The sequence below is a fragment of the Oncorhynchus mykiss genome, chromosome 20 (genome assembly GCF_057628025.1).
Source record: "Oncorhynchus mykiss isolate SJ-2025 chromosome 20, ASM5762802v1, whole genome shotgun sequence".
Taxonomy (NCBI): domain Eukaryota; kingdom Metazoa; phylum Chordata; class Actinopteri; order Salmoniformes; family Salmonidae; genus Oncorhynchus; species Oncorhynchus mykiss.
In genome coordinates this window covers 38,714,040-38,781,393 of record NC_143041.1, presented here as the reverse complement: position 1 = coordinate 38,781,393, position 67,354 = coordinate 38,714,040, and the positions used below count along the sequence as shown (strand labels likewise).

General features: G+C 40.1%; 3 protein-coding genes across 6 annotated transcripts; 2 read left to right on the top strand and 1 right to left on the bottom strand.

Moving 5' to 3' along the window:
• The first annotated feature begins 9,490 nt into the window (after window positions 1-9,490).
• hcrtr2 (hypocretin receptor 2) lies at window positions 9,491-25,401 on the top strand. Its single transcript, XM_021576475.3, has 7 exons — window positions 9,491-9,665; window positions 15,258-15,501; window positions 20,598-20,713; window positions 21,010-21,230; window positions 21,945-22,066; window positions 22,482-24,736; window positions 25,267-25,401. Exons 1-6 carry the CDS (start codon window positions 9,516-9,518, stop codon window positions 22,649-22,651), a joined length of 1,023 nt encoding a protein of 340 aa, XP_021432150.3. The 5' UTR covers window positions 9,491-9,515; the 3' UTR covers window positions 22,652-24,736; window positions 25,267-25,401.
• Window positions 25,402-25,989: 588 nt separating this feature from the next.
• Window positions 25,990-33,617, top strand: gfral (GDNF family receptor alpha like). Its single transcript, XM_021576473.3, has 8 exons — window positions 25,990-26,136; window positions 27,780-28,169; window positions 31,078-31,143; window positions 31,272-31,602; window positions 31,737-31,990; window positions 32,252-32,332; window positions 32,479-32,557; window positions 32,643-33,617. The coding sequence occupies exons 1-8, from the start codon at window positions 26,022-26,024 to the stop codon at window positions 32,707-32,709; spliced, it is 1,383 nt and encodes a 460-aa protein (XP_021432148.3). The 5' UTR covers window positions 25,990-26,021; the 3' UTR covers window positions 32,710-33,617.
• A 455-nt stretch (window positions 33,618-34,072) lies between these two features.
• Window positions 34,073-66,883, bottom strand: hmgcll1 (3-hydroxy-3-methylglutaryl-CoA lyase like 1). Of its 4 annotated transcripts, XM_021576477.3 has the most exons (10): window positions 66,604-66,883; window positions 63,088-63,265; window positions 58,320-58,397; window positions 54,819-54,926; window positions 54,268-54,363; window positions 53,925-54,073; window positions 46,914-46,977; window positions 45,417-45,605; window positions 35,571-35,696; window positions 34,073-35,299 (listed from the first exon to the last, which is right to left on the bottom strand). In XM_021576477.3, the coding sequence occupies exons 2-10, from the start codon at window positions 63,181-63,183 to the stop codon at window positions 35,195-35,197; spliced, it is 1,011 nt and encodes a 336-aa protein (XP_021432152.2). In that variant the 5' UTR covers window positions 63,184-63,265; window positions 66,604-66,883; the 3' UTR covers window positions 34,073-35,194. The 4 variants fall into 4 exon arrangements, with proteins under 4 accessions (XP_021432152.2, XP_036812130.2, XP_090069160.1 ...); XM_090213034.1 differs by lacking the exons at window positions 34,073-35,299; window positions 35,571-35,696; window positions 45,417-45,605; ... (3 more) ...; window positions 54,819-54,926; window positions 58,320-58,397 and adding exons at window positions 59,950-60,118; window positions 60,374-60,923; window positions 61,016-61,070 and having other exon boundaries at window positions 66,604-66,881; XM_036956235.2 differs by lacking the exons at window positions 34,073-35,299; window positions 35,571-35,696; window positions 45,417-45,605; ... (4 more) ...; window positions 58,320-58,397; window positions 66,604-66,883 and adding exons at window positions 59,877-60,118; window positions 60,374-60,923; window positions 61,016-61,070 and having other exon boundaries at window positions 63,088-63,376.
• Between the last annotated feature and the right edge of the window lie 471 nt (window positions 66,884-67,354).

Sequence of the window (67,354 nt, the reverse complement as noted above, 5' to 3'; positions counted from 1 at the left end):
GGGCCCTAAGCGAGAAATGGTTGGGGGGGCCCCAACGAACGGGCCAAAAAAAATGTGTGAACCCCCTTGACAGTGGAGAAAGCCTTTTTTTGTTTTAAAGTTAATTTCCTGCAATTCTAAACATTTTGCCATAGGGTGCAGAGAAAATGTTAAAGTTTTAAAGCAAGTTTTCTGCTTGTCTATACATTTTGCCATGGTGAGTAGAGAACAAAAGATCAAAACTGCTGATGCACAACCAAATTTCGAACTTGCACCTTTTTTATTCTACTATTCTAACTCTCTAGCAGCTGGGGGCCCTAAGCGACAGCTTATGGTGCTTAAGCCTGGAGCCAGCCCTGAAAGCAACTTACAGTCAAGCATGCAAGGACAGCTATGCCACCACACCCCATGAGACCTGTGTTTGCTGATCTATTTATTGTAAATATTTCATTAGCCTTGGAGCTCGCATAGCGAATGGTGAGGTAAGAACATTTTTATTTTCTACTTAATGTCAAACTAGTTGCTGCAGGACAGTGGGACAGGGTTGGGGACAATTCAGGAAGTACACTGAAATTCCAATTCTCTTCAATGCTTTTCAATGAGGAAAACGTGCAATTGGATTTTTTTTAACTTTCTGAATTGACTGGAATTTAAAAGGAATTGACCCCAAACCTGTAGTTGGATAAAGCAACATAGTGCCCAGTAATATGAAAAACAGACATGACTATTCTTAAAGACCCAGTTGAAAAAAGAAAATTGAAACACTTTTCAATTGGACACCATTCTTAACAGTGGCTTCACCAACAGTGGCCCTATATGTTGTTTGAATTATTGTGTTTTTGCAATAATGTACACTACTGTTCAAAAGTTTGGGGTCACTTAGAAGTGTCCTTGTTTTTGAAAGAAAAGCTCATTTTCTGTCAATTAAAATAACATCAAATTGATCAAAAATCCAGTGTTGACATTGTTAATGTTGTAAATGACTATTGTAGCTGGAAACTGATTATTTTTTATGGAATATCTACATTGGCGTACAGAGGCCCATTATCAGCAACCATCACTCCTGTGTTCCAATGGCACGTTGTGTTAGCTAATCCAAGTTAATCATTTTAAAAGGCTAATTGGTCATTAGAAAACCCTTTTGCAATTATGTTAGTGTAGGACAGAATGTTGTCAGATTTGAGAACAGCTTGTTTGGTGAATGTTAAGCAGCAGCTCTGTCCTGGAGCACCAGCCATCCTTCTCCAAGCCATATGATCACACTAACACTTTGACAACAAGAAGTCAAAGCCTGAGTCACCTCATGTGTATATTAAAATAAATAACTATCATGTCAAATGCTAGATTATTTAGCAAAGGTCTAATATTTACACCTGTCCAGGACAGTGTACTTATCTGAGCCATCGCCCCTAAAGAAAGGTGGAGCACTAACATCTGACTCCACAACCAGATTCAGCTTGGACGATCAATAAAAGTTGACCCACATTGATCAGACAGGGGAAACTGCTGGGGTTGGTGAGGGGGATGGGCAGGAGAAAGACTTGAAGCCCTAGGCTGCAGTAAACTTGCGCTGATTGGTTAAAAGATAGGAGAATCTATATGCTTAATAATGTCACCAAGCTGACTCGGAGGTGTCCCATTATTACTGAGGACTGGGGATGATGGTACATCAAAAGATAGAGGTGGGATACCCTGGTCACGTGGAGTAAACAGCCTACCCCTCCCAGTGCTTGTAAACTCAGGACTAGGAAACACTCTAATCCCAGGAGCTGACTGTACAAATGGTGGAAATGCAAGGGCACCCCTCCCTCTACCCACACTAAAATCCTCAGCATAACTAATTTTATGGACTTGAGAGTCTTCCATGGCTCAACAGAACACTAAAATATAATGTAATTTACTGCATTTAAATACAAAAAAAAATGCAATAAACAAATTCCTCCAAAACATACAAATAAACACAAATACCCTTATCTTGTGAATACGCTACATTCACCTTCACTATTTACAGTATATATTCACTTATAGCAAACCATCAACAAGTGCGCAGGCGCAGATCGCGCACCTCATCCACATGCACAGCTCTGATAGTCGGCAGGTCGCGGCACCAGTTTGTAGCGTGGTTCGTTCTGCATTGTGTAATTTAATGAGGACACTGCCACAACTGGAGGTCTGCTTGTTGGATTTTTATTTGCCCTGCGCACGAAGAGACAAGGCACAATATAAGCCCTTGGCGCAGTCACAGCTCTCAGGCACCTGCACGAGCACAAGGAAACTCACTTAAACACTGTCCCAAGTACCCACAAATGACAGGTACCCTAGGTACCCTAGCTAGCGAGCTCGGTAAAACTTGTTAACATAAATATTCATATTGTACATATTGTAACAAAACGTATGGTTGCATAACAGCACATAGTGTAACATTACCATGGTTTTATATTGAAAAATAGCGGTGCCAAGGACAACATACCTCGCTAGCTGAAGGTCATGCAAAAGAGAACAATAGGAGGGTACAGTAACACAGATACGATGGACCAAACCAAAATATACAAAACTTGAACAATCAAGTGTATTTACAACATAGATATGAAAAAGTGTTTTCACACAAAAAAATAACATTAGCTATGCAGCTGTAATTAAATAAAAAACACACTGAATTATTATTATTATTATCATCAAATTATTAACATCCCCTTTTGACCTGGCCTTTTTGAACTGGTCCTTATGTGCAATTTGCATAATCTAGGGGAACAACATCACACTGCTACATTAGCACAGCTGAAAACTGTTGTTCCGATTAAAGAAGCAATACAACTGGCTTTCTTTAGACAAGTTGAGTATCTGAAGCATCAGCAATTGTGGGTTCGATTACAGGCTCAAAATGGCCAGAAACAAATAACTTTCTTCTTAAACTCATCAGTCTATTCTTGTTCTGAGAACTGAAGGCTATTCCATGCAAGAAAGATCTTGTACAACGCTTTGCACTACTCCTTTCACTGAACAGAGCAAACTGAGAACAGAAAGAGGACTGGGAGGCCCCGGTGCACAACTGAGCAAGAGGACAAGTACATTAAAGTGTCTAGTTTGAGAAAGAGACGCCTCACAAGTCCTCAACTGGCAGCTTCATTAAATTGTACCTGCAAAACACCAGTCTCAACATCAACAGTGAAGAGGCGACTCCGGAATGCTGGCCTTCTAATGTTTAACTCACGCCAGCCACGGAGAAGGAGAGGGGGGTGTGCAGTCCTTGTTAGCGGGTCGCGACGATGGCACTGTATTTTCCTCAAAGTTGGTAAAGAAGGTTTTTAGTTTGTTTGGAAGCATGACGTCGGTGTCCGTGATGTGGCTGGTTTTCTTTTTGTAGTCCGTGATTTCCTGTAGGCCCTGCCACATACGTTGCGTGTCTGAGCCGTTGAATTGCGACTCCACCTTGTCCCTGTACTGGCAGGTCGCTTGTTTGATTGTCTTGTGGAGGGAATAACTACACTGTTTATGTTCAGTCATATTCCCAGACCTCTTTCCCATAGTTAAATGCTGTGGATCGCACTTTCAGTTTTATGCGAATGCTGTCATCCCATCCACGGTTTCTGGTTAGGGTAGGTATTAATAGTCACAGTGGGTACAATCGGAACATATTCCAGTCCGCATGATCAAGACAATCTTGAAGCGTGGCTTCCGATTGGTCGGACCAGCGTTGTATGGTTCTCATCACTGGTACATCCTGTTTGAGTTTCTGCCTATAAGACGGTAGTTAGCAAGATGGCATTGTGGATGGATTTGCCGAATGGAGGGCGGGGTAGGGCTTCGCATGCATTGCGTAAGTTAGAGTAGCAGTGGTCGAGGATATTGCCCATGCACGTAGCACAATCAATATGCTGGTAGAATCTAGGTAGCCTTGTTCTCAAATTTGCTTTGTTAAAATCCCCAGCTACAATAAATGCAGCCTCAGGATTTATGGTTTCCAGTTTGCATATAGTCCTTGATGACCAAGTTTCTTGATGGCCATCTTGATGTCTGCTTGAGGGGGAATGTACGCAGCTGTGACTATAACTGACGAGAATTCTCTTGGTAGGTAAAATGTCCGGCATTTGATTCAAAGGAATTCTAGGTCAGGTGAGCAGAAGGACTTGAGTAGCTGTATGTTGTTATGATTACACCATGAGTCATTAATCATGAAGCAAACACCTCCGCCCTTCCTCTTCCCAGAGTTGTTTATCTCTGTTGGTGCGATGCGATGTCTACCTTGTTGTCAAGAGACTGGACATTGGCTGGTAGTATACTCGGGAGCGGTGGGCGATGTGCACGTCTACGGAGCCTGACCAGGAGGCCGCTTCGTCTGCCCCTTCTGTGGCGCCTTTGTTTTGGGTCGACTACTAAAATTAGATCCATTGTCCTGGATGGTGGCCCGAACAGAGGATCTGTTTCGGGAAAGTCTTATTCCTGGTCGTAATGTTGGTAAGTTGACATTGCTCTTACAGCCAATCGTTCTTCCCGGCTGTATGTAATAAAACTTAATAAAAAAACTTTAAAAACTTTCACGGGGTAACAATGTAAGAAATAATACAGAAAAAACAAAATACTGCATAGTTGCCTCAGAACTCTTAGCGAGGCAACCATCTCTGTCGGCGGCATCTCCCCTGATTCTCTACTGCGTCACTCTGTCTCTCTTCCAGGTGGGCCTAGATCACTAGTCACTTTAATAATGCCACTTTAATAATGTTTACATATCTTGCATTACTCATCCTGTATGTACTGTATATACTGTATTTTTATGCCATCTATTGCCTCTTGCCTATGCCGCTCGGTCATCGCTCATCCATATATTTATATGTATATATTCTTATTCCATCCCTTTACTTAGATTTGTGTGTAATTAGGTAGTTGTTGTGGAATTGTTAGATTACTTGTTAGATATTACTGCACTGTCAGAACTAGAAGCACAAGCATTTCGCTACTCTCGCAATGACATCTGCTAACCATGTGTATGTGACCAATAACATTTGAGTTGATCTGTATCTGCAAAAGTTATTTCTGGGAAGATTATAGGTTTCCCTCTGCAAATCAAAGGAGGCAAAGGCTATACATTTTAAACTGTAAGCATTTAAAGGTATTGGTTTTGCTGAAAGATATCTGAAAGATATAGGCCTAACTATTTCACTGTGTAAACTTCTTCCACTACCATTAACAATATTACTTTCAGGCAGCTAAGCAAGCACACAAAGTTTCTACTGAAACTTCCTTTTCTAGTTATCATTGTTGTCAAGCACCCCTCCTTTTATTTTGTTTGCTGAAGCACGAAGGCCCACCAGAACTCACCAAAACTATCACAGCTTATTGTGAAATAAACATTAATTACGTATTCGAAATTCGTGACAGCCACAAGAAAAAGCACACTTTTCTTGTGTAGGATTTTTCTTTCTTTCTTCATAATGCAGTCGTGTCTATTTCACAATAATCTGTGATACTGGGTTGAACTCACACACAAACTATACTTGTCTGTATGAAAACAGGAAGATACAGTTTTAAGCACAGGATGCTCTTCCTTTAGAGCACCTCAGCATCGAATTGCTGTGCTCAGAGGCTTTTAAGAGGGAGTGCCAGTCCCTCACCGCCAGTAAACATGGAGGAGTGCATGAGGCTATGGCCAAGTTTAATGATAGGTGCCAAACCAATGTCAAACCGCTAGGGTATGTGACCTCAATTAACCGCTGTAGACAATTTTTGTGATTAATGAACAGCTAGCTCAGGGTTTCCCAAACTCGGTCCTGGCCCATTATCTTTCAATATAATGGAAAACCCCCAACTTGGAAACCACATGCTGTCAGACAATGCCGTCAATATGCTGAAGCGTACCAGTGAATTAAATGTGTAGGGAACCACTTGTCCAAGGCCAGGCAACTCTACTCCTGGATTCATGTTTTTGTTTTAACCAACATGGAAGACCAGGTGTGTTGAATTTAAAATGTTGATCACTGAACTGATCAATTAGCTCAGTTGGTCTGGTGTGGTGCCGAGTTGGGAAAATCATCCATTATCTGTGGCACTTTGGGAACAGGGTGATCTACCCCTGCACTATATTTATATTGGTTTATAAACAAATGTGATAGACATCCCTGTCAGATTGGTTAATTGTCCACTTCTGCTTCCTGGTGACTTTTTCTAACTTTTTTCCCAAGACAAAGATCTGACTTCAACTCTGGTCTTACTTTGCTTCAATAAGGTAACGATCAGGACCCTCCGCTAAGACCTTTTTCAGTTGATTGTTACACATTTGTATATCACATCTTTCTATTAAAAATAATGTTATTTGATGAAGTTATCAAATCTGGTCTCCTCGATTCCTCATGCAATCATTTGTGTTTTATGACAGGGCTTCTGATATTTGTGTTTTATGACAGGGCTTCTGATATTTGTGTTTTATGACAGGGCTTCTGATATTTGTGTTTTATGACAGGGCTTCTGATATTTGTGTTTTATGACAGGGCTTCTGATATTTGTGTTTTATGACAGGGCTTCTGATATTTGTGTTTTATGACAGGGCTTCTGATATTTGTGTTTTATGACAGGGCTTCTGATAGTTGTGTTTTATGACAGGGCTTCTGATAGTTGTGTTTTATGACAGGGCTTCTGATAGTTGTGTTTTATGACAGGGCTTCTGATATTTGTGTTTTATGACAGGGCTTCTGATAGTTGTGTTTTATGACAGGGCTTCTGATAGTTGTGTTTTATGACAGGGCTTCTGATATTTGTGTTTTATGACAGGGCTTCTGATAGTTGTGTTTTATGACAGGGCTTCTGATATTTGTGTTTTATGACAGGGCTTCTGATATTTGTGTTTTATGACAGGGCTTCTGATATTTGTGTTTTATGACAGGGCTTCTGATATTTGTGTTTTATGACAGGGCTTCTGATAGTTGTGTTTTATGACATGGCTTCTGATAGTTGTGTTTTATGACAGGGCTTCTGATATTTGTGTTTTATGACAGGGCTTCTGATATTTGTGTTTTATGACAGGGCTTCTGATATTTGTGTTTTATGACAGGGCTTCTGATATTTGTGTTTTATGACAGGGCTTCTGATATTTGTGTTTTGTGACAGGCTTCTGATATTTGTGTTTTATGACAGGGCTTCTGATAGTTGTGGAATTAACCCTCCCCCTCTTTTTTTGTCAACAAGGAATTTTCTGATTGGTTTCTTGCTTTGCATGATCCTTGCCTTGCATGATCCCTGCTTTGGAGAGATGGTCACGTTGACGATGCCAAAGCGATTCATATCTGGTGCATAGCCATTCTATTAGCAGACGTTAAATCTGGTAGTCTGTTGCTCGTTCCAGACGCGCTGAATGGACACTAAAAAGACCGTAAACACTTCCAACTATTGAATGATGTCGGGGATCACAGTGAATTCGGATTGTGTAGAATGTTCACCCCCTTCGCATGAGCCTTGCACCACGGAATTACACCCATACTCTAGCATCGATGACGATGATGAACTTCTGAAGTATATCTGGAGGGAATATTTGCATCCTAAGCAATATGAATGGGTTCTTATTGTAGGATACATAATTGTTTTTTTTGTTTCTCTCATTGGAAACACACTAGGTAAGTTTTGGTAAAGGTTTTTGCGCAGGTTGGATTAATTGAGCCAGTATCATTTTAAAATGTCATCCTCATTTTAAAGTGCATGGCATTAGATCAAGTCCTCAAAGTTATTTGGGCTTCATTGACCATGATGGTAGTTTTATAGAAGTTAGGCTACTGGTGAGTCGAATGTAGGCTATGTATTACATATAGTATTATTATATTAATTTGGTGTTCACTAATTCAGTATCAGTAGACTACCTTCTAAACAAGAGGTTACTGACAATCGAATGTATTTGGGAAGCGCAAAATAAAGACATTATCCCGAGCGCGGACATTCATGCGCATCTGTCTTGTTTGGATGTGTATGCGACACTCGACAGGGAAAATGATAAGCCATGCGACCTGTAAAGTGATAAACCCGAATCAAAGTGCTGTACCAGGCATTCTCTTTAAACGGTCGTTTTCTGTTTTAGCTGTTAATAACACTTGACAAATATAGTTGAGTGCGTAATATAAATTGTTAATAAAATATTTTTGGAGCATCCTTATTAGGCCCATGCTTCTAGTTCAGAATAAGATGCCTGTGGAATAAATCAAGTCTACTGTATTAACATAGTCCCTTTACAAGTAGATGCTTCCAGTTTTCAGAATACGATTCTCGGGCAGTATCTTATAAAGACACTTAAGATACTGCTTAAACATGGCATATTTGAATACAATTGAATCTAGCCCTTAATAACTGCTATTGTGCAACTATTTGCTAATTAAAGTATTGTTAATGGTCTTAATTAAATGTCTTAATTGATTCTAAATAATGTTTTCGGTGCTGACAATACTGGCATAATTTGACAATGTTTTCAAGTAGTTTACAATCCGTCTCATTTTCTCTGCGTGCAGTTTCTCTTGTTACTATGGCAGTGCTGTTCGCTTGTGTTGATCGGGCTCCCGATTGGCGCAGCGGTCTAAGGCACTGCGTCTCAATGCTGGTTTGAATCCAGACTCTATGTGATTGGGATTCCATAGGGTGGTGCACAATTGGCCCAGTCTTGTCTGGGTTTGGCCGGTGTAGGCTGTCATTGTAGTTAAGAATTTGTTCTTATCTAACTTGCCTAGTTAAATACAAAATAGGGCAAGACATTTTGTTTTGGACTGAAACACATGTATTATAAATGGCAAATAAACCAGTCTCATTCACAAACAGCTCATGAAGAATGAGTAAAATCGTGCACATTGGACTGAAAGGCAGTGTTCAACAGCCCTTACCCAACGTTTAGGGCACGATTTTATTAATTCTTCATGAGCTGTTTGTGAATGAGACTGGTTTATTTGACAATTATAATACATGTGTCTGTAGTGAGGGTACATTGTGTATTTAAGGCAGGAGGAGCGTTCTGTGCCTTTTGAAGAGCAGCGTTGGAGAATGGAATGGTTCACTGCAGGCTGGGGAACCTTTGAAAACGAGAAACCTGTTCAATATGTTTAACTCTCCTGAGTTTTTAAAACCTGTCTTGATGTCATACCCTGTGGATACTGAGAGTTGGCTATGTTTACTGTATTCATATCCCTTGTTTTTACCTTCCACATTATTTTGCAGTAAATAAGAAATGTGTTTATGACAGTCTTGTTACAGATGTAGGCTTATTGTAAATTAAATGAGTCACTATTATACATTCTTGTTTGACTGCCCTTTTCATAATCACCAACTGACATTTAAGTGACATAACAGGACAACTGGTTAATTTGTAATACCTACATATTGATTATGCAATTGATAGTTGTTATTCAGGTGCTGCTATTCAGTTGTTATTCAGATTCTGTTATTCAGGTGTGTGCTGTGTATTGCATTTGATTTAAACCAATTAAAGTCATTGATGTCTCCCTGTATTCCTAACAGCAGCAGTCCTTGGTTGTGTCTTGTTGTCAGTTTGTTTTGCAGTGTGGAAAAACCATCACATGCGCACGGTGACCAACTGTTTCATTGTGAATCTCTCCTTTGCTGATGTCCTGGTCACCATCACCTGTCTCCCGGCAAGTCTTGTGGTAGACATTACAGAAACATGGTTCTTTGGAAACACTCTTTGTAAAATACTGCCTTACTTACAGGTAAGACGATGTCCCAACGTTTTTATTTTCACATTTCTCAACTTTCACTTTATATTCAAATCAAATAATATTTCATTTGTCACATATGCTAAATACATTTACATTTTAAAACATGCTCTTATCCAGATGACTACATACATTTTTGTACTGGTCCACTGCAGGAATCAAACTCACAACCCTGGCGTTGTAAGCACAATGCTCTACTAATTGAGTTACACAGAACTGCCAAATGTGTAGACTTTACTGTGAAAAGCTTAGTTACGAGCCCTTTACCAACAACACAGAGTTAAAAAGTAATACAAGTTTACAAAATAAAGGAAATAGTAACACAATAAAATAACAATAACGAGGCTACATACAAGGAGTACCAGTACAGAGTCATTGTGCAGGGTTACAAGGTAGTTGAGGTTATTGAGGTGATATGTAGGTAGGTACGGGCAAAAGTGACTAGGCAATCAGGATACATTAATAAACAGAGTAGCAGCAGCGTATGTGAAGCGTGTGAATGTGTGCCAATGTGTGAGTGTGTGGCGTCAATATGCATGTGTGTGTGTGTTTTGTGTGTGTGAGCGTATGTACTGTAGGACAACAAAAAATTAAAGTGTGTACTGTATGAGAGAGTCATAGACCATTTCATCAACATGGCATTGGCGTTTCTCTGCAAGTAGGGTGAGTCAACATGTTTTTCTACTTGCAGGAACGCACACATACACACAAATCAGACCATGGACAGCGACATCATATTTAGCTTAAGTTGATTGAACTAAATTGTTTTTTGTATCTTTTAGTTGTCACTGTATTAGACTAAGCATAGGTGATTTGATGATGTTGAAATGTTGAAGTTGTGTGTGTGTGTGTGTGTGTGTGTGTGTGTGTGTGTGTGTGTTGGAGTGTCAGTGTAGTATGTGTGAGTGTGTGGGTAAAGTCAAGTGAGTGTGCATAGAGCCAGTGCAAGAGTGTCAATGCAAAAGGGGGTCAATGCAAATAGTCAGGGTAGCCATCTGATGAACTGCTCTGCAGTCTTATGGCTTTGGGTAGAAGCTGTCAAGGAGCCTTCTGGTCCCAGACTTAGAGCTCCGGTACTCGTACCGCTTGCAACTTCAAGCTTGATAGTTGGAACGGAACTCCAGGGTACTGAACAGTATTCTTTGAAACACCTTTGAAGGGACCCCATGGTGATGCTTGTGCCACGGGAAAGTGTTTTGCTTTCCCAGCTCAACTGCCATGGGCTTAGCCTTCAATGGATCAACATCATAACTCTCTTTTGATCCAGTGTGATGGAACCTCCACTCAGCCATATGGGGCAGAATCCCAAGCCAATCTGTGTGTCAGAGGATTAGCCTAAAGATTCAGACCTTACGGCCACTGTAATTACATCTTCCCTGTATGGTCTGAACGGCAGGCTGCCATGATAAGGACACCGCGGAGCCGACGCGAGATAAGGTGCTGTACACCTAATTATCCCATTACCCAAAATGATACATTAAGATTGAAATACTGCTATTCTTTTATTAAAACCTCTATGGGATAGGTGTCCCTACACCGGGACAGTTGAGCTAACATTCTGTAGTCTTGCTCTGATTAGTCATCCTGAGGGTCTCAGAGATAAAAATGTAGCATAGTTTTGTTTGATAAAATCAATTTTCATATTAAAATGTACAGTTTTGAACCCCTGCTGTCTCTGGCTCCACACCCACCCCGCCCGGCCATCTAGATATGTGAAAGTTATAAGCTAATGATCCGTCAAGTATGACATTCCTGGGAGTGTGTAAACGTAAATATTGTATTACCATATCATTTTTGTATTTTCTCTATAGTTATGGACTTTGACCAATTAGTTATGTATCAATTGACCAATTCGGCACATTTGGGCAGACTTGATTCAAAATATTGGCCAGTATGGCTATGTTTCACTGGATCAATCTGAAACTTTGCACACACACTGCTGCTATCTAGTGGCCAAAATCTAAATTGCGCCTAACTGCAATATTGTGTTATGGCCTTTCTCTTGCATTTCAAAGATGATGGATCAAAAAAAAAAAATAGAAAACACATGTTTTTTTGTTTGTGTTATCTGTTACCAGATCTAATGGTTTAAATTCTCCTACATTCATTTCACATTTACAAAAACCTGAAAGTGTTTCCTTTCAAATGGTATCAAGAATATGCATATCCTTGCATCAGGTCCTGAGCTATAGGCAGTTAGATTTGGGTATGTCATTAGCTACAGGCAGTTAGATTTGAGCTTCAGGCAGTTAGATTTGGGTATGTCAGATTATTATATGATTTAATCATTTATATCATTCTGCTAATACAGGACTAGTTAAGGCCCAGTGCACTACTTTTGTGAATAAATGTTTGTAATTTAAAAAAACAAATATTATTATTTTGTTTTGCACAGATTTTTCAGGGGTACAGCAGCACCCTCAGCACCCCTACTTTCCATGGCTATGAAAGCAACCCATTGGATTCCACAACACTTCTGTTAACTACTCACCCCAATGCATTTTCAAGGAATCCAATTGACTGCTATAGCATTAGCTAGCCTAGCATGCAGTTTAATTTTTAAAAAAACTAGCAGTTTTCCAATCTTCTCAATTCACCTTTCATCATTTCAGGAGAATTATGAGTACATTGACATATTCCATCCCTGGACTGAGGAATGTGTTCCCAGCCTGCACTGGGCTCTGACTGTCCACGTTCTGGCACTGCACCGTTCCGAATACAGAGAAGAAATGAATGAATGTTGGATTCTGGATAGTCCAAGGATATGAGAATATTGTCTAAAATGTTAGTCTTTTTAAAAAACTTTATGAAAAGCTCTAAAGTCTAAACAAAATGACCTTTCTTCAGTCTCAGTTTATTTTCATGTTAAATGGGGGCATACTTTATCAATTTGCCTTTTGAAAAAACATCTGATTGCCTAACCGTTGAGAAAATAACATTGAAATGATCTAAAGACAGCCTCTCAATACATTTCTGACTCATATTATTTTGCATTCATGCTGGGGACAAATACAGTGCATAGTGCCCTTACATTTTTTTTGCAATGCTGCCTGTTGACAAATATAATAAGTGGTCAGGAGATTGAGAAAGGGTTTATCAGGTTAGCTGATCTTTGGATTTCCTTAACACTGGACTGTATCCAAAACCCACAGACAAACGCCTGGAGCCCTATAGGTAAGGTCCTGGACTGAATTACTGTGTTATCATTCATGTCTGCCTGAAAGACAGTGTTAAGAGGACTACAATTACCAACAGAGGAGAGGCAGCTGGTGGTCTACCTCACACCATCAAGAGATCCATTAAAATCATTTATAAAACCTTTACCTGATGATCTGAAGAAGCAGAATATTAAACTGGTTTTCTCCCCTGGCCTACTTGCAGTGTGTCAAAAGTGCTTTCCCAAGGAAGGACATCTGTAACTGCTGCACAAACTTCGTTGACATTTCATTAGTTACTGTGTGGACATCCTGCTTCTCCTAATGGCTGTGTGAAGCATGTCTGAGGTAAATTGGAATAGCTGTAGCAGCTGTAGGGCCAATTTGATGTGTCCATTGGCTATAGGATGTTAATGAGAGAGCTGAAAATGTCCCCCATCGTCAATCAGATGGCCTCAATTGTAATTCTCACAGCTCCTCTACTGTCTACAGACTCTAATTGATATTTGAGTGATGGCTGCAGATATGAAAATAACATAACACTCTAAGATCAAAGTGTGTCAGCTGTTTTAAACCATCAAATGTAGTCTAACGTCAAGAACAGTCCTGTGTAGCTCATTTGGTAGAGCATAGTGCTCGCAGTGCCAGGGTTTTGGGTTTGATTCCCACAGGGGACCAGTATTAAAGAACCATTAAGCTGTATGCACTTACTACTTCTGTAAGTCGCTCTGGATAAGCCAGTCTGAAATGTAAAAGGCCCCGGCTGTTTGTTTTGCAGATCCAGCTATATGACACAATCTAAAATGACTTTAAAGAATACACAAGCCCCATATCATTTCCAGATTTGTGATGTCTTTATTTTTATTGATATGAGGTTGCCAAATTATCTCTTGGAAGTGTTATAGTTAATATAATCATAAATCCCGCCACTCTAAACCGACAGAGGAAACAAGGATAACAGAAAATGGCCCCATTCAAGTCAATGATGGCATAATGGGTGGACTGTTGGCCGTTGGGTTGGTCTTCATTTAAGGTTAGGGATAGGCATAAGGTTAACAGTGAGGTTAAGGAGATGGTTAGGTTTTGTGTGGCTGGCTCACTTGGTAGAGCATTGCGCTTCCATACTCAGGGTTGTAGGTTTAATTCCTATGGGGGAGCAGTACAAAAATGTATGCACTCACTACTGTAGGTTGCTCTGGATAAGTGCATCTGCTAAAATGCAACATACATTTTAAGAAGATAAATTGAAGAAATACGCAGGGTTTATGACTTTGTGGCGATGATAACTAGTGACGAACGCTGTGATTTGTTGATTCAACTCAACTGACATCACAAAGAATTTAATTTGATTGCATGTGCCACATCAGTTAACATCATTTGAATGAACATTCTAAATTACCATGGAAAGTATTGTATCAATACCGTAGAAACAAACTCAACCGCACGAATGCCCGGTCGTCATGTCTAGCTGTTCACTCCACAAAAACAGAAACTGTTGTGACGGTTATTTTATTTTCATTGTAAATAAGAATTTGTTCTTACATGACTTACCTAGTAAAATAAAATAAAAATGATGAGAATGTTGACTATTAAGGGAGTATAGACCTGTTGAATATAGACTAGGGCCCCCATAATTTGACAGTATTTCACCATATCAACAGTAATGCCGATTTTGTTGTTGTTGTCTGTATTGTGTAAACTCAGATTCATCCTATAAATGTTTATATTGTAATCATCCTTTGGCTATGGTAGTTAGTCAGACTTCATCATATGTACTATACATATATATATAATATATCATTCTAATACCCGACAGTCTCTCTGCGCTTCTAACAAAGGTTGAGAGTACCTAGCACCTCTGAACAGAGTGCCGGCCGTCATTTTCAAACCAAGTGCAAGTCGATTCTACATTCTACAGAATCGTGTGAAAATGTCAGCAGTCAGACGTCCCCCAGTGGGTGGCCCCTAAAAAAATACTGCGCCGAACGAATGGCAGATCAACATTGTGGTCTCTACGGGTTGTCTTACCATTCTGCTTCACATCATACCAATTCTAATTAGTCCATATAAATAGTTGATGCCTTGGGGGAGGTTGGGTGTAATCGTCCTGGGAGAGAACGGTTGCCCCTGTCAACGTCTAGATCAGCCAAATTTCCCTGTCCATCAATGTTTTTCTGCTGGCAGTGACACGGGGAAAAAGGGCTATCCTTTTTCATATTCATATTGAGAAGTCTTTTAAATTCGAAAATAGATAAACAGAACAGCCATTTTCTTCTTCTCTTCTTCACAATAATGAAGAGAAAGTATTATTTTGTTCGCCCAAGGGAAATCACAGATTTTCTCTCAGCAGGTATATATTAAGTGTAGTACTTTTTGTACTGCTTCACTTTGTGCTTTAATTAACTGCACATCCTCTTTTTCAATCTCCCAGACAATCTCCGTCTCTGTGTCAGTCTTGACTCTGAGCTGCATTGCTCTCGACCGCTGGTACGCAATCTGCCACCCGCTGATGTTCAAAAGCACGGCCAGGCGTGCCCGCAAGAGTATCCTCCTCATCTGGGGGGTTTCCTGTATCATCATGATCCCCCAGGCCATCGTGATGGAGTGCAGCAGCCTGCTCCCTGAGCTCACCAACAAAACCAGCCTTTTCACTGTGTGTGAAGAGCGCTGGGGAGGTAGGCGGGCATCCACAAAATCCCTCCTCTCAATGCCACAGGAACTCGCCAAGGCACTGTTACCCCAGACCAGACCAATTTCTAATACTCTAACTCTGCTGGATTAAGCTTGATTGAGAATGCCTGAAACAATTGAGTACTCCACTGGAGTAGTCCCAAAAGTATTAAGTATTAAGCCATTTAGCATTCCAGACAGCCTCTAGTAAACAGTCACTGTTTGAACCAAGGTCTGGACCAAAGGCGACAGGCATATTTCAGTTCTTGTGACTAAACCCCCCGGAGCTGTTGTCAGATGGGGAATAATTAAGCAATATTGGAGGGGGTGTGGTATATGGACAATATACTACGGCTAAGCGCTGTTCTTTCGTATGACGCAACGCGGAGTGCCTGGATATAGCCCGTAGCCGTGGTATATTGGCCATATACCACAAACCCCCAAGGTGCCTTATTGCTATTATAAACTGGTTACCAACGTAATTAGAACAATGATAATAATTTTTTTGTCATACCCATGGTATACGGTTTGATATACCACAGCTTTCAGCCAATCAGCATTCAGGGCTCGAACCACCCGGTTTATAATTTGTGTTACACTACACCAGCTACACAAATGTGCTCGTTCTTTTCTGATGGAATCAATATTTCATAGGATCATTAGAAAAAAACATATGTAATGTTATATACTGTAGTGTCTGCTGTGTTGACATCACTCTTAAAGGACAATTCCACCGAAATACTATCTATTGGTATTTGTTTAATTAATCCAATGTTCATATCATCCCAAAATGTTTTTCATGTCAGCAATCAAGTTTTCAAGATATATAACTTTCAAAATACAGAAGAGCGCAGCATCATACGATGCAAAATGCATCATACCAGCTTTATTTCTGAATTTTGAAACTTATATACTGTATCTTGAAAACTTGATTGCTGACATGAAAAACATTTTGGGACTAAATCAATAATGGACTAATGAAACAAATACCAAAAGGTGGTGGGGTTTTCCTTGAAGGGATTCTGAAGCTGTGTGAGACCAGTATCCAAATGTCATTAATCCACTGCTGTATAGTATTCTAATCATATACTAAGTGTGGGGATAAGTAGGGAATAACTAAGTAGAATTGAGAAGGTACTCACACTCAAACCATGCAGAAAAAAAACATGCAGGAGGCAGAGATAAAATACTATTGGTGTTTAATTACATAATTGACAGTGAACACAAAAAGGTGCAAATCTAAGGTGCAAACAGAAAGCACAGGTTTCAGCTTCATACTGTACCGTCATCTACTGTCAAGCATGTAATTACATAGCAACAATATGTTTTCTATTTGGGCCTCTTGCAAGTTCTTTCTACATGGTTGAGTGTTCTATCCCAGCCTCCTCCTACATGTTTTCTACATGGGCGGGGTACCTTTTGAATTCTACTCACTGAGTTATTCAAATGTAACATCCATGTTGACACAATATTGAAAACAAGTCACTGTCTTCCTTTGATAGGAAAAACTACTATCTAACCAGACTGTATGTTTAAGGCAGTGGTGGATGGTAACACTTTAAATGGGGAGGACAGGCTCATGGTAATGGCTGGAATGGAATAAATGTAAACACATCGAACACATCAAAGACCTGGTTTTCCATTCCATTCATTATTATGAGCTGTCCTCCCATCACCAGCCTCCCATTTATCTGTCCTACTGAATGCTTCAGGGTCAGACAGTTGAAAAATACTTGGAATGCATTGAGGGATGACTTTGCAGGTTCTCCGATAAAATAGGCTTGGATGCCTCTTGATTGCTACAGACAAATACTCTCTCACAGAAAACCATACAACTATTGGCAGCACAATTGTTTGGATAGAAAATAAATGAATGTGTCAAGGCTATCGATTAAATGAGCGAGATCAAAGTTCTCCATCTCTCAAATTCGTTTTTGGGTGGAAAACCTTTGCAGGAATGTCAAATCAAATCCAAATGTATTTGTCACGTGTGCCGAATACAACAGGTGAAACCTTACAGTGAAATGCTTACTTACAGGCTCTAACCAATGGTGCCAAAAAAAAGGTGTGTGTGTGTGTGTGTGTGTGTGTGTGTAGGCAAATAAAGAAATAAAACAACAGTAGAAAGACATTTGAAAAAAGAGTAGCAAGGCTATATACAGACACCTGTTAGTCAGGCTTATTGAGGTAATATGTACATGTATGTATCATTAAAGTGACTGTGCATATATGATGAACAGAGAGTAGCAGAAGCGTAAAAAGAGGGGTTGGCAGGTGGTGGGACACAATGCAGATAGCCCGGTTAGCCAATGTGCGGGAGCACTGGTTCTTCGGGCCAATTCAGGTATGTACATGAATGTATAGTTAAAGTGACTAGCATATAAGATAAACAGAGACTAGCAGCAGCGTAAAAGAGGGGTTGGGGGGGGGGGGGGGGGGGGGGCGCAAATAGTCCGGGAGTCTTATGGCTTGGGGGTAAAAACTGTTGAGAAGCCTTTTTGTCCTAGACTTGGCACTCTGGTACCGCTTGCCATGCGGTAGTAGAGAGAACAGTCTATGACTGGGGTGTCTGTCCTCATGCAAACTCTCAACATTTAAGGTTGATATCTACAGATGTAGGATCTTAATTTGCTGTAGGATCTTAATTTGATGCAGGACATTTAAAACTTGTGGTGTATTTGAAGTTTAAAAATATCCATGCATTATGTAAGGGATAATCGGGGAGCGGCATATGAGTTTTTTGGAAAATAATGGATGACGTGGAAGGCATTCTTTTCCAGAGAACGCATAGAGCCCCGGTTGATTGTCCCTTTTACAGTATACCATGGCTATAATTGAACACATTTGCCACTAGAAATGTTTTCATTTGCCATAAGAAATGTGCTCAACATCCACTGAAGTTTACTAGATAGCAACAGTAGTTGCCGTGGTAACCAAACAAATAGATTTGCTAATTTAGCTGACCAAACCATCAGTCTTAGCTTGCTGTTATAAAAACGAAATTCACCGATGTCAATAATGTTTTCAATCCGACTTTTGCTTTCAAAAGCAGGTCAAACATAAAACATGTAACAAGCCTAAGATCACCATGCGCAATGCCAAGCGTCGGCTGGAGGGGTGTAAAGCTCACCGCCATTGAACTCTGGAGCAGTGGAAAGGCGTTCTCTGAAGTGATTAATCATGTTTCACCATCTGGCAGTCTGATGGATGAATCTGAGTTTGGCGGATGCCAGGAGAACACTACCTGCCCGAATGCATAGTGCCAACTGTAATGTTTGGTGGAGGAGGAATAATGGTTTGAGGCTATTTTTCATGGTTCGGGCTAGGCCCCGTAGTTCCAGTTAAGGGAAATTTTAACGCTACAGCATACAATGACATTCTAGATAATTCTGTGCTTCGAACTTTAAGGCAACAGTTTGGGGAAGGCACTTTATTTTTTCAGCATGATAATACCCCCATGCACAAAGCAAGGGCTGAATGGAAGCCCGTAGCAATGATCCAACATCCAGTTGAAAGTCTTCCCAGAAGAGTGGAGGCTATATCTGAAAGGGGGGACCAACTCCATATTACCGTCCATGATATTGAAATCAGATGGTGTCCACATGTAGTATATGTACAGTACCTGCATCTCAGACTTATGCCACATTCGCATGCTATTCAGAACTCGGAAATGTTAGACTTTCTAACTTGTTGAACATGTGAACGCGGTATTACTCAAGACTCACATCTCTAAAATGCAAAAGTTATAATTTAAGTTGTATGGGGACAGTTACATTGCCAGGATGCCATTTTTGCTCAGCAGTTTGTTTAAATCAGGGATGTCTAACTCTTTCCACGTAGGGCAGAGTGCATTAGTAAATTGGTATCCCCGCTCCCACCTATCTGTTTCATGTCTTAGGTTATCCGCAAAAGTTAACATGGATAGAATGCAAGAATTTAGTAATATTTGCAATATTCAAATAATTCTCATGTGTCAGTGTATCACCCAACCGTGCCATGGTGAAACCTGTAGACCTGTAGACCTGAAATAATTGGATCTTGGAACTTGCATCCAGCCAACCAGAAAAGCATAGTTAAGCAATTCATTCATTCTTGATAGACAGGACAATACTTGTCCTGCAAAAAAACATAATTTTTATACTTGAAAAAATGGAGCAAGCACTAGGCATTTAGAGTTAGGCTCAATGTGGCTCAATGTGGAGTGGAGTGGAGCTTTATAGCAATGTAATGACATCACATGCCCAACGTTTCCTTCAAAAATATTTGGCAATCATTATTTATTTGAAAAATACCGTTTCCATAATCCTTTGTCACAATAAAGAAAGTTTGACAAAATAAAAATCCGCCCCTGTTGAATAGATATAAACATAGTAGATGTTCAGAACAAATCTCCTTTAACTGCCTTTTACATTACACATGTCGCAATGTTTTCTATTGTGACATAGAGTTTGTTGAATAAACCTAGGTCAATGGAAACGTGCCTACTTATTAAATTGCTATTTCTTAAAGTGTAGAATGTTTTATTTGTTCCGCTGAACCTTTCTGTGATAGGAACCATATTCAGCACAATCTGATGATTCCCTTTAAAAAAATGTATCTTTTTGATGGAGAGTTCTGTCTTGCCACTCAATTTAAATTCCTGCACAGTAACTACAAGCTCATGCATTTTACTGATAAATATGTATATAAATGTAGACATGTTTGTTTCCCCTTTGGATTTGACCAATTACCTCCACAATTCCTACAGTACCCTTTTGAAAAAAAGTACATCATCTCACATGTGATCAAGTGAAGTATTCCAAAAACACATGTTTTCATGTGATCTGTGATCTTACGTGAAGATAATGTGACAACATGTAAAGCAACATGGGATAACATGAAACTACACGTGTGAAAACCTGTGAAACAATGTGAAGGGTTACAAAAACATTTTTTTTCACATGATGTAACATGCAACATTTCACGTGAAATCATGTGATTTTCCACATGTGAAATCATGTGATTTTCCACATGTGAAATCATGTGTTTTTTTCTGGTAGCGCCTCTAATTTACATCTATGTCACAATAATTTAGCTAAGTCACATTTCATTCTCTCAACAGCTGATGTCTACCCCAAGGTGTATCACACCTGTTTCTTCATCGTCACATACTTCGCTCCCCTCTGTCTGATGGTTCTGGCATACATACAGATATGTCATAAACTGTGGTGTCAACAGGTATCTATGTAAATTCATGTTTGTGAACAATAACAGACAACATTTGCACTGTTTCTTAACAATCTGGCTGTTTGTTGATTCTCTACATTTATTTCTAGATCATGCAGTCACCAATTTATCAGTGTCCATTATCCTTGCAATTAGTTGACAATGCACTCTCAGATTATGCACTCCACTATTCAGATCCATTCCATTGAGCTTTTTTTGAGCGTTTTGAGTTTTATTGAGCTTTGTCAAGCAAAAGCTGTTCAAAGACCACAGTGTGATCGGCTGTGGGTTGTTGGTTCTGTAAACAGATTCCTGGAACGTCATCTGTGCTACAGAGGAAGCGGACGCCCCTCCAGGGTTCCACTTATTCTCCAGGTCCTGGGGAGTCAGCCAGGGTCCGGACCAGCACAGTGTCCGCTGAGATCAAACAGGTCCGGGCCCGCAGGAAGACAGCCCGCATGCTGATGGTGGTCCTCTTTGTCTTTGCCCTCTGCTACCTGCCCATCAGCGTACTCAACATCATGAAAAGGTAGCAAGCAGCCTCTTTGCTGCTCTGTCTCTCTGTCTTCAGGATCAATAGCCATTACACTCTAGGATTCAACATAGAGACGTTTCAATGAGTCAGAAGTTTCGATTTGGAAATGAGTCATTTGCCTCAAATAACGGTTGGCATTCACAGTAGTCCCTGGTAAACATTGTGTTTACAGAAAAAGGTGATCACATTCTGAAAATCTGTAAGCATTACTTTAGCATACCTAGATCACATATATTCTGATCTATATCAGTGCGGTAAGCAAACATATTTGTGATGTCTGTCTCTCAGGGTGCATATCGTTGCTGTCTGATGAAAACCTATTTTCTCCAAAACAGAAGCTTTTCTGGAATTTGAAAGAATGACCGTAATTTCCCATTAATATACAATTATGAAACTTCAGAAGCTATTTTGAATATATTTTCTTGGTTGTTCAGAGTACATTGAGGGGAGTTACTGCTTTCAATAAATGTAAAATAATTATGAAAATTGGCAAAACATTTAGTTACGAGGTTTTTATCAGACAGCGACGATGTATCACTTGCCATTTCTTCATAGAATGAGGTAAAATAGAAATTAGGCTAAACTATCTCTTTAATACTCCCCCACCCCCTGCAAACACATGTCAATAAGCTATAGCTCCATTTACAGTTTCAACACACTTGGTGTCATTACAGATGAGGTCTCACTGATGTTACCTTGTCATTGCAGAGTGTTTGGGACGTTTAAGTACACAAACAGCAGAGAGACTGTATACGCCTGGTTCACGTTCTCACATTGGCTGATATATGCCAACAGTGCTGCAAATCCAATCATCTATAACTTTTTAAGTGGTGAGTTTGTCTCAAAATGCTTTGTTCATGATTTTATTGCCCCATCTGCTGGACAGTATAGTATATCACAACACACCTAGAGTGGAGCTTTGGAAGGGGGATTTGATGTGCGTAACTTGTTCAATCAATTTTAATGGTAAAGAAACGTAATACTTAAGTGGTAGAATTTCAACAGAATACCCCTTTCATATGAGGTTTGATTAGCGGTTAAGAGTGTTGGGCCATGAGGTTTTATTAGCGGTTAAGAGTGTTGGGCCAGTAACCGAAAGGTTGGTGGTTACATTATTTTTTTTTGTCTATGTGCCCTAGAGAAAGGCCCTTAACCCTAATTGCTCCTGTAAGTCGCTCTGGATAACAGCTTCTGCTAAATTACCAAAATGTTATGTGTTTAACAAAGTTTAGCTTTTTTCCACAGGGAAGTTTCGAGCGGAATTCAAAGCAGCATTTTCCTGTCGCTCTTTTGGCCGATGTCAGAACCAAACAGAGGGCATAAGGAGAAGAATGAACACTGACAGCCGTAAATCCTTGTCCACTCAAGTCAACAACATGGACAATGTTTCACGGATATCTGACCATGTGGTTTAATCCTATACTGGGGCATGCTGGGAGATCTTAGAATTGCACCATGCCACCCAGGACACACTGGCATTCACTGTCTCCATGATACAAAGGTCACGAATAGAACACATTGTAACGTCAAGCTTTTAATAACAGACCACATACTCTGAATGGACTGAAAGCACTCAATATCCACCAACCTGTGTGAAAGCAAATCCCTCCCCTGCTGGAACCTCTACCCAGGGGAAGAGAAGTGATTTGAATGAGTCGTGTCTGTTACAGATGGATAACCGTTCTATTGGCTCCAGTCTTTGGTTCTCATCCCACCAGAGGCAGGAATTAGCACCCCATGGTGTTGTACACCTCACCAGAAAGGACAGACTGAAGGATGAATCACAATGCAAAGATTAAACCCTATCAACGTTTATTATCAAAGCTTCTTAAATCTGAAGATGGATTACAAAATAACAATGTGTTTGTTAATTAGCCACAATAGTGTACTACGTGTGGATTTGTGGTGATGTTTACTTATGTCTTATGATGACTACTTATCATCATAATAATAATAATTATTATTATTGCTATTATTAATATTTGTATTATTGTTGTTGTTGATGCTGTTGTTTATTGTTTTTTATTGTTATTGTTATTACCTTCCTATTCTATGTGTAATATCAGGTAATATGTTTACAGATATGGTATTGTACATTAACAATCCAGCCAAAGTTCGAAAATCTCCACGGATGAATACATCTACAGAGGTTTTCATGACAAGGTGGAAGGTTAAATTCTCACAGCCTTACATCATAAAGACGGCTTTGTTTCTAATTCATTGCTGGATCAACCAACAAGCAATCAGAATGAAATAACCCTACAAGACATTGAATTCTGATTTTAAAAAATGAACAACGTCTTATTTGATGTGAACCCTTGAAAAGCAGTTTCTACAATCGCTTTTGTTTGTTTTGATTTCTTCTCGGGTGTTTGTTGTTTTGATTTCTTCTCGGGTGTTTGTTGTTTTGATTTCTTCTCGGGTGTTTGTTGTTTTGATTTCTTCTCGGGTGTTTGTTGTTTTGATTTCTTCTCGGGTGTTTGTTGTTTTGATTTCTTCTCGGGTGTTTGTTGTGATGATTTCTTCTCGGGTGTTTGTTGTGATGATTTCTTATTGGTGTTTCTTGTTATTTCATGTACTTTTTGAAAAGTATGTTAAGCAGTTTCCCCTAAAAATGTATCTGTTCTAAAAATGTATCTGTTCATGTAAGTGATTGTTGTTTTTGATCTGTTTGAAGGTAAACATTTGAAACATTTATCATTGTTTGTTTGCTGTGCTTCATGTAAAACAACATATTATGTATTAACTTTGACCTTGTATTCATCAGACCTGGGTTCAAATACTATTTAGGGTATTTCAATTACTTCATTAACGCCAGTTATTAACCAGTCATTAACACGAGCCCGTTTTCCACAATTAAGGTGCCACCAACCTCCTGTGGTTAAGCATGAACTTTACCATGATTGACTAACCAGGTTGTATAGGCTATTATTTAAATGGCTGAATACACCCACCTCTTACTGACCATCACTGTCCTTATCCACTAATCATAACATTGATAAAAGCAACCTGGAGACATTGCTATGTGTTTAGTTATACAACTAATTTATTAGTGGTGTATGTATTCCACCCTGTCCTTAACATCTTTCATTGACTGTCAATCACCATGAGTTTGACAACTTTTAACATATTTCATTAGAATGAATTTGCATTACTCCCTGAAGATTCAAGATAAAAGTTACCAAGTTATTTTATTTGATAACCCAGTGCTGCATGAATAACAAGGGCATGAAATGTTTACTTTATGAGCATGCAATCAGCCGCACCTCAAACTTGTATTCACTTATCTGTTTAGCTAATCGTAGTCTCAGAGGTGTAAATACTTAGCCTAGATCCCACCTGCAAATCTGGTTACCTTTCAACTGACGTCATAGCGATTGATACGCACCGGGGCAATCGCAGCTGCAAAGATCGGAACTGTCCACTTGAAGAGGTACCAACCGAAAGGGAAGGTGTTACCATGCAGCGGACGACAGGTGTGAAAACCGCGACGGTAATTGGTGAGTATATAAAGTCTACCGGTAATTTGGTGTATGTTTAGCTTCTTTTTATCGAGCCTCAAGCATGTGATTAAAGGAAAGCTTTCCTTTACTACCACTGCTGTGATACCTGACCTATAAAGATAGAACGTAGCTCCCCAATGTAGAGTAAGTAGCAAAAGTGGTCAAGTTAAATAGAGTTATGATAATATCCATATGTTTAGTATTTTCATTTGCCAAATAAATGAGTGAATTGGCAGCCTAAATGAACTTGTGATTTTGTTTGTTGATTTTGCATTGAATTAACAACTCAACAAAATGTAAATCAAAACTGGACCTTGAACTGTGCCCAGTGGGTAGTTTAAAGGGGAACATAAGGACTAACGTTTTGTATTCAATTTCAAGCAGTAGCCTACTTTGCAGTTTACTCAGTGTGAAATCCACTCATGAGAGAAGGATGGGGAAGGTGTTCTATCTACCAAAACATTGGAGAAGAGTTCAATTACTTTAAAGTTGTTGTATTCAAACTTTTTTAAATAAATATCTTCCAGTAGTTCTTGTTTACCAGATGACCAGCATCAAGATTTCATCCAGATCCACAGGCTGTTTTGCCTTTATGGAGGCATGCATACCAGAGTCAGCTTTCTGTGAGAAATCCTCTCTCAGAAACATATGTCATCCTAAAGGTAAACACTTTTTTTTGCTGCAAGAGATGTAATCTGTTTTATTTAATTACTGGGACTTAACCATATTGCCATTCTTTGAGTGCATAAAATACTATCAAGAGCCATGGAACATCAATTCAATTACAGTAGAGATAATGTTCGATTCCACCCCTGTGTGATATTGAGGAAACCTAATACTACTAAAGCAATAGCCTCAAGCCTATAGTCTTGTGTGGAAAATGGATTTCACACCTGCTATTGCCTAGAGCAGATGATGTTGTTGTCTCAACGAGAGGACAAATAGAACCTCAATGGCTGTAATTCTGGGAGCTGTAGGCTACATTATTGTGGGAAATGGATTGGATATTTACATGTCCGTCTTTGGAGTCCCACAAAGCTACAACAAACCTGCCCAGAAATGATTTGTGTTTATTCTGAGATATTCAAACAATTCATTTGGCCAATTACATGGTAGGGGGTAGCCCAGCCTCGAAAAAAACAAACACCTGTTGAACAGAATACATATCAGTGCCAATGTGCATCTATTTAATTGCCTTTGAAAATCCTGTTTTTCTACCTCTTCTCCTTTGTGCTCGAATCCAGATGGAAGTTGCCAAATAAAAGTCTCAAAGGTCTGTAACATGACCATCCACTCCATTCTTGACCAATATCCTACAGTGAGAGGGTGTCTGTGTGCATGGGAGGAGCCCTGTACCTCTCTGGAACTACTCACTTCACAATGCCTCCCTGAGACAGGTGCACCCATTCTCTCATACATAGTACAGATGTAGGATCTTCATTTGTTCACCCTGTTGCAGAAGAACTTTCCTGCAATTGCAGGAAATTAAAAACTTGTAGTCTATTTGAGGTTTAAAAAGGCTTCTTAAGTTGATTATTTCCACTTTAAAATTTCAGACTTAATTTCCCATAATATACATTTATCAACCTCAACAAAATACTCCCTTAATTATAATCCACATAATAATTCACATTTCCCGTTGCTGCAGGATTATTTTCCTGTTTTAGCAAACTGGCTAAAATTAACATCCTACATCTATCTGTACATGTAGTTTTTAGTTGTCCTATCAACATTAGTATTCTTCGTAAGGAATCAATTAAGAACAAAATGAAGCAAACCTAGTACGGTAAATGTAACTCTCCTTTGGTGACACATACAGTTGACTGGTACTCCAAACTTTTGACTGGTACTGCACACACAAACACTTTTAGTCGGAAGTTTACATACACCTTAGCCAAATACATTTAAACTCAGTTTTTCATAATTTCTGACATTTAATCCTAGTAAAAAATTCCCTGCCTTAGGTCAGTTAGGATCACCACTTTATTTTAAGAATGTGATATGTCAGAATAATAGAGACAATGATTCATTTCAGCTTTTATTTCTTAAATAAATTTCTCAGTGGGTCAGAAGTTTACATACACTCAATTAGTATTTGGTAGCATTGCCTTTAAATTGTTTAAATTGGGTCAAACGTTTCGGGTAGCCTTCCACAAGTTTCCCACAATAAATTGGGTGAATTTTGTCCCATTCCTCCTGACAGAGCTGGTGTAACTGAGTCAGGTTTGTAGGCCTCCTTGCTCACACACGCTTTTTCAGTTCTGCCCACAAATGTTTTATGGGATTGAGGCTTTGTGATGGCCATTACTATAACTTGACTTTGTTGTCCTTAAGCCATTTTGCCACAACTTTGGAATTATGCTTTGGGTCATTGTCCATTTGGAAGACCCATTTGCGACCAAGCTTTAACTTCCTGACTGATGTCTTGAGATGTTACTTCAATATATCCACGTAATTTTCCTACCTCATGATGCCATCTATTTTGTGAAGTGCACCAGTCCCACCTGCAGCAAAGCACTCCCACAACATGATACTGCCACCCCCGTTCTTCACGGTTGGGATGGTGTTCTTCGGCTTGCAAGCATCCCCCTTTTTACCCTGAACAGAACGATGGTCGTTATGGCCAAACAGTTCTATTTTTGTTTCATCAGACCAGAGGACATTTCCTCAGAAAGTACGATCGTTGTCCCCATGTGCAGTTGCAACCCGCCGTCTGGCCCTTTTTGACGGTTTTGGAGCAGTGGCTTCTTCCTTGCTGACATCATTTTCTGGAATTTTCCAAGCTGTGTAAAGGCACAGTCAACTTAGTGTATATAAACTTCTGACCCACTGGAATTGTGATACAGTGAATTATAAGTTAAATAATCTGTCTGTAAGCAATTGTTGGAAAAATTACTTGTGTCATGCACAAAGTAGATGTTCTAACTGACTTGTGGTTGAAAAACGAGTTTTAATGACTTCAACCTAAGTGTATGTAAACTTCCGACTTCAACTGTACATTACATGTCCTTTTTACATTGCAATGCATCTGTATTTGTAGATGGTCAAGCCCTGAGCAGCTCTGTTAGACCCCGCTGGAATCCTATGAAGGAACAACCAATAACCACCAGAGATAGCTGTCTCTCTGCTCTTCATAGTTGCCAGAAGTCCCACCACTGTGCATTAGTGTATAAGAAGTTGAAGGACTCATGCCAGAAAGGAAAAAAACAGTGCAACTCTCCAAGCTCTCAGCGCCACTGTCTGTCATTGTGGATGGAACTCCAGAGCACCTCTCTGTCTAATTGTACATGCGCCCTGAGCAGAAGAAAGTGCCAAGGGATATGGAGTGTCGTGAACAACAACTCCTGCATTCAGAATGCACTGGAGGCATTGGCTTCAACGGGTCTACATGATTTAAAGGACAGGTCAAATACAAGAAAGAAGTTAACTGGTAAGACTCATTTTATCTCCTGTAATTTACAGGGTATTAATCAACTTTTATTTACTTTTAAAATGGACATAGGTACAGTACCAGTCAAAAGTTTGACATATCTACTCATTCAAGGTTTTTTCTTTAGTATTTTCTACATTGTAGAATAATAGTGAAGACATCAAAAAAATATGACATAACACATATGGAATCATGTAGTAACCAAAAAAGTGCTAAACAAATCAAAATATATTTGAGATTCTTCAAAGTAGCCACCCTTTGCCTTGATTACCTCTTTGCACACTCTAGGCATTCTCTCAACCAGTTTCATGTTTAATGCTTTTCCAACAGTCTTGAAGGAGTTCCCACATATGCTGAGCACTCGTTGGCTGCTTTTCCTTCACTCTGCAATCCAACTCATCCCAAACCATCTCAATTGGGTTGAGATCAGGCGATTGTGGAAGCCATCTTATGCAGCACTCCATCACTCTCCTTCTTGGTCAAATAGCCCTTACACAGCCTGGAGGTGTGTTGGGTCATTGTCCTGTTGAAAACAAATGATTGTCCCAATAAGCGCAAACCAGATGGGATGGCGTATCGCGGCAGAAAGAAGTGATTGCCATGCTGGTTAAGTGTGCCTTGAATTCTAAATAAATCACTGACAGTGTCACCAGCAAAGCATTCCCACACTATCACATCTCCTCCTCCATGCTTCATGGCGGGAACTACACATGCGGAGATAATCCGTTCACTTACTCTGCACACTGGGGTTGGAACCAAAAATCTCAAATTGTCCATTGCTCATCTTTTTCTTGGCCCAAGCAAGTCTCTTATTCTTATTGGTGTCCTTTAGTAGTGGTTTCTTTGCAGCAATTTGACCATGAAGGCTTGATTCACACAGTCTCCTCTGAACAGTTAATGTTGACATGTGTCTGTGAAGCATTTATTTGGGCTGCAATCTGAGGTGCAGTTACCTCTAATGAACTTATCTTCTGCAGCAGAGGTAACTCTGGGTCTTCCTTTCCTGTGGCGGGCTTCACGCGAGCCAGTTTCATCATAGCGCTTGATCGTTTTTGCGACTGCACTTGAAGAAACTTTCAAAGTTCTTGAAAGTTGACTGACCTCATGTCTTAAAGTAATGATGGACTGTCGTTTCGCTTTGCTTATTTGAGCTGTTCTTGCCAAAATATGGACTTGGTATTTTACCAAATAGAGCTATCTTCTGTATACCAACCCTACCTTGTCACAACACAACTGATGTTTTCACTATTAACTGATGTCTTCACTATTATTCTACAATGTAGAAAATAGTAAAAATAAAGAAAAACCCTGGAATGTGAGTCCAAACTTTTGACTGGTACTGGTATAAGTGTCTGGATTTATATTGTTTTTGAATCTTTGTCCCACCCACATAGCACAATTAAAAACATGAGCTGGCGCACACCCAGAAAAATGTGTTTGTATGGAGGTCCTGACTAACGGCGAATAAACTATAAACTCTCAAAATAAAGTCTCACACTCCATATATAAACTAGCAGTAATGTATTGGGTATTTACCAACGTTTCAGCATCACTGTGCCTTCTTCAGAGTAATGGCATGAATACTTGAACCAGGTTATATAGACAAACAGTGCAATTAGTGCAACCAATGTCATAGTGATTAAGTTAATTAGAATGAACTACTAAAACTGTTCAAAAACAATATATTATGGCATATTAAATATATTAGGCTATTGTTCTCATATAGAAACATTACATATTTTACATAATGTTAGCATCAACATACATTATTGTTTAATTCAATTTCACATATTTAATTGTTTCATATTTCATTTCATATTTGTTACATGTAATCTTTTGGTTGAACCATAATGAATGATAAGCATCATCAACAGGGGGAACATATTAGGTTACGCTAATAAGCCGTAGAAAGAATATATACATTTATAAGACTTGTTCATACAATAATTAATTGTTCATAAGAAGGGCCTGAGATCAAAGTCAATATTCAGACCACTAGGGGTCAATATTTTAGATAGGATATCTGGTAAGCCTCCCTTTGTAGTAGTAGAATCTCAATGTTACTACGTCTCCTTGGTAGAGCAACATGCTCAATGCCTGTGTATTTGAGGGAGGAGACAGGATGGTTAGCTTCAACAAAGTGAGCTGCTACTGGATAGTCAATGTTCGTATCGTATACCTGATTGAGTTGCGGTGTTCAGCTATGTGTTGTTTTAATTGTATTTTCGTTTGTCCTGCGTAGGCTTTCCCTCATGTACAGGTGATGAGATAGATTACTCCCTTGGTCTTGCATGAGATGATACCCCTAACAGGGATTTTTCAACCTGTATGTGGGTGTCTGAAGAAGGATGTTTTTATAGTGCTATTACACTGTGCGCATGGAATGGGTGTCAAGAGTATCTGAGTGGGCTCAGGGGGTATGTCAGATCTCACCAAACTATCGCCAATATTGCGACCACACTTATAGACCACCATTGGGGGTTCCTTGAAGAGGTGTGCGATTTTTTTGTTGTTGTCTAATTGCAGAATATGCCCGTGCTTTTTCAGGGTTGCTTTCATTTTCTCCGAACTCTTGGTGTACTTGGTGCAAAAGACGGTTGCGTTGTTTTTCTTCTTTGGCTGAGTTTTTAGTAATTCCTCTCTTGGGTTTTGAGATATTTTTATCATTGCAGCATCAAGAGTTTTGTCCTTGTAGCCTCTCATTTTCAATTTATCTTTTTGTTTTTAGCATTGCTGTCAAAATCTGTCTGGTGGCCACAGGTTCGTTTAACCCTGCATAACTGGCTATATGGTAGACCATTCTTGATGGGAAGAGGATGCATACTATCCGCACATAGCAATGTGTTGTGGTCTGTGGGCGTTGTGTATAAGTCTGTGTGTAATGCATTATTCTCTTTGATGATCTAAGTCCATGTAGCACAACAGAAGAAGAGTTCAACTGTGGATTGGAAAAGTAGCAGTCTGAAAGAATACGGTAATGAATGTTGTCCTCGTGTTCGTACATTTAGAACACAGTTAGACGATTATAACTATTTATGTTACTGGAAATATTGTAGTTTGGGCTATAAACAGTATAATTGACTCCGGAACCTTATTTTTCAGTTCATGATATTGATGGGTCCTGTTTGCAACAGATGACAATCTGCCTCCATGATGATGTCTGCAACAGGCAGATGGTTCCTCTTGTGCAGACGTGTTTGGCAAAGCAATGCAACAGCACTCACTGTCAACAGGTCACTCAACAGCTCTACGCTGGTCTGCCATACAACATCGCAGAGATGTTCGTCCTCTGTGAATGTGACCCAGGCGATCCGGACTGTCTGCATATGAAGGAGGGTCTGCACAGTGGCACATGTGGAGAACATTTGGAGGAGGCCAAGACCCAAATCTGTCTGGAAATCTTTGACAACTGCCTGGGGGAGGCGCTCTGCAGGTTTGTATTGGACAATCGTGATACAACATTTCTATAAGTCTACAGGGGATTTTGCTGATGTTTTCATGTAGACATTGTAGTGCCTGCCTGGGTATTTTTGCTGTATGATTTATTATATAAATATAAATGAACAGGAACCGTTTAGAAGCTCTCCTATCAAACTGCTGGGACACTGAAGACACACCATGCAGTGATTTTGCTATGGATGAATGCACTAGTCTTCTGGATCCTGCTCTTATTCTTGGAGGAGATGCAAAGTGCAGAATGGCTTTGATTGCTACCATGGGAACAACACTTCAGCATCCCTGTACATGTGGTGGACTTCACAGCAAAGACCTGTACAAGTGCAACATGATGCGTGAAGTACTTCACAACCGAACGCATTTTAGTGAGTGACGTCCACAGTCATTAACTACAACACTACTTATTGGATCATTTATACATTTACATTTGACGTTTTAGTCATTTAGCAGAAACTGTTATGCAGAGCCACTTACATTAGTGTATTCATCTTAAGATAACTAAGTACATTTTCTCTCAACAATGAAGTTATCAGCAAAGTCAGTGGGGGGAGTGGGGCAAATAGTTTGTGTTTCAGATTTTTTTTTTAAGTGGCTGAAAACCTAACTGTTTTTAAAATGTATTTCAGTGTCACCAGTGAAGAAAGAAAGTACTCCTTATGTGCCACCTCCAATGAGTGAATCAGAATCAGGATATGAATGGTTGAGTGGTAATGTTTTAAGTTCTCCTTCAACTGTAATGCTAAATGTCACCACTGTAATGGTTGTTGTGTCTATTCAAAATGGTATTGAGACAGTCAAATCAAGTGACATCCACCATGTGAGCTTCACATTAAAGTGTGTTTTGCTTTTTCAGATCAGCTGTTGAATGTTTTTGCATACATACTGCTTGTTGCAGTAGTACTGTTGGGAGTCATGATTGTTTTTCACATACGGTAAGTAAGTATACATTAATAATAGATGCAGGGTAGAATGTGTAAACAATACAATTGTTTGATATATTGCTTTTTTTCCTCATAGGAAGCACAAAGGGAACAAAAAGCCTCAATTTCACCCTCCTGATAAAAATTGTGTTGTAATTTTCTGACCTTGACACTCAAACGCGTGTATCTGTGTATATATTATGCATATGATTATGGTACAGTATGCAATGGTATATGTCTGATAATGCAGAACCTGCATTTTCTGATCTAATTTAGATTTATTGGTATCTAACAGCTTTTTGAAAATACTATTTGATCAACATTTCCTTAGCTACTTATACTAATATGTCAAAACATGACTCTGTTTTAAGATAATTTTGTGCAATTAAAACAAATGTACGGCCATAAGCAATTTCTGCTATCCTTGTTAGCTTGAGTGTCAAAACACAGTGGCATGGTTTATGTGATAACTCCTGGAAAAAGCTGATAGCGCTCTAGTAACTGGTACACAACACAGTCAGTAAGGGACATTATACAACTGGTTATGTCAACAAGGCAATGATGGTCAAATATTGACTCATCCCTTTTAAGTGATTTTCTTTCTTGTCTCTATTGTCACTCCAATGCTGTAGAGCTGATTCAGCCTTCTTATAAGAAAAACATATCTATATATATTTCTACAGCCTTGTAACCATCCTGTTTCCCTAAGGGAGCAAAGACAACAAGATCTTTGTTGTATGTTAACATGTGCAATGTATTACCAGTAACCAACATGAGTTAATTATATTAGCAATATGCTAGCTGGCTATACAGAACGTGTTAGAGAATTGCATAATTAGGTTGATATATGATGGCTAACGTTGCTATGTAGCAGATGTTCATGTTTAAGGTCACATCTATGACTTGTTTCAAGTCTGATACGATGCATTGCTTTGTCATGTCCCCCTTTTCTTGGAACCTCAACACCTTAATCCAGATGTCTACAAAATTGATGATGTGTTTATGACAATGGGAATTTTGTATTTTTTAACATTCATAAAATATATTGGTAATGTGTGTCAAAAAGATGATTGTGCGTTTAATCCTGTGTTACTCTCCCAGTAAGATATTTAAAGGTTAACAACTGTTTGGATTTATCTCAAGTAAAATAATAATTTAAGTAATACAATATTGTCACAAGATAATAACAAAGCTAGGCCTTGATTTTTGGGAAAGGTTGGACTGAAGGGGCCAGTAGATGATTAGATAAATATTAGATATGCAGGCAGCACTGTAGGCAAACATTGAAAGCTTAGAATGTCATGTGTAATCTGAAACCTACAGTAATCTAGCTCTTTAACTGTAAACAATTTTGTTTAATCAACCTTTATTATCTTTATGTAGTAAACATGTTGGATTCACAGTGGTTTGCCAGAACACTTCAGTTTTTGTCTGTTTATATTTCCTCCAATCCAACTACAATATAAAAAGGGATACTATTATTTATGTTATCTTGGCTTTCTAACAAATCAGACTTACTCAACCACCCTTCTTTAAATAACTATATATTTAATGTATAATATAAAAACGTCGCTTCCTATTGCAAGATGAACCCATAGAATAACGTCACTACATACATTGAATGTATTTCTTATTATTATGGAACTTTGTCACATAATACTTCACATTGAACTGCATTCATTACTATTGAAATGCAAATTAATAAAATAATTTACTTGTGTATATTGACCTTTGGTAAGGCGTTTAAAAAGGAGTACAGTCTAGTGGAAGGGAGGTTAGACAACAAAGTTCATGATATTGTTCGGTGTTCTTAGAGATGTATGTTCAGAACGTCTACTTCAACACAAATAAACGGTTAAGAGGCTTCTCCAGGTAAAATACATTTGGCCCCTCTGACTATTGCACATACAATAGGTCAACATAAAGCTGCCGCCTACTGTGCTTTTAACTCTACAGAATAAAATGAATAGTATCAACCATCTATATGGTTTCGAATGGGGTCATGCACTGGTGAGGATGAATTGTGTTGCTATTATTTGTTTTACTCTGCATCGTTGTGAAGGGCTCGTAAGCAAGCATTTCACTGTAAAGTCTATATCGGTTTTATTTGGCACCTGACAAATAACATTTGCTTTGAAGAGAGAAAAAACAAATCAATATTTTACATGTGGAGACAGGCAGACTTCCATGTTACTAGAGCAAAGGACTTGAAAATACGTTTTGAGGGAGACAAATACATTTTGAGGGAGACAATGATCGACACTCACTGGTTTAAAATCCAGCAGGACTCTCCTGCTGAGCTGGAAATGAATGGGAAGAGACCCCCACAGAAACACCATGAATAACTTTCACAACTTAGTGAGGAGTCATCTCTATCTTTCACCTCCTACCAGACAGACTATACGTGATAACTGGAAGAGGTTTTTTGGTTAAAAAAAGTTCAGTTATTTCTTGAATTTAAGTAGGCCTTATCCAACAACGTTTTAATAAAGTGCCTCTGCTAAATGGCCATCAATTGTGGTTTAAAAAAAGTATGTATATTGCACTTTGTATAGAATCATGGGCTATCTATATGCAGCATCAACACGACAAAACACTGTGCTAAAGGGAAAGGTCTTTATCTTCTTCTTGTATCAATGCACAGATTAATCATGAGGACTTGCTTCTTGCTTGGGCTACCTTGGAGTTGGTCTTGCGATTTAAGGCTTTGCAGATGAAATCACCTGCCTCTATTACCTTGGAGAGATCGACTCCCTGGAATGAAAGAAACAAGGGATCAAAGAAGCAGGAATGGTACCCTGCCAGCAGGGGGAGCCATTGCAGAATAAACCGTTGTGAAAATAGAAACAGAAGGCCTACCAATACACATGACAGTTATGCAACAAAAAAAACTTGACTAATGTAAACAAGGCCGATCCTCTATCTGAAGCTTTCTCAAATTAATGAGAGTGAGCTGTATTTTCCCTAGCGATTACAAAGCTGTTTTAAAGTGCTGTTTTCAGGTTATGTGTGAGGCAACACTCACAGTTTTAATGCCCATGCCATGGAGCATATAGAGAACATCTTCTGTTGACACGTTACCAGAGGCTCCCTGGGCATATGGGCACCCACCCAGACCTGCTACAGATGAGTCCACCGCACAAATCCCCATCTGAGGTATACACACACACACACAGGAGAGACATTCAGCAACCACACGCACAGAGCAAGCAGATGGCAAAATCCCATGTAGAACAATGTCCCCTGTTCTCCTGTATTGTATGTGTTGGTACAGCGTGCCCTGCCAGGGCTGTGGTGATGTTTTACAGACAGTTAGGATAACTGTGGTCTTCATTTCTCGGAGATGAGTGGGCGCAACAGCCTGGTGTCCCCCACAGTTCAGCTTTCTCATCCTCTTTGTCATACTAAACCAGTGGCACATCATTTGTTTTTGGTAATATCAGACTCTGTAAATGCAGAAAGTTCCATATTGTTTTACCATGTTTTCTGATCCTCGTGGTAACGTGTGTTAAACTGCATCACCTCTTGTGACCTCTTAGTCTCAAAATACACATTTCTGTTGACTTTTTACTCAATTCTTACTCACTTTTAACAAGACTGTTCTCCACATATATTTTCTTGGGTCTTTTGTCTATAACTCAAATACTTATAACTTTATACATTCATTGAATAATTATTATTCTACCTACAGTCCATTTGTAAATGGTTAATTCCAAGGTGTGTGTTACTAAGCGCTGGGGTTGTTTAAATTCAGGGCAATAACGCAATTTCAATGACATCAAGACACCCTCTGCCCTCTTTGAGTATAATGTCTCAGTATTTTCCATGTCCTGAAAAAATAGGATGTAACCATATGTAGAAATAATTACATATAAAATGTACGTCTTGTTTTGTTTAATGTCTCTGAGTTCAAATTGGTTCATGCAATGTCCACAATAAAAGTAATTGTCAGAGAGAGTTCTACTTTCTGTGGGAAAATGCTTTTTACTGCCTACGACACCAACTGTCTGGCCTCCACATGAGAATTAATGATGCATTGTTGAGCTTATTGTTGGACCACGGTACCAAACAGCCAGAACATGTTGCTTAGCAAGGGATAGGCTCACTGATTTTTGGTTGAACTAGTGTTGCAGGAAAGAAATGCCTTATCGTAGTTAAACATTCCCAAAACATCCACCTCATGTGATCTTGGGGAGAATAATCCACTTTATCATGATAAGAATGTTTTTATCTTTCATATGGAATGCAACATCACTGTATAAAGAATGCAGAAAAGCATAAAGATTTGTTGTTGTCCTTTGTTGTCCCTTCAGACTTTAAGCAAAGGAGACAGGAAGTGCAGCTGAAAGTGACAGTTCAATTCCAAATTATGAAGACCTCAAAAACACATGAACGCATAACCATTTGCCTTAAACCCACCTCGCTAATTTGTCTTCCATTAAACTTTAACCTTTCAGAAAAAAATCATGAGCTTGTTTCGTCCAAAATGTTGATGTCATAAAAACATCTTCAGTCCGCCAGACAAGTTTAATTATTCTTGTCGAATACATTTACGTTTCATTAAAGACAATATGAAGCATAGAGAAGTTTTCCCAGATGTTAACTCTCAAATCATGGGATATGCTGTTGTTGTTATGTTGGGTTTTAAACATGATTGATATGCTCCAACAGAGAACCTGAGTTTTATACAGTTTATCAACTGCCACGTGTTAAAACCTTGTACACAGCTTCACTTACTTTCAGGATGGGGGGAAATTACTATATAATATGCCTCTGAGGACCTCAGGCCTCAAAGCCATCAGGTTATTTACAATAGCCTTGGAACGTTTTGTCTTCGTTGGGACAAATTATGAAATCAAGCAGGGCCGGTTCCATGCATAAGAGACATAAGCGGTAGCTTAGGGCCCCCAGCCACTAGGTGGCCCATGACCCCAAAAAACATTACTTTCTAGGAAATCAGTCGGGATCTCAACTTGAGAGGTAGAATAGTAGAATACACAAGGTGCAAGTTTGAAATCTGGTTATATATCAGCAGTTTTTTATCTTGTTATGTCAGTCACTGACAGTCATTAAATTAGCCATGTCAGCTAACAATTTTTAGATTGGTAAGTTTGTCTAGCCAGCTATCTAAACTTGTAGTAATCATGTCCGAATACCGACATACAGCGCACGTGCCCAGGGGCCCTAACCTCAAAGCGGCCCACAAAGAATTTGTTAGTCACTTTCACTCAGATCATTGGAATACAGTGCATTTAGAAAGTATTCACACCCCACAACTTTTTTTTGTTGTGTTATAAACTGCATTTAAAATGGATTAAATAAAGATTTTGTGTCTCTGGCCTAATGCTCCATAATACACAATGCTCCATAATGTCAAAATGGAATTATGTTTTCATTTTTTTGTATAAGAAATGTATACAAAATGAAAAGCTGAAATGTCAGTAAAGGAAAGAGAGGTACGGTATTCAACCCCTTTGTTATGGCAAGCCTAAATAAGTTCAGGAGTAAAACTCTGCTTAACAAGTCACATAATAAGTTGCATGAACTCCCTGCGTGCAATAGTAGTGTTTAACATGATTTGTGAATGACTCTCTCATCTCTGTACCCCACACACACAATTATCTGTAAGGTCTCTCATTTGAGCAGTGCATTTCAAACACAGATTCAACCATAAAGATTAAGGAGGTTATCCAACGCCTCACGCCAAGAAGGGCACCTATTGGTAGATGGGCATACATTTTTGAAAGAGCAGACATTGAATATCCCTTTGAGCATGTTGAAGTAATTAATTACACTTTGGATGGTGTATCAGTACACCCAGTCACTACAAAGATACAGATGTCCTTCCTAACTCAGTCGCCGGAGAGGAAGGAAACCGCTCAGGGATTGGTGACTTTAAAACAGTTACAGTACAGAGTTCAATGGCTGCGATTGGATGAGGATGGATGAACAACATTGTAGTTACTCCACAATTATAACCTAATTAAGAGTGAAAAGAAGGAAACCTGTACAAAATAAAAAATATTCCAAAACATGCATCCTTTTTGCAATAAGGCAATGAAGTAAAACTGCAAAATATGGCTAATAAATAAATGGAAGGTCCTGAATTCAAAGCTTTATGTACTTTCTGAAGAAACTGTAAGTCATGTTTGTAGAATTAAACTACATTTTTAAAAATGTCTTTCCGCCCCATGGCAAAATGTGTAAAATGGCAGAAAACTTGCTTTAAAACTGCAATATTTTCTCTACGCCCCATGGCAAAATGTGTAAAATGGCAGAAAACTTGCTTTAAAACTGCAATATTTTCTCTACGCCCCATGGCAAAATGTGTAAAATGGCAGAAAACTTTCTTTAAAACTGCAATATTTTCTCTACGCCCCATGGCAAAATGTGTAAAATGGCAGAAAACTTGCTTTAAAACTGCAATATTTTCTCTACGCCCCATGGCAAAATGTGTAAAATGGCAGAAAACTTGCTTTAAAACTGCAATATTTTCTCTACACCCCATGGCAAAATGTGTAAAATGGCAGAAAACTTGCTTTAAAACTGCAATATTTTCTCTACGCCCCATGGCAAAATGTGTAAAATGGCAGAAAACTTGCTTTAAAACTGCAATATTTTCTCTACGCCCCATGGCAAAATGTGCATTGCAGGAAATATATTTTAAAAGTTCTTTCCGCCGTCAAGAGGGGAGCCACGAAAATGTTTTACCCGAGAGGTGGGACCCCAAAAGGCTTGGGCCGGCCCTGAAGCCAAGCGTCTACTTCTCAGAGGCATCGCAGATTAAGATATTCACAATGTTTTCCACGTATCTCAGCGACCGTCAGGAGAATATTAACGTTTTCCTGCTTCCCGTGGCAGAACCAGATGTCAGAGGATCCCACGGTGATATAAAATGAACTCACTTATGACCCCGGTGTGGCACGGGGACACATCAGAATTAAACCATGAAGGACGTCTCTCCCTAGGGGACAGACCCAAGCAAACAATAATAATGGAAGTACGGTTTGCTCTTTAAACAATGGTCCTAATTGGTGCCTTTTCTCCGAGACAAGGGTCTATTTTATCCAGGGGCTGTCTGAGCAGCCTGTAATTGCTGTTTGTGTTGGCAAAGGCCTAGTGATCTACTCCGATGTGCACTGCGCACAAGATTCCCAGACCTTAGTTAACTCCAGGGCAGGATATTGTACTGGGCAGACTTTTTTGTTGTGTAAACACAGAGTTGTAATTTACAGTGCCAAACCTCTCGCATTCTGCCGCTAACTGCGAGAGGGTCAAAGGGTCTCCGGAGGACCATTTCCGAGTGGAACAAAATGCAAGAGCACAGCGATCCTTTTCAACAACACGTCTGACTCCTGTTGCTCTATGGGACGTAATATGCACAGGGACTGGTGGTCAGAAAGTCCAAATTGCCAGTGTTCAATTAGCCTCTGGTAGCCCAGAAACCAGATGTGGCCTGGCTGTTAAAGAGCTACATTCAGTGAGCAGTGGAGGTAAAAAAAACAATACATTCCTGGCTAAATACACTTTAGTTTACTCGGGCTGTTCACATGATATGGGATTACGGAAGGCGGCTAATATACTGTAAGTGAACAATTTGAGAGATTGCCACACTCTTGTCCAGTATTGTTTGTTTGAAGTGCGGCAGTGTGTCAGTTGGGGCAGAAAGGGTATGTTCAGTTAAGTGTTTGAGGCAGCAATGTTTCACCAACGCAGCCTTGACATTTCTCTACATAGAACGTGGAACTGAAGGAGATTGTGTTCAATGGTAACTCACAAGGCTGACAAATGTCTAACCTGGGACAGCCCTTTCCAGCAATAAATAAACTGTCCTGTCATTGTAAAGCCAGACCATCTTCTTGATATTTGTAGGTAATAGGGAGGTAGACACAAAAAACATATATGGATTCATCAGAAATTAAAAGAGGGAAATTTCTAACTTAAAGCATGAAAACCTGCTATTGTCTAGTCGGACCATGGCGCTCATTGGCCAAGTAGAGTCCCCACTCTTAAAGAAAGTAGCCTCAGTTACAGTGTAAACCACTCAAAGCATTTGACTACCATGTTTTGTACAGTAAGCTGAAGAAGTAAGTCATTGGTTGCACCAATTCTTGCACCAATCTAACCTTTGTTGTTTGTATAGTTAACTTTGAGATGCATGGTTTTTAGTATATTAAACTATATTTTCCATCTTGAGATACAGCAGACACCTCATGTCGACCTAAGGTTGATTAATTGATAGTGTTTTACTCTCTAATAAGGCACGATATCTTTGTGTATTCGTGTACTAACGGGACCATGCCCAGGGCAGCATTGTCTTGATCTTATGCGCACACGGAGAGGTATATTTTCCACCAAGTTACTGGCTTTCATCACTATGGTTACCTGGCACATACACTGACTCCTGCACCACGCTCTGGGGCACAGGCCTTTTCTAATAAGCTAATATCCTCAGCAGGCAATTAAATGGGAGTTCCTTGTAGCCTGTCATGTTGGCAATGTTGCCAAATTTCCAGAAGTCATTTTTAGGGAAAAGTTTAAATATTGTCATAGGCGGTGCTGTAGGCTAGCTAGCTAGAGCACTAAACATGCTTCCCGAAGATAAACTTGCTAAGACTGCACAACGTGAGCGTTCCAAATTCTTTAGAAAAGAGTCTCCCTTTGGGCATGACTCCCTTTGTTGATATGTCAACAACCTTGCGTTTGAAGAGTCATTAACATTAAACTAATGTTAACACTCATTATTCTAGAGACTTTGCTCCTTGACCTTGGAGTGAGGGTTTAGTAATCAACCATCAAACCACACGGACGAAGCTGTCTAAATGTTTAGTCACTTTGTTGAAAATAGGCAGAGTTGTTTACCACTGACAGGTCTTTACACCCATCTCACTTCACTTTAATGACACTCAACAATACACCTACACAGCTCAAATGTAATGTCCTCTGGATTGCATGGGTTAACTCATAACCATAGGTTTATTGGACAACATGCCTGTTTGATTTGTCATCACCGTGGTTATGAAACATCCTCATCCTATTTACAACTTTGTCTCTGTCACCAGTGCTTCCCAAACGTTTTGGTTCTAGGACCATCTAAAGCTTTGGGAGGTTTCTTGTACACCACAAGTAAACATAAACATCTCTATCCAAGATAGAGATCCACTACCCAGCAGATATTAGCTACAGTACAACCCATTCGTGGGTCTCTCAAGCCACCACTGGGAAAACACTCATCGGAGTATTTAGATATATTGGACAAAATGGAATAGTGACCCTTACTGACACACTTCCACCCATTATCAGAATAACATTCATACTTTCCACTCTGTAAATACACTACATGACCAAAAGTATGTGGACAACTGCTCTTCGGACATCTCACTCCAAGATCATGGACATTAATTTGGAGTTGGTCCCCCTTTGCTGCTATAACAGACTCCACTCTTCTGGGAAGGCTTTCCACTAGATGTTGGAACATTGCTGCAGGGATTTGCTTCCATTCAGCCACAAGAGCAATAGTGAGGTGGAGTACTGATGTTGGACGATCAGGCCTGGCTCGCAGTCAGAGTTCCAATTCATCCCAAAGGTGTTCGATGTGGTTGAGTTCAGGGATCTGTGTTCCTCCACACCGATCTCAACAAACCATTTCTGTATGGACCTCACTTTGTGCACGAGGGCATTGTCATGCAGAAAACTGAAAAGGGCCTTCCCCAAACTATTGCCACAAAGTTGGAATCACAGAACCATGTAGAATGTCATTGTATGCTGTAGCGTTAAGATTTCCCTTCACTGAAACTAAGGGGCCTAGCCCAAACCACAAAAACAGCCCCAGACCATTATTCCTCCCACCAAACTTTACATTTGGCGCTATGTATTTGGGCAGGTAGCGTTCTCCTGCCAACCGCCAATCCCAGATTTGTCCATTGGACTGCCAGATGGTGAAGAGTGATTCATCATTCTAAAGAACGTATTTCCACTGCTCCAGTGTCCAATGGCGGCGAGATTTACACCACTCCAGCTGAAGCTTGGCATTGCGCATGGTGATCTTCGGCTAGTAATAGAGCATGGAAACTCATTTCATGAAGCTCACGATGAATAGTTCTGTGAGCTGACATTGCTTCCAGAGGCGGTTTATATTTTATAAACCTGTCAGCAATGGGTTTGGCTGAAATAGCCGAATCCACTAATTTGAAGGGATGTTCACATACTTTTGTATGTGGTGTATTTAGCGAGATTCACAAGTTTAAAGCACTGTCGATGAGCTTTGGCTCGGTCTTGCTTTGCTTAATGTAGAGGAGATAAGCATGATTAAGAACAGGTCTGAATTCTCAGTCAAGAGCGTCTGGCTACACTGAGTTCTATCAATAGCTCAGCAAGTCAGCTGCAGTTTACATGGAAACGTTGGGCCAGATCAAATCTATTTCCCAGCCAAGTCTGAAAAACGAAGTACATACTTTGTCATTGTGTGACCCGCCAAGGTGGGTTTGTAACAAAGGACCCCCGAACTTCCCAAAATAAAGGTACAAAGAGCATGGAATGTCATTATCATGAACAAAAGCAGAGTTGACACGGGGTTGACAGGGGTTAGTGGAATTCATTTCTATCCCAGTTGGTGGCATGGACTACTGGCACTCAGTAATGAAAAGTCTATGATAAAATCTTTCATTTCCACTGAGGTTGTTGAGATGGGAGGAGAACAAATGGTTGGCTAAATATCCACGCCTGTTATTATTTTCAATGGTCACGGGGCAGCTGTGATAAATCAATTTCTATGTGATTCACAGAAAGGAATTTTTACAGACCCTCTGGGTCTTCTCACCCCTTGTCAAAAGTGCCCAACATCAGGATGTGTTGAAAGGTTGTTTAAAAAAAAAATACAAAACAGAAAGCTGTTTTATGAACATGTACAATTCCTTGAGCATGGAAATACACAGCAAATCGGCCAGTGTTACCTAGTGTTGATCTTTCAGTGTAACTTTTATAGTGTTAATTCGATTTTTTTGAATTGTTTGTTTCAATATTAATGTTTTTATGCAAATAAGTTATTATAGACTAAGCACTATGTTAATTTAACACTAAAAAGTGTGGAACTGCAGAAACACTGGATCAGTGTTAAATGTAACACTGCCAGTGTGGATTTAACACTGGTGTATTTTCTGAGTAGATAAATTCATAAGTAAAGCCATGAATCAGTGCTAAAAGTTATGCAGACTTTGGGTTATTTAGGGTAAGTGGGATTGCAGCACAACAAATGCTTTTCTTAAGCGAATGATGCCTTTTTCATTCTGAATTGTTCTGTTTTTCTAAGTGTCTTCCCATGAGTCACTTTTTGGGAGATTGGGACTATAACTTTCTATCTGCATTTTTGTCAAAATGTTGTTATTGACATAGCCTTGTTCTGTTCAATGTTCTCTACCTATATAGTACTTTAAATACCCAAATCCATGTTGTTAAGTTCAAAAGAATACAAGATTAAAATTGCTGACACAATGAGGGTTGCGAAACTTTAAAGCTAATTATCTCAGAATCATAGTTTTGCAGATAGAACCTTATTAGTCCCAAGCTCTCGATTTCTCAATGAATCCAGCGATAGTCACTGCATTCTCGCTGTCTCAGTTACATAGTTACTGGTCTGGACCGGTTTCTTTCGCCTTCTCCATTTTCCATGTGTTTCATGCGGGCCAATGATAGGATCATTTTCCACATGCCCTTTAAGTGCAGCATTGTCAAATAGTTCAACAGCCAAGCAGCACATGAGTTGGGAACCCCTCAGGGCTGGCTGTTTCCTCCGCTCACACTCAGTACCATTGTCAAGGCCAGGGCACTGTCATGTGAAACAGACACTGAATAGGTGAGCCTTTGTGTGAACCCCCTTCACATCTTCTGACCCCCCCGCCCAGCACCAAAAGATCATCCCTCCGCTGCCAAGGATGACAAACTGGGAGACAGAGCACAATGAGGTTCCCCAGAGAACTGATACAGCCATGTCTACCTTACCTCTGGTTTATGACCTGACTGACTCCCGGGTCATAGGTTCACTCCGGAGGGGTGGTGAAAAACACAATAGAAGAGTGGTGTTTCAGGAAGCTTTGTACAACTTAATTCAACATTGTGGTTTAAAAGAGAGCTTTATTGATGATCTGTGAAATACTATTTTATTATCTTAAATGTAGGTGCTGGTAATAGGAGAGCATATCTTGTGTTCATTATGATTCTGGGATTTTATTGGTGGGCAGTTTTTGTGTTATTTTCCTTTGTGGGGGACTTCCAGATCATGTTCCCAATTGAGATGTGTGTTCTCCTATTTCTGTACAGTATGTCCTATTGTGACATATACCTTTGTTTTTGTTGTTTATTAATATATTTTCAGTCAAGCAAACAATGTCTCCTCAATTCTCACAAAACAATCCGAGCACACAAGACTTTTGGTCACAAAAGCCTTCATAATACAGATGTAGGACCTTTATTTGGTGAAAACTTTCCTGCAATGTAGGAAATGTAAAACCTGTAGTGTAGTTGAGTGAAATATCCACTTTGACATTTCAGACTTGATTTTCCCTTACGAAAAGTGTATAAGCCCCTACAAAAATGTCCATTAATTATAATACACATTTCCTATTGCTGCAGGATTATTTTCCTGCTGTAGCAAACTGGCTCAAATGAATATCCAACATATGTACCATCTTGGACCACTTCATAATGGCCCTCTACCACATTGTTATGTATTGTGTCATGAACGTTTACCATGCATCCTTTCAGTAACGTTTTACACATTACTCATACTCTAGACTGTCAGGGGATCTAAAAAATATGTGTTTGAAACAACCGCAGTGCCCATATTGTGCTTAAATGTTAGCACTTAGCTCATTACCTGCAGTGCAGTTAGGATGTTGGCCAGAGCCTGGCCGTAGGTGTCGTGGCAGTGAACGGCCAGAGCGCTGCTGGGTACCTCTTTCATGACGTATTGCAGCATCTTGGCCATGGAGCCTGGGGTGCCCACGCCGATAGTATCCCCCAGAGACACCTCATAGCAGCCCAGTTCATACAACCGCTTTACCACCTATAGCCAAGAATAGAGCAACTTATCATAACAAGTCCATTGGAAACATAAACATGCTGGAGCTCAGAGCTCTCTTGCTTGATATGATCCAGGCTGTATCACAACCGGCCGTGATTGGGAGTCCCATAGGGCGGCGCACAATTAGCCCAGCGTCTCCCGCTTTTGGCCGATGTAGGCCGTCATTGCAAATAAGAATTTGTTCTTAATTAACTGACTTGCCTAGTTAAATTAAGGTTACATTTTAACATAAAAAAGAAGAACGGTGTATACTGTAGTTACAGCATTACAGATATATGAACGTTATTTTTTTATCTAGAAAACAGTCCTTTCGGGTGTTTGACATTGTTTAGATTATACATGTACAGAAAATTATTCCCTACTGCCTCCCTTTGTTTTAAATAGAAATTATCCACCAATGTTGGATTTTTATAAGCCTGATACTGTATATGAAATGAAGAGCTCTTTACTAGACAGTGCCTTCAGAAAGTATTCATACCACTTGACTTATTTCACATTTTGTTATGTTACAGCCTGAATTCAACATTTATTTAATATATTTTTTTCTCTCACCCATCTACACAAAATACCCCAACAGGCGATAATTACAGTTATGAGTCTAGAAGAGCTTTGCACACCTGGATTGCACAATATTTTCCCATTATTCTTTTAAAAATTCTACAAGCTCTGTCAAGTTGATGGTTGATCATTGCTAGACAGCAATCTTCAAGTCATAGATTCATAGATTTTCAAACCGTAAAAACAATCTGTAAATAGGCCACTGAGGAACATTCAATGTCTTCTTGGTAAGCAACTCCAGTGTTGATTTGAATAGAAATCTTTGAAAAATGGCATTTTCTTTGTGAAGCTTGCTTTAAATTGCATCTCCCTGTTGCACACAACAAGCTTCCATTTCCCCTGTCACAAGGGATTTATGCCTGATGTAAGACTAAATCGTCAACCCTGTTACGGTCAACCGTGTTACGGTCAACCCTGTTGTGGTCAACCATGTTACGGTCAACCCTGTTACGGTCAACCCTGTTGTGGTCAACCCTGTTGTGGTCAAAACTGTTACTTGATTTGGCACTTAATAGGCACTTACTACAGTAATTTTTGAGATAGGATTTTTTAAATATTTTTTTTAACATGTGCTCTTTGTGACAGAATGTTAAAATTAGGTGAAATAAAACTAGATTTTTTTCAACAAGTTACACGAGCCAAAAGGTACTAATATCGTGGAACGACCCACGTATAAGGTATAGAGTATGTCCATTATTGACACAAGGCGGCAACGCAGAAGTGTTGCCTTACCTCTGCAACTTTAGTGGGTTCAATGGGTCCCTCATATGGACATCCTAGTGCACAAGAAACATATCTAAAAGAAAACAAACATACATGGTTAATATAAACACACTTGGCATATATTAATACATGGGTCATAAACACACATATAGTACCAGTCAAAAGTTTGGACACACCTACTCATTCAAGGATTTGTCCTTATTTTGACTATTTTCTACATTGTAGAATAATACTGAAGACATAAAAACTATGAAAGAACACATAGGGAATCATGTAGTAACCAAAAAGTGTTCAACAAATCTAAATATATTTTACATTTGAGATTCTTCAAAGTAACCACCATTTGCCTTGATGATAGCTTTGCACACTCTTGGCATTCTCTCAACCAGCTTCATGAGGTAGTCACATGGAATACATTTCAAATAACAGGTGTGCCTTGTTAAAAGTCAATTTGTGGAATTTCTTTCCCTCTTAATGTGTTTGAGCCAATCAGTTGTGTTGTGACAATGTAAGGGAGGTTTACAGAAGATAGTTCTATTTGGTAAAATACCAAGTCCATATTATGGCAAGTCCATCATTACTTTAAGACATGAAGTTCAGTCAATCTGGAAAATTTCAAGAACTTTGAAAGTTACTTTAAGTGCAGTCGCAAAAAACATCAAGGGTTATGATGAAACTGGCTCTCATGAGGACCGCCACAGGAAAGGAAGACCCAGAGTTACCAGAGGACAAGTTCATTAGAGTTACCAGCCTCAGAAATTGCAGCCAAAATAAATACTTTACAGAGTTCAAATAACAGACACATCTCAACATCACAGAGGGCAGTACGTACGGCCCAGTACATCACTGGGGCCAAGCCTCCTGCCACCCAGGACCTCTATACCATGCAGTGTCAGAGGAAGGCCCAAAAAATTGCCAAAGACTCCAGCTACTCTAGTCATAGACTGTTCTCGCTGCTACCGCACGGCAAGCAGTCTCGGTCCAAAACGCTTCTAGACAGCTTCTACCCCCAAGCCATAAGACTCCTGAACAGCTAATCAAATGGCTACCCGGACTAATTCCATTGTCACCAACACCCCCATTTTTATGCTGCTGCTACAGTCTGTATCATCCATGCAAAGCACTTTACCTCTATCTACACGTACAGTTGAAGTCAGAAGTTTACATACACTTAGGTTGGATTCATTAAAACTCGTTTTTCAACCACTCCACACATTTCTTGTTAATAAACTACAGTTTTGGCAAGTCGGTTAGGACATCTACTTTGTGCATGACAAGTCATTTTTCCAACAATTGTTAACAGACAGATTATTTCACTTATAATTCACTGTATCACAATTCCAGTGGGTCAGAAGTTTACATACACTAAGTTGACTGTCACTTTAAACAGCTTGGAAAATTCCAGAAAATGATGTCATGGCTTTAGAAGCTTCTGATAGGCTAATTGACATCATTTGAATCAATTGGAGGTGTACCTGTGGATGTATTTCAAGACCTACCTTCAAACTCAGTGCCTCCTTGCTTGACATCATGGGAAAATCAAAAGAAATCAGCCGAGACCTCAGAAAACAATTGTAGACCTCCACAAGTCTGGTTCATCCTTGGGAGCAATTTCCAAACGCCTGAAGTTACCACGTTCATCTGTACAAACAATAGTATGCAAGTATAAACACCATGGGACCATGCAGCCATCATACCGCTCAGGAAGGAGACGCGTTCTGTCTCCTAGAGATGAACGTACTTTGGTGCGAAAAGTGCAGATCAATCCCAGAACAACAGCAAAGATTTATTTTTATTTTATTCAACTAGGCAAGTCAGTTAAGAACACATTCTTATTTTCAACGACGGCCTAGGAACAGTGGGTTAACTGCCTGTTCAGGGGCAGAACAACAGATTTGTACTTTGTCAGCTCGGGGGTTTGAACTTGCAACCTTCCGGTTACTAGTCCAACGCTCTAACCACTAGGCTACCCGGCCTAAATCCACATTAAAACGAGTCCTATGTCGACATAACCTGAAAGGCCGCTCAGCAAGGAAGAAGCCATTGCTCCAAAACCGCCATAAAAAAGCCAGACTACGGTTTGCAACTGCACATGGGGACAACGATTGTACTTTTTGGAGAAATGTCCTCTGGTCTGATGAAACAAAAATAGAACTGTTTAATGATGTTATGTTTGGAGGAAAAAGGGGGAGACAAGCAAGCCGGAGAACACCATCCCATCCATGAAACACGGGGGTGGCCGCATCATGTTTTGGGGGTGCTTTGCTGCAAGAGGGACTGGTGCACTTCACAAAATAGATGGCATCATGAGGTAGGAAAATTATGTGGATATATTGAAGTAACATCTCAAAACATCAGTCAGGAAGTTAAAGCTTGGTCACAAATGGGTCTTCCAAATGGACAATGACCCAAAGCATAATTCCAAAGTTGTGGCAAAATGCCTTGAGGACAACAAAGTCAAGTTATAGTAATGGCCATCACAAAGCCCTGACCTCAATCCCATAGAACATTTGTGTGCAGAACTGAAAAAGCATGTGCGAGCAAGGAGGCCTACAAATCTGACTCAGTTACACCAGCTCTGTCAGGAGAAATGGGCCAAAATTCACCCAACTTGTTGTTGGAAGCTTGTGGAAGGCTACCCGAAACGTTTGACCCAAGTTAAAAAATTTAAAGGCAATGCTACCAATTACTAATTGAATGTTTGTAAACTTCTGACCCACTGGGAATATGATGAAAGAAAAGCTGAAATAAATCATTCTCTCTGCTATTATTCTGACATTTCACATCCTTAAAATAAAGTGGTGGTCCTAACTGTCCTAAGACAGAGAATTTTTACTAGGATTAAATGTCAGGAATTGTGAAAAACCGAGTTTAAATGTATTTGGCTAAGGTGTATGACAAACCGGTGCCCCCGCACATTGACTCTGTACCGGTACTCTCTGTACATAGCCTTGCTACTGTTATTTATATTTTTTCTATTTCTCTTTTGTTTTGTATTTTAGAACTTTTTACAATTTTTATTTCAGTTAATTTTAGTAGATTCTTTCTTAACACTTTTTTTCTTAAAACTGAATTGTTGATTAAAGGCTTGTAAGTAAGCATTTCACACTCTAAGGCCTGTTGTATTCGGCGCATGTGACACATATTTTTTATTTGATTTGAGACTGTGTGTATCAGAACTTCATGGTTGAATAACTGCAAAGAAACAACTACTAAAGGACACCAATAATAATAATAAGAGACTTGCTTGGGACAAGCAACATGAGCAATGGACATAAGACCGGTGGAATTCTGTCCTTTGGTCTAATGAGTCCAAATTTGAGATATTTGGTTCCAAACGCTGTGTCTTTGTGAGACGCAGAGTAGGTGAAGGGATGATCTCCGCATGTGTGGTTCCCACCGTGAAGCATGGAAGAGGAGCTGTGATTGTGTGGGGATGCTTTGCTGGTGACACTGTCTGTGATGTATTTAGAATTCAAGGCACACTTAACCAGCATGGCTACAACAGTAAGTGTAAGGGCTATTTTACCAAGAAGGAGAGTGATGAAGTGCTGCATCAGATGACCTGGCCTCCACAATCACCTGACCTCAACCCTATTGAGATGGTTTGGGATGAGTTGGACCGCAGAGTGAAGGAAAAGCAGTCAACAAGTGCTCAGCATATGTGGGAATTCCTTCAAGACTGTTGGAAAGCATTCCAGGTGAAGCTGGTTGAGAGAATGCCAAGAGTGTGCAAAGCTAACATCAAGGCAAAAGGTGGCTACTTTGAAGAATCTCAAATGTAAAATATATTTTGATTTGTTTAACACCTTTTTGGTTACTACATGATTCCATGTGTGTTATTTCACAGTGTTGATGTCTTCACTAATATTCTACAATGTAGAAAATAGTGAAAATGAAGAAAAACTCTTGAATGAGTAGGTGTGTCCAAACTTTTGACTGGTACTATATATTAATACATGGGTCATAAACACACATGGAATATATTAATACATGGGTCATAAACATGCCAACTTGGCCACATGTTACACAGTGAATGGCACTAAAAGGTTAACTCTCTCTGGTCAAAAAGTCATAATTTATGCTATCTGTCATTAGAATTAAGGTAGATCATAACTCTGTTTTCTGGATTCACTAACCGCTAACTGCCAGTGCAATATAGACTTCAAATCTTATAACCAATTGGTGTTGAATATTTTGTTATATGTAGTGGTTATGTTGTTGACAGTAGCAATGAGAAATTATGCAGGGGGGTGAAGTCAAACAATATGCCTATTCCATATGTGTAGGAAACGTTCACTGCTTGAAATAGCGGACATGTGAAAAGTAGAACATTTTTCTCTTGGGCTCACAGTCGTTAGACGATACCTCAGTTTGTCACCGGGATATCCAGCAAGTTCTAGCAGGACTCGAGGGAAGGGAGTGCTGCCCAAGCCATCTCCAACAGCGGGAGATCTGCCAGAATGCCTGTGTCAAACTGATGCGTTGCCATGGCATTGCTGCGTTGTTTGGATGAAAGGGGGCTACTGTACCACAAAATTTAAACATGCTTCATGTCAGCGGTTCTATACTGTCCATCTGGACTTGTAGTTGAAGCAACACATAGAACGATTCAGTGCACATCTGGAAATTTGCTTGTTAACCTATTATTTCTGGAGTCATTTATCACTGTCTGAGTGTACCTTTGCTAACAGAGAGAGAGTAACATTAGGCCTTTGAAACATTATACGGTAGTGCATTTTTTTCCAAAGTCAACATAAACATACAGTTGTGGTCAAATATATTGGAACCCTTTCACTTTTCTTAAATATTTCCCTATTTCATAAAAAATAAGCTAAAATTGCAACCACAACAATAAAGTCTCCACACCTTATTGGAGTTTCAACATTACAGAACCAATTTTATTTTTGTAAACTTAAACTTTCAATTTAGAAGATAAAGACAAATGGCATGGACAAAGTTATTGGCACCCCAGAGCTATTACTTGGTTCCACAGTCTTTGGCCAAGATAACTGCCAACAATTGCTTCTTGTAGCCTTCAATGAGCTTGTTGCACCTTTCTACTGGCAATTTGGCCCACTCTTCAGTAGCAAACTGCTCTAATTCTTCCATGTTTGAGGGTTGCCCTCCACCAACTGCTGTTTTCAGTTCTCGCCGTGGGCTATGGATGTGATTCAAAGAGTCCAGTGTTTCTTCTTGAACCATTCTTGGGTGCTTTTGATGTGTGTTTGGGGTCGTTGTCCTGTTGGAAGACCCACAACAAATCAAATCTAATTTTATTTGTCACATACACATTAGCAGATGTTAATGCAAGTGTAGCGAAGTGCTTGTGCTTCTAGTTCTGACAGTGCAGTAATATCTAATAAGTAATCTAACAATCCCCAACAACTACCTAATACAAACAAATCTAAAAAGGGGTGAATGAGAATATGTACATGTAAGTATATGGATGAGCGATGGCCGAGCAGCATAGGCAAGGTGCAATAGACGGTATAAAATACAGTATAAGCATTATTAAAGTGGCATTATTTAAAAGAGACATTGTATAAAGTGACTAGTTTATATTAATGTAGGCAGCAGCCTCTCTGAGTTAGTGATTGCTGTTTAGCATTCTGATGGTCTTGAGATAGAAGCTTTTTTTTTTCAGTCTCTCGGTCCCTGCTTTGATGCACCTGTAGTGGCTCGGGTGGCTGATGTCCTTGATGATCTTTTTGGCCTTCCTGTGACATTGGGTGCTGTGCGTGTGGGGACAACAGACTGGGATAGGGAGCGGGAACAGTCCTTGTTAGCATGCCTCGACGGTGGCACTTTATTTTCCTCAAAGCGGGGAAAAAGATAGTGTTTAATTTGTCTGGAAGCGTGACGTCTGTGTCCGTGACGTGGCTGGTTTTCTTTTTGTAGTCCGTGATTTCCTGTAGACCCTGCCACATACGTTGCGTGTCTGAGCCGTTGAATTGCGACTCCACCTTGTCCCTGTACTGGCAGGTCGCTTGTTTGATTGCCTTGTGAAGGGAATAACTACACTGTTTATATTCAGTCATATTCCCAGACCTCTTTCCCATGGTTAAATGCTGTGGATCGCACTTTCAGTTTTGCGCGAATGCCGCCATCCATCCACGGTTTCTGGTTAGGGTAGGTTTGAATAGTCCCAGTGGGTACAACATCTCCAATGCACTTCTTTATAAACACACTCACCGAGTCAGCGTGTAGGTCAATGTTGTTCTGAGGCTGACCGGAACATATTCCAGTCCACCTGATCAAAACAATCTTGAAGCGTGGCTTCCGATTGGTCGGACCAGTGTTGAATGGTTCTCGTCACTGTTACATCCTGTTTGAGTTTCTGTTTATAAGACGGTAGGAGCAAGATGGCGTCATGGTCAGATTTTCCTAAGGGAGGGCTTTGTATGCATCGCGGACGTTAGAGTAGCAGTGGTCGAGGGTATTGCCTATGCGAGTAGCACAATCAATATGCTGGAAGAATTTAAGTAGCCTTGTTCTCAAATGTGCTTTGTTAAAACCCACAGCTACAATAAATACAGCCTCAGGATATATTATTCCAGTTTGCATATAGACCAGTGAAGTTCCTTGATGGCCGTCTTCACCTTCGATGGAGACCCAGTTTTTGGACACAAAGTTAATCATTGGACTCGAAAACACATTGATAGTCTGTTGATTACATGATGACATGTACACGTTCAGGGCCCCCCAGTACCCATGTCCATAAAATGCGTCTTTATATTCTTAATCAAAATTGTAAACTTAAGTTTGCAAAAATAAAATTGGTTCTGAAATGTTGAAAATCCAATTACATGGCGTGGAGACCAAAAGTATTTAAAAATTTCAACGTATTCTTTTTTAGAAGAAATATGAAATTATTTAAGAAAAGTGCAAGGGTGCCACTATATTTGTCCACAACTGTACATGGTTGACACCAGTTAAAGAGCATATGGAATCATTGCAATATATTCAAGTAAAATGGCTTTACTGGTGAAGAAGCGCAAAGTGAGGAATGATACAAACCCACGGACTGGAATCTGTTGTTGTTTAGCAGTGCAAATGACTTCCTCGAACCTCAGCATGCTGTCATCAATAGAGCAATTGATATTTTTTTGACTGAAGGTCTCAGAGGCAGACCCAAACACGGCCACTTCAGTAGCACCAGCTGCAACCTTCAACAGGACAGAGGGAAGTTACATTATTTCGATGTAACATTATGGAACAAACATTACTTTAAAATGTTTCCATTCATCTCAGGCATAGTGTTCCCTCAACCTTTATACAGCACTACACATCAGGGGAGCCTGGGGAGATATCTGTTCTTTTTAAAGAGTGTGATTTCTCGGATGAATAATGAAATGCTTACAGCATCCTGAAAGCCGTGCATGTTGGGTGTCAGTACAGGATAACGAGCATGAGAAGATCTGTGGATGGCTTGAAGCACTTCAGTGTGGTCCGCCATCTTGACAACAGACAAAAGCATGTTTACAAAATATGTCGACAGAGTATAGTCTCTTCCCACAGCTGCTGTTGGAGGTCCATGCACCTGGCAAGCGAGACTAGTATGTAGCCTAGTTTTACGAAAACTCATATTTTCCAGAAGCTCATATAGAAATGCAAAGATAGCTGTTCCACATCATTTGTCTCAATACAACTCAAGAATATGACACAGACATCTGTAGTTTCTTTCATGAGGTGAGCTGTCATATATTTTACACAGGCAAACAAAATAAAGTGCTTGGAAAACAGGTTCTGGAATAGGCCTATAGCTCAAGGTTTTCCCCAAAAACATCTGCGAGTCCAGGGTCTAACTGGGATACTGGAGTAGCAGGTTTCCCCCAGTAGTCCTGAAGAGAACAATGAGAGCCTAATAAATCACTCAGTAAGCTTTCTGGGAACACAGAGAATAGTTATTACCTGTGGTACCCACTTTGAAGACACAAAGCTGGTGGCCTCGATCACAGGCAGGCCTGTTTCCGAGAGCATGTTTATCAGCTGGATTTTGACTCTTGTCGGAACCATTTCCTGGAAAACAATGAAATGGAGACCGTCTCTTTCTGGATCTGATTCTGATCCCCTGTCAAGATTGGAGGTATGTGCGGAGTGGACATCTGGGCAATTCAGCTGCAATGTCTTTGCAACCAGAGTAATTTACGGCACTCACCTGCTGGGTCCACTTCTTCCAAACATACAGTACTTCCTACAATTACAGCGTGTAGTACCCCCTGAGTTTGACTTTGTCATCATGTCAATTTGTACAGCTACAGCAGACTTGAATATATACAACATATGAGCCATCTGGTAAAGTCATGTCATGTTTCCCATAGATTTCAAGGGCAGTTGGTGTTCATTTGATCAATACATTTTTTGAGGAGAAAATGTGAAACACATGTCATGGGTAATCACAGAAAAATAATCCATACTTTTAAGGGGATCATCAAATCAACCAGGAATCAATCAAAAGGATAGTTACATAATACAAAAGTGGGCTAACACAAAAGAAGCAAGCTTCCAGGTCTTAGATACCATATTGGGTTTGTAAAGGTGTAATGTGTAGTGAACATAAATAATTTGCAAAAATGTACAGTGCATTTGGAAAGTATTCAGACCGCAATACTTTTTCCACATTTTGTTACGTTACAACCTTTTCTAAAATGTATTCAATAGTTGTTTTTTCTCATCAATCTAAACACAATACCCCAGGTCAAAGCAAAAACTGTTTTGTATTCGTTTTTGCTACTTTATAAAAAATACAAAACTGAGTATTCAGACGGTCTCCATTTGGTTGTTTTCCAGGAAATGGTTCCGACTCGGTACGTTTTTGAAGCACCTTCGGCAGTGATGACAGCCTCAAGTCTTCTTGGGTATGACGCTACAAGCTTGGCACACCTGTATTTGGGGAGTTTCTCACATTCTCCTCTGCAGAGCCTCTCAAGCTCTGTCAGGTTGGATAGGGAGCATAGCTGCACAGCTATTTTCAGGTCTTTCCAGAGATGTTAGATCGGGTTCATGTCCAGGCACTGGCTGGGCAACTCAAGGACATTCAGAGACTTAACGCAGGAGTGGCTTCGGGACGTCTTGGCTGTGTGCTTAGGGTCATTGTCCTGTTGGAAGGTGAACCTTCACCCCAGTCTGAGGTCCTGAGCAGGTTTTCATCAAGGATCTCTCTGTACTCTGCTCCTTTTATCTTTCCCTCGATCCTGACTAGTCTCCCAGTCCCTGCCACTTAAAAACATCCCCACAGCATGATGCTGCCGCCACCATCCTTCCCTGTAGGGACGGTGCCAGGTTTCCTCCAGGCATGACGCTTGGCATTCAGGCCAAAGAGTTCAATCTTGGTTTCATCAGACTAGAGAATCTTGTTTCTAGGATGAGACCTACAGGTACCTTTTGGCAAACTCCAAGTGGGCTGTCATGTGCCATTTACTGAGGAGTGGCTTCTGTCTGGCTGCAGATATGGTTGTCCTTCTGGAAGGTTCTCCCATCTCCACAGAGGAACTCTGGAGCTCTGTCAGAATGACCATGGGGTACTTGGTCACCTCCCTGACCAAGGCCCTTCTCCCCCGATTGCTCAGTTTGGCCGAGCGGCCAGCTCTAGGATGAGTCTTGGAGATTCCAAACTTCTTCCATTTAAGAAGGATGGAGGGCACTGTGTTCTCGGGGACCTTAAATGTTGCAGAAATGTGAGTTGACAAAATCCTGTATTGGAGCTCTACGGACAATTCCTTGGACCTCATGGCTTGGTTTTTGCTCTGACATGCACTGCCAACTGTGCACTGTCAACCTGAAATAGACAGGTGTGCGCATTTTCAAATCATATCCAATCAATTGAATTAACCACAGGTGGACTCCAATCAAGTTGTAGAAACATCTCAAGGATGATCAATGGAAACAGGATGCACCCGAGCTCAATTTCGAGTCGCATAGCAAAGAGTCTGAATACTTACATAAATTAGTTATTTCTGTTTTTTATTTTTTTAAACCTGTTTTTACTTCGTCATTATGGGGTATTGTGTGTAGATTGATGAGGAAAACATTTTATTTAATAGATTTTAGAATAAGGCTGTAACATAACGAAATACGGAAAAGTCAAGGGGTCTGAATACTTTCCGAATGCACTGTACAGTGAAGGACAAAAGTATTGTAGACCTACACAAGGCTGGAATGGGCAACAAGACCATCGCCAAGCAGCTTGGTGAGAAGGTGACAACAGTTGGTGCGATTGTTGAAGAAACACAATAGAACTCTCAATCTCCCTCGGCCTGGGGCTCCATGCAAGATCTCACCTTGTGGAGTTGCAATGATCATGAGAACGGTGAGGAATCAGCCCAGAACTACACGGGAGGATCTTGTCAATGATCTCAAGGCAGCTGGGACCATAGTCACTAAGAAAACAATTGGTAACACACTACGCCGTGAAGTGCTGAAATCCTGCAGCGCCCGCAAGGTCCCCCTGCTCAAGAAAGCACATATACATGCCCGTCTGAAGTTTGCCAATGAACATCTGAATGATTCAGAGGACAACTGGGTGAAAGTGTTGTGGTCAGATGAGACCAAAATGGAGCTCTTTGGCATCAACTCAACTCACCGTGTTTGGAGGAGGAGGAATGCTGCCTATGACCCCAAGAATACCATCCCCACCGTCAAACATAGGAGGTGGAAACATTATGCTTTGGGGGTGTTTTTCTGCTAGGGGACAGGACAACTTCACCGCATCAAAGGGACGATGGACAGGGCCATGTACCATCAAATCTTGGGTGAGAACCTCCTTCCCTCAGCCAGGGCATTGAAAATAGGTCGTGGATGGGTATTCCAGCATGACAATGACCCAAAACACACAGCCAAGGCAACATTGGAGTGGCTCAAGAAGAAGCACATTAAGGTCCTGGAGTGGCCTAGCCAGTCTCCAGACCTTAATCCCATAGAAAATCTGTGGAGGGAGCTGAAGGTTCGAGTTGCCAGACGTCAGCCTCGAAACCTTAATGACTTGGAGAAGATCTGCAAAGAGGAGTGGGACAAAATCCCTCCTGAGATGTGTGCAAACCTGGTGGCCAACTACAAGAAACGTCTGACCTATGTGATTGCCAACAAGGGTTTTGCCACCAAGTACTAAGTCATGTTTTGCAGAGGGGTCAAATACTTATTTCCCTCATTAAAATGCAAATAAATGCGTAACATTTTTGACATAAGTTTTTCTGGATTTTTTTGTTGTTATTCTGTCTCTCACTGTTCAAATAAACCTACCATTAAAATTATAGACAGATAATTTCTTTGTCAGTGGGAAAACGTACAAAATCAGCAGGGGATCAAATACTTTTTTCCCTCACAGTACATTACTTATTTAATGATTATGGATGGTGTGTGTGTGTGTGTGTGTGTGTCTGTGTATTCAGATAAGTGACTGATGAAAATATATACCTTTTCATTTTGAAGTCCGTCTCTTGGTCCAACTTCAATCATTTTAACATACTCTGGAAATTCACGTGTTAAAGTGCACTGAAAATGAAAAGAGTCATGTTAGATATTGATAACAATAAACAAATGTTACATCTGTTGTCACAAACTCCAAAGCGCTATTTTCCCATTTAACGGTTTCTCCTGTCCAATAATGTGTTACAACCTTAAAAGGGAATTACACCTGCTGATTTGGCCTCGTTTTTTTGATTTGCTCCTTATGAAATGCTGGCAGCCATGACAGAAGCCGAACGCGAGTTGGCTTGGGGGTGTGGTTTGATGTGAGTGTTTCTCAAGTGTGTCCTTGCCACCACCAAGACACACCCATCTGTCAGAACCTTGCCAGCAGCTGTTTCTCCCCACTAATCACAAAACAAACAAACATCCTGCAGGTTGAACTCAACTACAGGCTGTAACTCAACTACAGGCTCAACTACAACTGTATGGTGAGATGCTTGGTGGAAGCTTTGAATAGGTCAGCCTACAGAATAATATGAGAAGAGTGCAATTCTTGAATTTATGTAGCTGTTATAAACAAAGTGTTTTGATATCTTTAAAATGTACTAACTGGTCCATGTAGAATAAACAACCCTTTACACAATACCATAGAATCAGTGTTCTGCTAATATAACAATGTGCACCTTTCATTGTCGTTCCCAGACGATAGACACTGTGCCTATCTGCATTTTCTCTTGTGGTAATGGGGCCACCTTAGTAAACATGTCAGTGGTCATACCTCCCTGTGTGGTGTCCCGTATACAACAGGAGTTCCCTGATCCTGGTGCAGAATACACAGGGTTTCTTCCTCCTCATACTGACTGACACCATTCCATTCAATAATAAAAAAAGACAATACAAGTAAAAGTTGTGTCTAGTAAACATTTTATGATGAGTTCCAGGTCTCTCTACATTCAAGGACATCAGTATCAAGTGCGTCTGTCGGTCTGGACTTCATCACATCATTTTGCAAGTCTCCATGTGCTGGCTCCATACATGTTTCTGTGAACACATACACACATAGTCACTGTTCTATTACAAATGCCAATTTGGATAGGTAATGTCTGACACACAAACAGGTACTATGTTGAAGTTTGAAGAGGTCACACTAAACCTACCTAATTCTGTTCTCCCCATCGACGACCATTGGTGGGCAGGCAAGAGGTAAGGTCATTGCCAGAGCCCCATTGATAGACATGGCAGCGTAGATTAGCTCCTGCCCCCTCTTCAAAGATACTGGTCAGTCACACACACACACACACACACACACACACACACACACACACACACAGAGTACTGATTACATTATTAATGGGGGTTATGATCAGCCGGGTGGAACCAACCTCACAAAATGTGAAGTGAAATAGAATGGTGAACACAGCGATCAGGCTGATTCCACCAGGCTAGGTTATGCCCTGGACATTATATGCATCTAAGAAGTAGAAAATAGCATCAAATAATGTCAGTTTACATTTAGTTTCAAAATTGGGTTATCAAATGGATCAAAGTAATGAAGTGTGTTACCTTCTGTATTAGTACAAATTATGAGCTGGTGAAAGCTGTTGCCGCTGACAGGTTAAGGTTGCTGGTTGGATACTTGCCAACATGTGACTGACTGTTCCATTCATAGGAATACTCACAGCGAGGGGCATGTCTGAATTATGCTGATGAGGGCCCCCATGTCCGGCTGCAAACTGGACATCTCTCGAACAAGTGCAGCAGGCAGTCTTATGAGGTGGTGTTGAGGTGGTGTTGACTGGTATGGCCTGTGACAGGTGATATAATAGACAGCCAAGTGGTCAATTGTATTTTGTTCTAAAGAAAGGACAAAGCTATTTGCTAATGCACTTCATAACCAAAATGATTCTACTAGTTGTATCTGCTTGCTGGGGAATTAGCCTACTATTTTATCAAGTGTTTTTGAATACAACTTTTTACATAACACACATTACTTGTCTTTTTTGATGAAGTCATCTGTGTCATCAGAGGAATGCAAATAGTCCAGGTAGCCATTTGATTACCTGTTCAGGAGTCTTATGACTTGGGGGTAAAAACTGTTGAGAAGCCTTTTTGTCCTAGACTTGGCACTCTGGTACTGCTTGCCATGCGGTAGTAGAGAGAACAGTCTATGACTGGGGTGGCTGGGGTCTTTGACAATTTTTAGGGCCTTCCTCTGACACCGCCTGGTATAGAGGTCCTGGATGGCAGGCAGCTTAGCCCCAGTGATGTGCTGGGCAGTACGCACTACCCTCTGTAGTGTCTTGCGGTCGGAGGCTGAGCAATTGCCGTACCAGGCAGTGATGCAACCAGTCATGCTCCAGCTGTAGAACCTTTTGAGGATCTCAGGACCCATGCCAAATCTTTTTAGTTTCCTGAGGGGGAATAGGCTTTGTCGTGCCCTCTTCACAACTGTCCTGTTGTGTTTGGACCATTCTAGTTTGTTGGTGATGTGGACACCAAGGAACTTGAAGCTCTCAACCTGCTCCACTACAGCCCTGTCGATGAGAATGGGGGAGTGCTCGGTCCTCCTTATCACACAAGTACTTTTATTCTGAGGTCTTTCCTGAGAAGCTGTGAAAATAGCAAGAGAACAGTGAATTGAATAATTTTTGGAGGTCGCTAAAACATTGCACTCCCATTGCTGGACATGTTATGGTACCCACCTTTGCTCTTTCTTGTTGGTCCTGGCATCCGTTCATGACCAACTGTGCACTTTGTCTAACAGAAAAAAAAGGGTCAACGATTGTCATCATCCCTCAATTATAAAACATAGATAGAGAAATAACAATCTCGTTTGGTAGCTAATTCTATGCTTGACAGATGTAGACTGATTGGCTCCAGATAAGATTCAGGCCGGTGACGCCGTTACAATATGCATCCAACTGTGACATGTTTTGCTATGGCCCAGGGTTGGTTTGCTGCTGCTAGTTAGTGCACTGTTGTAGACAGACATGGTTACCTAGTACCATCATCGTTTCATCTAAAATGTACTGTATTTGTGCCCTAGACATGGGTTGCACCTCGGAGGCTGTGACAATTTAGTCTACATTAAACTAAATGAGAGTGGCATGGAAATACGATGGCAACGCTAAAGTAGGCAAATATTTCATTGGAAACAACTTTGCCATATTATGGTGTTGTCAAATTTACTCTAGAGGACTGTCACTAGCGAAGTTTGTCAAAAATAGCTAGCAATGCTAACGTTAGCTAGCTAAAATATGGTTGTGTCTTAATCTTAGTTAGCTGACTAAAGTTATACTACATCTAAAGTCAACCTTGTGAAATCACAATCATGACAACCATATTTGTGTTTGTGTTTCCAAGCCAAGTCCAAGTTGTATTGAGGTAGGCTAACATTAGCCAGATATCTAGTTAGGTAAGTAGGTAGCTAGCCAGCGATGATAGTGATAATGATTATCAAAATATACATAACCAGCAGTCTATGGTCTAGCTACCAGTATACTCACCACCACTGGAGAGCAATGAAATCCAACCACCTATTGCGCATGATAGGGTCCTTCGGCAGGGCATGCAAACCATTGTCTTTTGGCTGTGCAGCCTTCTGGAAAAGCATGATCCTTTGAACGTGTTGGTTGGGGGCGATGAAACAACGGGAGCCCCATTCAATAAAGGGAGGCTGAGGGGCGATTTGCTTGTGGAGCTTGGAAAAGGGTAGCATGATTTGTTGACATAATTGTAATCCAAACCCAACCTTCACTTATTTGTTGTGACACACTGAGGTTCCAAACTCCATTTTAGGCGAGACTGACTTTAAAACCAAAATTATGCTATTACACTTTGTAATCAATTTTGACACTAGAATAAATGATTCTGATTCACAAGGACGCCTCATAGGCCATTTTCAAAGGGATTCGTTGTTTTTTAGGGGCAGTCGCTCTTTAAGCCCAGAACACTTTGATCTTCAGATCACTGCTGGCATTTTAATAATGTTTAATAATGCATGACACGTGTAAAATTTGTCAGTTCAGAGTTTCTAATAATATCTACTGTCGATTTTACAGTTGATAATCTTTTACATATTATATATAACATATAATACATATTTTTTTATATTATACCTGACTAACTAATCTAACAGTTGTAGGTGGAAAAGTTGAGAGGAAGATAGAAGGGTGTTCACTTGATGTACTCTCTCTATCTGCCAATACGCAGACTTACTTAAGATAGATGGTGGGGGAGGAACGAATTAATTAAATTCTACAATATTTAAATGAGATATTTCAAGCACAACATTCCATGTATTTAAGTATTTTTGTTATTGTAGTGAGGACAGTAACATTAGTAATCGCTCAAAATGATACTTTTAAGGATTATTTTTTTTTTTTTTAGCTCACATAATATAATTTAAAAGTATGTATTAAGGTGTCTGTAATAGAATAAAATACATGAATAAATGCATTTCTATAGCTTCCAAAATATTTTCTACAACGTGGGGGAGTGCCAAGATGGAGACACATAGCGTCCCTATAATTTATCTAGTGTATATGTAAATTTTGGGAGGAACAGGATCCTGCTTTTAGACCGCAAGTCAACGTTAAACAGTAGGCATAACAATTCTTTCATATATTGTGCTCTTATCACGACATTTGAATTTATTTTGAAATAGAGTGTTTGCGGTGTGACGCCAGTTACTGTAGTGCCTGTTTCTGCATCCCAGGGTGATGCCCCCTCTCTGTCCTTTCACATGTTCCCAACCTGCACCCTCCCATCTTACCTTCTCCTCCTGCAGCCGGCTTCCTAGCCACGGATAATCCTGGATGAGTTGTTCATAGCTCAGGCAGTGCTTCACTGAGGTGGGGATGTTGCCCATCCGAAACGCTCCCGTTTGGCCTGTAGAGCTCCCCCAGGATCCTCTGGCTCCGACACCCGCATTGATGGATCTTTACGCTCAACTGCAACAAATGCACATGGTGGAGTTCTCTGATCAATATGCTCATGAAGCAGACAGGGTGGAGACCGAGGCCCTTGCTGCCCCCCTCACTGAAAGAATCACATCAGAGGACGACAGCTGAAAGCAGAGAGCTGGCAGTGACTCATCAGTTGCCATGGCAACCGCATCCCTATCAGGGAATGGATGGGAGAGAGGATAGAGTCAGCAAGAGGGAGGAAGAAACACAGAGAGATTAATAAAGGCGATGAGAGAGAGAGAGATTAAAAAAGGCGATGAGGGATAGTGGCATATGGAAGGGGTGAGAGTGTCAGTGACTAGCTGGCTCACTGGGGACTCAAGTGTGAGCTAACGTTATGTCTGGACTAGTCTGACAGTGTTACGAGCGACTGTGTGAGCTGAGAGGTCAGGAAGCTCTCAAAGGGAAGTACTTGCCTGCCGAGTCTCTGGGCTCTAGAATAAGACCAGTCACACACTGCTTATTGTAAGTCCCCCACCTCAACCTTTCTGGATGAAATTTAAGGCTTCAGGGAAACAGGTTGCTTTGATTGATCTCTTTTGACTGAAACAGCTGAAGGTTTTCCATTGCCAGGTGTGCCACTAGCTGCCAATGTCAATGGCGTAGCGTAATAAAATCCTCTTGTAAAGCAGGGACACAGTTTACCAGAGAAAGACCCATTCTTTCTCACCCAGATGTTAACAATAGAGGGGCTTAATGAAGTCCTAGCACTGAACCCTTTCAACATAATAAGCTGCCCTGCAATGAGAGAACCCTACTCCCCACTCAAGGGGAGAGACAGAACTTGTACGACCGTCCCATGAAAGGTCTTCAGGTCTCTGTGTCATTGGCTCCCAGGTTTATGTCCATCACTTGTCAACTCCCTAAATGTGAAAACTCCCTCATGGCAGATCATTTAGAATCCCGCCCTCACAACCTTCTCTGGGCCACTGAAAATAGGGAAGGGTTTCGTTAGGGAATGCCAACCCTGCCATGTTTGAAGATGGTTTCCATGATGGGTGTATAAATCACAGTTTAATAGAAAGGGAGAGTTTAGATGAAATTGAGATGTTGCTATTGAAAGGTTGACATTTTAGTCATTTCGATAAAAAACTATTTGGCTGTAGGTTTACTATTCTGTGGATTTTCTGCAGACACATACAGTATCATTATATTGTATACCTACATTAATACTCAATTTTAGATGAATGGGTTAAAGGTAAAGTATTCCAACAACAATGTGTCATTGCCAAAGCAAGTTTCTAATTCTACTATACAGGACAGTGTTACTATCTGGGACCTTGGCGAATGAAAATGGCCTCTGCAGGGTAGAATTAAAAAGAATTGGTACTGAATCTCTGGCAGTTGCATGTCCCTAACTGGGCATTTAATGTTTCCCTTTTATGAGAGCTATGCAGCTTGGAAGATACAACAATGGAAGCTCATCTTGACTAATACTAGCTGCTGAGGGTAACTTTTAAGGGGGGGGGGGGGCCTTAGGGGAATATCCCTACTCATTCAAAACAACGCAGTGCAGGCGATTGAGGAAGGTTTATGTTAGAGAAAATGCATATAAAAGGGCTATTAAGAGGGCTTTTGTACATTTGAAATAGCTTAATGATTCACGCCATGATTAAGAGCAGGCTGGCATTTGTTGGGATGAATCTTGTCTTAGAGGCAGCTCTGCAGAGTGGTCATTAGCTGGCCTAGTTACAGAGACATAAATAACATACCCCTGAAAAAATGGTAACGTTCTCCCCTGTTATTGGGAATTGTGAGAGGTTAGCATGTCTTGTGGGTAATGTCTTTGTGCCTCAAACTTTCTTACTCATCATTATTCACAATTCATTTAGGGTTATCCATAATCATGGTAGCATCTACATTCATGTACAAGGGTTCAGAAATATATAATATTCTTATGCAAATGCATGTAACAAGTTTGTAGCCACAAGTTGATGTAGTCATTGCATGCTAGGAATATGGAACCAAATGCTAAACTTTTGACTACTTTAAAACATGTATACATTTATTTATCCAAATACATTTGGTTCTCTAAAATGGGGAGACTGTCACGGCTGGCTGAAGGACTGGACCAAGTTGCACCATGGTAAGCGTACATTTGAAATTTATTTTAAAATGACACCGGCAAAACAAAGAACAAAAAAATAAAAATAAAATAAAAACCTGTGAAGCTATGTGCCCTGAACAACTACAACGTTAACTTCCCACAAAACAGGTGGGGGAAAAGGCTACCTATGTATGGTTCTCAATCAGAGACAACGATAGACAGCTGTCCCTGATTGAGAACCATACCAGGCCAAGACATAGAAATACAAAACATAGAAAAAAGGACATAGAATGCCCACCCTAGTCACACCCTGGCCTAACCAAAATAGAGAATAAAAAGCCTCTCTATGGCCAGAGCGTAACAGAGACTATGTATAAAAAGTGTTGTAATTTCTAAGCGGTTCACCTGATATGGATTCCCTCAAATTCAAGCTGACAGTCGGCACTTTAAACTCATAGTCATTGTATCATTTTATATTCAACGTGCTGGTGTACAGAGCCAAAATGTCAAAAAATGTGTCACTGTCCAAATATTTCTGGACCTCATAGACACAATATATTTTACACATGAAACTCTTGGAGAGCAATCAGAAGACGATTGAATGAAAATATGTAAAAATTTAAATTATACGGCAAACGCCAACAGTTTCCCTCTTAAAGACCCATTAACCTGGAAAATGTTTCTTGTGAGTAATTGAGAATATATCTTATTATCTTCAGAAAGAAACAAATGTGAAAAATACACTTTATAAGGAACAGGTTTTTCACATGACATGAAAGGGTTTTAAACTCTCAGATATTGAAAACAAAATGCAACACAGAAAACAGGATCCAGATTAAATCAATTTTCATCCTTCCACCCGTCTTCAAATCTAAACCATATATTTGATTGAATTGCTTAAAAGCACTGGTTGCAGCAGAAGAGCCTTGTTCATTCTTCAACTGTGAATGCTAGAATAAGTTTTAACAATGTCCGTTATTTATGGGCAGCAGGAAAGCTTTATAAATGTACTCTTCAACCATGGAAAGTTAGAACTAAATTAGCTTACCAGTGATTATCTGGTTGCAAAGGTCTGTCAGCAAAATCTGGTCAGAATGGATGGATTGAGATGTGTATGTGGGCGGCATCAGATATGCTGAATAGATACAATATGATAAAAAGAAACAGATCTGTGACCTTTCCCCACAACTCAACTCTGTGTAAACGACAGAGAAAAATAGGACCTTTTATTTATTTTTTTACAAACGTAAAAGCCTTTATAAAAACAGCGGGTTACCTTATAGTTTTCAGGAAGGTCGACCGGCTGTGTCCAACTTTCCATAGCACCCCTCAGAGACAGCATGTGTGTTAAAGATTACTTTGCAGTAGTCCCATTGCCTAGCACCCTTTGGTTTTTGGTTACAAAAGTCCCTGACCTGTGCATTGGGGTCACTGTCCCCAAAGGACCATCATGTATGACATTTCTCAACAGATTTGGATGTTCGTGCTACTGAGCAGTAGCTGGCTTTGAGACCCGTCGACTGCTTGGCATGCCTTCTATGACAGCTCTACAGTACGTCCACAGCAGCAACACGCTGGCTGTTAAAGTACTGTTCAGCAGGTGGGAACGCAGAAGCGCTTAACGTCGTTGAATCATTCAAACTTGGAATCAGAATTATTTTTGCTTAAACATTAAGTTTTTATTTTTGCTTAAACATGATGGATTGGCTGTAAGATTTCCACATGGTCAATTTGATTCCTGAGAAGACTGCTGGCGGGCTATTAAATAGAAAACTAGGTAACTACAGGTTTGACATTGATGTATCTAGGCAGATGTTTTAATGCAGCTTCAGATGTATTGTGCAGATTGGTTAATTGCCCAGTAGAGCAATCTAAGGGTCTACTCATGTTATAAATGATGATCTCTCAAATGTTCCTATCTCTTTTGTGGAAGAAGTTATATTTCATATACATTTTTACAAGAGCCAGAGAGAATATTTGTTAAATGGCAGCTGTTGATATCTCTATTCACTTTCTAAGTATACTAC

Excerpts from the sequence above, each read along its gene's own strand:
- hcrtr2 (XM_021576475.3), top strand. The coding sequence starts at position 9,516 with ATGCGCACGGTGACCAACTGTTTCATTGTGAATCTCTCCTTTGCTGAT. Across the intron at positions 15,502-20,597 it reads GTGTGAAGAGCGCTGGGGAG|CTGATGTCTACCCCAAGGTG; the intron begins GTAGGCGGGCAT and ends TTCTCTCAACAG. Across the intron at positions 20,714-21,009 it reads ATAAACTGTGGTGTCAACAG|ATTCCTGGAACGTCATCTGT; the intron begins GTATCTATGTAA and ends TTCTGTAAACAG.
- gfral (XM_021576473.3), top strand. The coding sequence starts at position 26,022 with ATGACCATCCACTCCATTCTTGACCAATATCCTACAGTGAGAGGGTGT. Across the intron at positions 31,991-32,251 it reads TCACAACCGAACGCATTTTA|TGTCACCAGTGAAGAAAGAA; the intron begins GTGAGTGACGTC and ends AATGTATTTCAG. Across the intron at positions 32,333-32,478 it reads AGGATATGAATGGTTGAGTG|ATCAGCTGTTGAATGTTTTT; the intron begins GTAATGTTTTAA and ends TTGCTTTTTCAG.
- hmgcll1 (XM_021576477.3), bottom strand. The coding sequence starts at position 63,183 with ATGGGCAACATCCCCACCTCAGTGAAGCACTGCCTGAGCTATGAACAA. Across the intron at positions 54,364-54,818 it reads CTTCAAAGTGGGTACCACAG|ATGGCGGACCACACTGAAGT; the intron begins GTAATAACTATT and ends TCTGTTGTCAAG. Across the intron at positions 46,978-53,924 it reads CAACAGATTCCAGTCCGTGG|ATATGTTTCTTGTGCACTAG; the intron begins GTTTGTATCATT and ends GTTTTCTTTTAG.